The sequence below is a fragment of the Cucurbita maxima genome, unplaced genomic scaffold (assembly GCF_002738345.1).
Source record: "Cucurbita maxima cultivar Rimu unplaced genomic scaffold, Cmax_1.0 Cma_Scf00026, whole genome shotgun sequence".
Taxonomy (NCBI): domain Eukaryota; kingdom Viridiplantae; phylum Streptophyta; class Magnoliopsida; order Cucurbitales; family Cucurbitaceae; genus Cucurbita; species Cucurbita maxima.
In genome coordinates, this window is record NW_019272042.1 from 3,288,329 (window position 1) to 3,343,161 (window position 54,833).

Genomic DNA, 54,833 nt, shown 5'->3' on the forward strand with positions numbered 1-54,833 from the left:
CCCCCCCCCTCGTCCCATCATAGTTGGGATAGTTGTCTGTAGTCGGGCATCCAGAGGTCTGCAAACTCCTAGATATCATGCGAGACATGATCATCTTTGTCATCATCATAGTGTCATAATTATGATTGTTATGCTATGTTATGTCATGTTATATTGTGCTATTCCATGTGTGCTATGCCAAATTTATAAGCTATGTTATAATGTGATTATGACATGCTGTGGAACCATGTTTATGATGTTGATATGATGCATAAGCCTCCATACACCATGTGATTATGACATGTTGTGAATGTTTGCTAATCCACCAGACCTAAATGGTGGTAAGATTTCTCTTATTTATAATCATTTACAGAATACATAAATATGGTAAGTTACAAATAATATGGAAATAACAATAAAAGGAAAGAATAATAAATGAATACAATATATTTGTCTTTAAGAAAAGGGCAAATATGGTAAGCCGTAATGTAAGGCAAATATTTATATTTGCCTTATAATGAACGGTCAACTATCCTTAACACTCCCCCCATCAAGTTGAGCATCGGATTTGAACGAACTCTCAGCTTGGATCTGAAAAATTCAAAGAGAGGTCGAAAAATACTTTTTGTGAAGATGTCAGCAACTTGGAGATGAGTAGGTACATATTGTGTGCGAAGTTTGCCAACGATAACAAGTTCTCGAAGGAAATGATAAATCTAGTTCAACATGTTTGGCCCGCTTGTGAGAAACGGGATTAGAGATAAAAAAAAAATAGCACTTTTTTTGTCACATAAGAGTAAGGGCTGCTGTGAAATAGGGACCTTGAGGTCATGCAAAAGATGCGTAACCCAAAGAAGTTCAACAGCAGTTGTGGCAAGAGCACGATACTCAGATTCACAGCTGGAGCGTGAGACGGTAGGTTTCTTTTTGGCACTCCAAGAAACGAGATTGTTACCAAGATAAATAGAATAGCCGGATGTAGAACAACGAGTATCGGGACAACCAGCTCAGTCAGCATCCAAATAAGCGACTAACATACTAGGAACAGTGGATGGACAAAAGGTAAGACCAGAGTAGAGTGTTCCTTTGACATAGCGAAGAATACATTTGACAGCAAGAAAGTGATCTGTAGTAAAGGCATGTAAGAATTAACGGACATAATTGACAGCATAGGAAATATCTAGACGCGAAATAGTCAAGTACTTAAGGGTGCCACCAAGAGATCTATAGAGAGTAGGATCAAAGAAAGAAGAACAATCAACAGTCAAGTGTTGAGAAACAACCATGGGATTGTGAACTGGTTTTCTATCGAGCAACTGAGCACGAGTAAGAATATCTCGAGCATATTTTAACTGATTAATAAAGAGACCATCAGGAGTGGGTGAAGCTTCAAGACCAAGAAAGTAATTGAGAGAACCCAAATCTTTGGTAGCAAACTCAGAATGAAGCTTGCGAGTAAAGCTGTCAATAAGAGATGAGTTGTTGTCGGTAACAATAATGTCATCAACATAAAGAAGAAAATAGATAAGGTTAGATTGCTGATGAAAGACAAAAATGGACGTGTCAGCGCGACTGCAAGAAAAACGAAGTATGAGAAGAAATAAGCTAAAACGCTAAAACCAGGCGCGATGAGCTTGCTTTAAGCCATAGAGGGCTTTCTTTAATAAACAAACATGAGTGGGAAATCAAAGATCAATATACCCAGGAGGTTGTTCCATATGAACAAGTTCAATAAGAGTTCCATTGAGAAAAGCATTCTTGACATCAAGTTGTCGAAGAGGCCATTTAATTGTGACTGTAATAGAAAGCACAACATGGATAGTGGTAGCTTTGACAACCGAACTAAAAGTGTCAGTGTAGTAAAGACCAGGAACCTGAGTATGACCTTTGGCAACAAGACGAGCCTTGAAACGCTCGACGGATCCATCAGGCAAATATTAAATACAAAACACCCATTTAAAGCCCACGATGTTGGTGTTGGCAGGGCGAGGAACCAAAGTCCAAGTATCATTTTGTTGTAACGCTCGAATTTCTTCATTCATGGCAGCAACCCAAGTAAGATTCTTGGCCGCAGATTTGAATTCTTTTGGCTTAGTGGATGCAAGAAGAGCATAAAGAAGTCCAGATGAGCCCAAAATACCAAGATTTGTTGGTTGACCGAGTCTTGAATATACTAGCTTTGGCTCGTGCGATCATAGGATAAGTTCCCAAAGAAGAGAAATCAACAGTAGGTTCAATAAAGGTCGAATTAGAAGTCGAGGGTGGCAAAGTGGAACCTGCAAGAGAAGTATCAGCCTGCACAGACTCATCCATAAGGTTAGAACAAATATCACACGGGGATGAGCTGGATCGAGAAATATGCGATGATGAAGTGGTAGGGGGGATGAATCAATATGATAAAGATGTGGTTTCAAGAAATTTGAAATAGGAAGAGAGGAAAGAGGTTGGGCCTAGGAGCTAGGGATAGCGGAAAGTGAGTTTCATCAAATTGAGCATAGCGGGTGATATATAGCTTAGTGGTGGCGGGATCAAGACAGCGGAACCCTTTATGAGCAGGACTATAACCCAAAAAATACAAGGAATGTTGCGGGGAGAGAGCTTGTTAGGTATATAATCACGCAAATAAGGATAAACACTACAATCAAAGGGATGAAAATTGTCATAATGTGAAGTGTAGCCATATAAGAGTTCAAAGGGTGACTTACCTCCAAGAAGTGGAGTAGGCAACCGGTTGATAATATAAGCTGCAGTACTGAAGGCGTCAACCCAAAAACGAGGAGAAAGATGAGAGTAAAAGAGAAGGGCCAAGACAGTCTCAGTCACATGACGATGTTTTCTCTCAGCACGACCATTTTGAGTAGGTGTATATGTACAAGAGAGTTGATGGTGGATGCCAGAATTACGTAAATGAGTTTTGAAACAAGTGCTAGTAAATTCGGTACCTTCATCGCTTTGAAATACCTTGATACGAGAAGAATATTGATTTTTCACAAATTTTTGAAATTGAAAAAAAATATCAAAGAAATCAGATTTAAATTTTAAAGGGTAGAGCCAAGTGAATCGAGAATAATCATCAATAAAAATAACATAATAAAGAAAACCCGAATTTGATTTGACCGGGGAAGGACCCCAAAGATCACAATGAATAAGATCTAACCCATGAGACGACCTACGTTCATTGCGAGAATAAGGCAATTGATGACTTTTCGCAAGCTGACAAGTATTACATAATGATGGAGAAGGCAATAAAGACGTAAGAGAAAGATGACATTTTCTATTTAAAAAAAAAATAATGGAATGATTCACATACCCAGGCGAGCATGCCATAAATCATATGAAGCAAGTAAAGATTTGTTTCTAAGGACTGAAATAAAAGCAGAGTTCCCGCGCTCCAGCACATATAGCCCTCCATCTCTTTTACCGGTTGCCACCACCCTTCCTGTTTGACGATTCTGGATAGTAATAAGATTATTAGTAAATGTAACAGAGAGCGGAAAATCAGACGCTAATTTACTTATGGAAAGAAGATTTTTAGTGAGATGAGGGACAACCAAGACATCAAATAAGTGAATATTTGGAATAGGAGAAAGAGTACCGGTGTGGGTAATGGGTAGGGATGCATCGTTTCCTACGATCACAGAGTCCTTACCCATGTAATTTTTAGACTGATCCAAAATAGATGGGTCGGCAATCATATGGGCCGAAGCCTTAGTGTCCAGAAACCAATCAGCAGCATCGAGTCCAGCCATAGAACGTGACGTGTTAAAGGCTTCAGCAAGGTGAGTATGAGAAGAATCAAGTCGAACATACCGTTAGTTGCAGCGGTCAACATAATGGCCCTCTTTGCGACATATTTGGCATTGAGGTGGTCGACGACCCTGACCTGAGTGGGGTTCGTCCTTGATTGGAAGAGTTGTTTTTATGGGAATAAGAACGACCTCGTTGGTTGCTAAAGGAAACAGGGTGGCTTCCATGGGTGCGACCACGATTAGTGGATGTAAATGTTGTAGGAGTGGAGTCAGAGGACTCAAGGGAGCACTGCAACAACTCAAAACTTTCAGTTTTAGAGACTAAATCTGCAAAACAGAAGATAGGGGTGAAAGGATCAGGGTTGTTAAACCGAAAGTGCTCTAATACCATGTGAATGTTGCTGAATCCACCACACCTATATGGTGGTGAGAGTTCTCTTATTTATAATCATTTACCGAATACAAAAATATGGTAAATTTCAAATAATATGAAAATAACAATAAAAGAAAAGAATAATAAATGAATACAATATATTTGCTTTTAATAAAATGGCAAATATGGTAAACTGTAATGTAAGATAAATATCTAAATATTTGGCTTATAATGAACGGTCAACTATCCTTAACACATTTAAGCTATGTTAAGTACGAGAGATATGATAAGAATTATGTATGAATGATTCACATGTCTATTTTGTTATTAATGAAAGAAGGGTTGACTTGCATCATAAACTTAGGCCACGATTTTAAGTTATAGGAATCTCATGCATTTTTGTATTGTCATGTGCATCAGAATACTTCTCCCTTGGATTAGTACAGACACATACATTTCGATGTCTATGTACTCCATTATATTATTTGGACTCCTTTCCTTTTGTGGCTCCAGTAGCATAAGCGTGCGCTTGTTAAACGGCAAGCCCAAAAACGTATAAGCTCAACTGGTCGATCCATGTGCATGTGAGCCATGTGTAGAGAAGTACTACACATCCAATTTTAGCCCAATTAGAAAGTAGAGTTCAAGGTCATAAAATATTTTTATGAAATGATAGGTTATAAACATAATTACATGGTATTTTCTGACCTCAATAGTGGGATTACTTATGGAGATTTCTTAAAATACTCAAGTCATATGCTACTTTTATCTTAAGATGCATCTGCACATATGACAATGTCGCGGTGACGGTCCTGAGATTGAAGTTAGGCTAGATGTTTTCATGTTACATGTAGCCCTTAGGTTAGACCAGGACATTATTTTATTTTTATTTTATTTTATTTAAACTTCATGCTATTGATTTTCCGCTATGTTGTTTTTAAAAATTTTACTATGAACGTTTAAATCCATGACATCATTTATAAAATATTTTAAATGAATGTTTTCGCATGTAATAATCATATCATATATGCATTGGCGGCCATATTTTTAATAGAAAAACAAGATCATTACAAGTATAAAAATACTTAGTAAGTAGCCTACTTACATTAAGACCTAGTTAGCTACCACGGGTTTTAATCTGGGCTCTAAAAAGTTTAAGTCTAAGTTCGGTAACTTCCTAAGCTTCTAGGAGGCTTTGAAGTTCCTGAGGTAGTTCTCAGGCATGCCACAAACACAATCGAGGATTGGAAGTTGTTCACCTATACTGGTGACGGATGATGTCTTTGACGGCTTATCTGAGTTCTGGGGTAAACAAACTTTTCTTTCTTCTTAAATATCTAACTTACATTACTTAAGAAGTGAATCATCAATATCCTAAATCTCGGAGGTGTGACCTCATCACAAATGAATCCGAGGAAAGAAAATTATGGCATCATAAATCTAAACATTATATATGTAAGGTTATAATGATGACTTTTTCACCGGACCATAAAAGTCGCACTGAATCTAGGAGAGCTACAGATGTGCCAAACAATTATTGAGTTTACTTGTGTGGTCCATTGTCCACACTTAGAACGGTTACGGAATGGCCTTGAAGGCCCTTGATTATTTTCACACATGATAGTAACACTAATTCTGGGTAGCTTCAATGCACTATTCTATCTTATCAATATGGGTCAAGCTCAATGGTAAAGGGTTCCTGAACCTACCATTCATTAGGGACACTATTATGTTTAATGGACACTATTAAGTTTAATCAATCAAAGCACTAAGAATGTAACGAAGTAAATGAGAAGTGTTTTATTTCTGGTGATATTGTTTATGACTACTAATAGACACGCGGTAAGTTATATGGATGTTCCTAAATGCCGTGGTTGTAAATTAAGTACTTTAGCACATCTTGATGTCTTATAATTTGGACTTCCTTTATCAATACTTTCTAGATTAGCTCGAGGCTAACTTTATTCAGGAATCACCCAGGTTTAGTTCTTTGATCATTTCATGGTTAAAGGTGTTTAGTTTACTAGAAACATCTTGTCTTGAACATCTTAAAATCATACCAGCTTTAGCACCCTATTCTTAGCTTAAATCTACATACTTGTCAAAAATAGAGTGGTGAGTTCTCTATAGCCTAGCTCAAGGAAATATCTCACTACAACTAGGTAAGTACGTATGTGGTATTATGATCCACTTAAGCCTCGAATGAAATTGGAGGCATGAATTGGTATAAATAGGATTTGACTTTCAATTTCTTTTTCTTGGCCTTAGTTGTTGATATGTCATTTTCTTTTCATCAGATTCACTTGATCGAGACACTTCTTGCTCGTCAACATCAATGTCACTTAGGTCTTTAGGTGCATCAGCATTTGACTAATCTGTGTAGTTTGCTCTCCTATCTTCTATTGTAGAGTTTTTTCGATGTTGTTTGAATATGGTAATATTTTCTTCCCTGAAGACCACCATGAAAATGCTTCATCAAAAACTACATCTCCTATTTAGCATCTTCCACTTGTTGGATCGCAACACTTCCACCTTTATCTTTGATTATCATATCAACAAATATGCACTTGAATGCTTTCTTGACAACACTCATGTTTGCATCTAATTCTCTCCCTATTTTTCGCTCTTAATTAGAAAGAATGACATAATAAGTTTTTATGCTAATACGAGTATGTTAGGTTGAATGGCACTGTGACCTATATGTGTCACGGCCTCATGTATTTATGAATGTGTATAGTGAAGATTACATTATAACAAATCATGAAATCATAAATTTAGTAACAAACCCCAAACCTGGAAATCATAGATTCTCTTTGATTCATGGTAATAAGTAAATCACTAGATAATCTTACTATGTACCGATATGATCTATTCTCAGTTTAACACCTCGATTTAAATGGAATCAAACAAAAATAGTTATACATAGCTAACCATAGTAATAGTTTAAATTAATTGACTTGTAAAACTTTAAAATTTTAATCAATACAAACAAATATTGAGGTGGATTTTAAATTTGATTGATATTATATTTAGAGATTTAGAAAGTGAAAAAAAAAATATGAAACAAAGGAAGATATTGAACGTATATTTCAAAACTCATAGCAAAGTTCATAGAGCAAATGGATTCATTGTTATAGAATTACGTATATAATCAATTTCGGGCTCTTGTTATAAATTTAGGTATATAATTAACATCATTTTACTCAATAGCTCATTGAAGCATCTTTCATAAAAAAAAAAAAAAAAAAAAAAAAAAAAATCTAAAATTACTCANTAATGAAAATGACGCAAATAAACTCAACATAAATGCCACTGATGCTGTATCGGTATATTAGGTAGGGCTTATAATAGTAAACCAAATTGTTTTAGTGTTCATATGACTCGAGAATCCAATAAACTTAGACAATCCAATTTAATTTATAAAGGTTGGGTTGAGTTAGACTTTTTTATTTTTAATTTGGATTGGGTTGAATTTTCGAAAAATCGAAAAATTCGAATTGGTTTATGAGTTGGTCAAGTCAACCCGACTTACCTGAAAAAGTTACAATCCAATCCAATGCTACCCTAAGATTATTATAAACATTACAAATATTCGATATTTATAACCAATATTAGTGATGTGTTATCACTTTATGAAATTTTTGTTGATAATGTAACATGTATGGTGGACAAATAGATTTTCTTTTAAAAAAAAAAAAAAAAAAAAAACTCGACACCCCAACTTGAAAATCCAGGGTTGAGTTGTGAACATTATTCAAGTTGTTCACGTCACTAACTTTCAAGTTGGTCCAAAATATTATTTTTTTTAACCTAACCTAACCTATCTCGTATGCACCCTTTAGAGATGTCTACAGGTCTTATTCCAGTCACCTATTTCATTCCTTATTCCCACGAAATCCATTTATTTCCACTATTTGATACCAATTCCTATATTTTTTACCTTCTCGTAGTTAAATATGACCTTAATAAAGACAATTAAGGTCAATATGAGGTCCATTTTCTCAATTTATGTTTAATTGAGCTAAGAAATTAGTATTACTAACGAAACAAGATGGACGTTCTATTAGGAAACAACTCCTAATGATAAATGGAGAAACTTCAAGGGACGAAATTCAACCAAGTAAGTGGTTTTACTATCGGTTTGATCGGAAGACTTGTCTTATGTATGATGACACGTGCCTAATAGTGTTGGCACATGCCATTTATGTTTTATATGTTGTGATGTGTTTTGGCTAAATTATAATAGTGAGGTGTGATATTATGATGATGTTATATGATGATGATGTGATAACGATGACATGACAGTGATGATGTATGCTTTATATGTTATGATGCGCTGACTAAATTGTAATAATGATGTATGATATTATGTGATGATGTAATGACAATGATGATGATGTGTGATGTTATGATAATGTTATTTGATAATGATAATGATGATGTGTAATGTTATGATGATGAACATGATGATGACGACATAATAGTGTTGATGTATGTTAATATGATGACGTAAGATTGTATAATGATGAGATGGATTAAACATGACGTGTTTTCATATCAAGATGACGTGCGTGTATTGAATGCCATGATGCATTGTGACGACGATTCATTTTTCTAAAGACACAACTCTAAATGAAGTTAATGATTATGAGCGTATGAAAACCAACACCTACATGTTGCTTAGAATAATATATGAACAGTGTATATGGTTGTGTTACGAAGATGATTTAAAGATGAAAACTATAGGGCCTTCATGCATTTTGTGTGTTCGTATACATCGGTATATTTCCCTATTGATGATGATGAGTATGAATGTATACGCTATGATGATGATGATGATCATGCCTCATATGACACTCAAGAGTTTACTGACTTCCAAACGTTGCTACAGACAGCTAGCTCAACTATGATGGGTCTAGAGAGTGCGAACTGCCTGGGGATCCACACTCGTACGTGTGAGTTGTGTGCAGAAAAGTACTACACATCCAATTTTTTTTCGAATTAGAAGCAACCCCTACGATGATTTTTAAATGATAGGTTCCTAAATCATGAAGGGCATGTATTTGCATTCCTTGACTCCGGAGTATTTCTTAAAATAGTGGAGCTGTATGTTTTTTTTTTTTTTCATGGAAAGGCAAGACATCTGGAAAAGATATCCAATCACCATGCTGAGTAAGACAAGAATAAAAGTTGTAGTAAAATTTAATACTAAATTAAAATTTGAAGAAAGTTGAGGTGGCACGTGCTAAATATAATGTTGTAAAAGTTGACATTTAATTTTCTCTCAAAATATACAAACATAATTTTAAAAAAAAAAAAAAACACAGAAAAGAAGAGAACTTATTTCTGTGTAAAATGAGTAAGAAGAATGAGGCAGAATCGAAGAGATAGATAGATAGATATGCATAGGATGATGGGAAGGAGAAGGATTTAGTGTAATTTAGATAAAAGAGCTGCTTTGAAGGCTTCATCGGTGGAGAAACCATGGGGAAGCTTAATCAAAACATCTTGGAGCATCAAATCGTTTACATTGGTGATGTTGGCGTGGTGAATGTGAACTTCCAGATCTCGTAATGCCCCCATCAATGTGGCGGAAGGGCAGTTTTGATTATGGGACTCAACTCGCACCATTGCGTCCCCTCCTCCCATCCTTTTTACCTCCACGTCGAACAGAGTGCTGCCCTTCCCTTGTTCCTCCTCCTCCGACGTCGTGGTGCTCTGTTTCTCCACCCCCTCCCCTCCCCCTTTCTTCAACTTCCTCACCTCCAATTCCATCTCCTCCACCTTCCCCTTTAGTGCGTTTATGTAAGATACTGCGTCCCACAGCAACGACGCCTTGTCCATTCTCGACACGTTCGGCACTACCGACCGGAGCGCGTAGAATCGCTTGTTTAGTTTCTCCCTCCTCTGCCGTTCTGCTTCCACGTGGTTCGTCGCGTTCTCCTTCCGACCTCGTTTCCTCCCTCTTCTTTTTCCCGCCGCTTTCCCCACTGGGCTGTCGGAATCCGACAGCTCCAATTCCCCTGCGGACTCTGTTCTTCTCGATTTCCCTCTGTCGGGCCTTCCCACTTCCTCCTCTGGGGCTTCGCTCATGAACCCAATCTCCTCCAAATTGATGTCTTGGTCCAAGAACGGAAGTGGGCTGCTGCTGTTTGTGAAATTGGATATGTCAGAGTCCAACACGGATTTCACCTGTTGGACTAAGCCCCAATCCTCGGGGATTATCTGTGGGGATGCGAGTTCGAGGACGCCGTAAGGGATTGGGACGCAGAGGAGGGTTTGGATGCCGTGGGATTTGGCCTCCTTGGCTCTTTGGCAGTCGTACCGCTCGAGCTCGTCCGGGCCGGTGAGCCAGACAGCCGCGCCGGAGCAGAAGGATCTTCCAGGTAGGCCGTCGGCGGGGGCGAAGGATTGGGTTAAGGACATCATGTAGAACCACTCGAGGTCGAGGGGGGCGTCGGGGAGGAGAGGGGGGCTGTGGGAGCCTTCAGGGGAGGAGGAGGAAGTGGACATAGGGGAGGGCTGGAAGTGGCCTTCGCGCCATGAGAGGAAAACAGCACCATTGTGGTCGGTGGTGGTCTGCCAGAAGATGGCGTAGGCCCAGGGGAGTGGCTGTGTGTGGAGGAGGAATTGGAGGCGGTGGTGGAGAGAGGAGGAAGAGGGGGAAACGACTGGCTCCTCCATGCCTGTGTTTCACAAGGTAAGTGAAGTGGTGGGCGTTGTTGGGAAATGGCAGCATTTATGTTATCCTACAATGTGTTGAGTGAGATTAAGAGACAAAGAAAGAGGAGTGATTAATTATTAAATGTAAGCTTTTTAATATTCACTTATTGCATTCATCTACGCCTACTCCAAAGGAAAACACGTGCATATAACTCCCCTAACTTGGTTTTCTAAACGTCATTGCAAGCCGTCAATCGTGTAGGGACACCTTACCCTTATTTGAAAAAATAAGACTAATGCGTTAAAATACTCAGTAAGTGACCTTACTATTACGATTAGGAAATGCATACACAAACAATCATGGGAGACCTATCCTTTGATAAAAATCATTCCATTCCTTAGCCTTGAACTCAGCATAAAAATGCATAAAAATGATTTTGTTAAGGAAGACCAAATGTTTTGGTTAGATGTCTCGAACATGGTTAAAATGAGCAATGTTATGACCATAAAGATAGAAAGGAGTGTACCAACGTATACTATGGAGTAAGTAGTTTCAAATGAAAAAGACCAAGGAAGCTTGATAGACGACAATATCTTATACTTTGCTATAGATAAGTAGTAGTGTTGAAAGGAAATTTTGTCACTATAATATGTAAATTTGAAATTAAAGTATCCGTATGAAAAAAATTGTAGTGCCTTTTTGGTATGGTTATAAGAAAGTTGTTAAAAGGAGATCCTCATATGAACAAAGAGATCAATTAGTAAACCTTTAGCAATATTAGAGAATTTTACTCCAAAGACAATGTAATGCATAAAGCTAATTAAACTATTAATCTAATTAATGAAAGGAAAACAAGTCCGATTGAAAAAAAGTTAGAAAGTTGAAATTAAGGTTAAGTTAAAGTATATGGAAGGTTTTCTAACCTTAGTGTCTACATGAATATTGAATATTGATTTCAATGGAGAGTCTGAGCCACAAACCTACTAAATAAATTTTGTTGCTCATGAAGTTTTAGGAAAAGTCTCAATATGATATTATAGGGTTATGTACGGAATTTGGTGACCATTAGAGTATGATAAAAGGGCTAAACCATGGGTAGGTAAAATGCCCCTATAATTCTGTTCCATTGGCTTATGGCCAAAGTGACCTCTAAATGTTATGAAAATTGATGAGTAGTCTTATGTCATGGTTAAAGGAATTATATATAGTTACAAGGCCATTGGAATATGTTAAGGATTTAAATCAAAATTTGGGGTAATAAATGATCAAAATACCCATGATAATTTTAAGATTTTTCAAGACCTTACAAAACTCAAAATACTGCGAAAATTCAAATGAGACTCATTTATGATATAAGAGTAAGTATGAAAGATCATAAGAAATTAGGACAACTTTGTAAAATAAATCAAGAGGAAAAGTAGGATACTACCCCTCAAGACACTTTATAAGAAATTAAGGTTTTTATTAAATACCAAGTGACAAGATGCTTGTAAAAGTTTTATGTATGCAAAGAAATGTTTATGACTCATATAGATTTAGGGTATACTGGTTAAGAATTTTTCATTAATTGTGCTCCAAGATTTAACAAGTAACTCTTAGAACGAGAATCTGAGTTATTTCTAGATTAAACATTTTTTTAGAGGTATTTGATGTAACTACCTAAAAAAATTGATTTCCACCTCTAGCCTCTCACCACGCCTCCCTCAAATACCGCATCCACCTGTGTTCAAACGGCTAACATACGATTTATTTGGAGAGAATGGTCATAAACGGCTAACATAATATCTCAAGAAACAATGAAAACATGAAATTACGTTTATATTCAAAATAGGCGAAACCTTGGTATAAGTGATAATGAATTCAAATGATGTAAGCAAGCAAATTTGGAGCTTGATAGAACTTTGTGAAGGGAATGAACTCTTTATCCACGTGACAGAAGCATTGGAACCGTTTTGATTTTTATTAAGAATTAAAACAAAGCAATAAAGAGAAGAGTAAGAACTCTACCTTTGTAGAAACCCTAGGTTGCAAGACTCCTCGAAGTATTCCAACCATGCAGAAGTTCTTCAACATTCCACAAGATCTTCCTTTAGTATGACTCGAACACAAGGTCAAGGTTTGTGAGAGCCTCTTGAAAGAAAATCCCAAAGGGATCGGAGAAGAAGAGTTTCGAAAATTTTCTAGTGATGTAATCTCATTCTCGAGAGAAAGTGGGAGAGATTGATGTGTGTTTGACTCAACCCGAAATTCCTATTTATAGGGACTCTTGGAGAATCTTTGTCAAATAATATATTTGTACATTTAATATATTAGGACATAATATCTTATATAAATTATAGATATTATAATATATTCTAATACATATTTAATTAATTTGAATCTCATTCAAATTTCAAATATATTTTTATTTAATGTATCAAAATATATTAATTCATTTAATATTTAATTGTATCAAATATAATAAATATATTTTTCCTTTAATATATCTAATATATTTAATATTAATTTGAACCCTTCAAATTAATATATTTTTCCATTTATATTTAACATATCTAATATATTAAATATTAATTTAAACCTTCAAATTAAATATATTTTCTCTATTTATTTAATATATCTAATATATTAAATATTAATTTGACATTTCAAATTAAATATATTTTCTCTATTTATTTAATATATCTAATATATTAAATATTAATTTGACATTTCAAATTAAATATATTTTTCTATTTATTTAATATATCTAATATATTAAATATTAATTTGAACACTTTAAATTTTCTTTCAAATAAATTGAACCTTTTAGCGTTACTATAAGCTAGGGAGGGGACCTTATGGACCTATAAAATTATAAGCTCTAATGATATAAAATTAATTAATTAAACTTTTTAATTAATCAATTTTCATTCATTAACTATAGGTCACTCCAAAACATAGAGTTCCACTCTTATGTACTGTAGGACAAGTTATGTCCATCGATATAATCATTACAAGCAAGTCGATCCTTCACGAGTTGTTCATAATTACAGTTTGGTCAAAAGTTTGTTTTATGCCTATAATTAACTCTTTCACCTTAAGTACAACTGATTTTCTAATGAACAATTTGTCTATGATCCAATCATAAACCAAGTCCCTCTCGAGCCAATGAGAGGGTGGGGCCCCATTGTTCAAGTCCCGAAATCAGTACTTAAGAGAACAACTCATCTACTTCTCTTATATGAAATGAGTGAATTCCATCTCATGATATTATGTTCCCAACTCCCTATTTGGGTCAAGTTCCTAAAATAGTAGGCATATTGAATCGGCTAAAAGAGTCATTCTCACCCACGTAAATTAAAGGACAAGCCCTTACAGGCAGAAGTTCATAACTCACTCAGGATTAAGATCGAGTCGCATATGATCATCATATGAAATATTAATCTTCTCAATTAACGGATTTCTAAAGAGAGATTAAATATTTCTTGGTCTAGTTTTTATACAAACTCATTGTATAGGATACCCCCACTTACATGTCTCCACATGAATGATTTGGATCAAAACATTTGTAACGATTACAAAGTGGGTCGTATCAATAGTGTTACCAGGATAAGACACTCAACTTTATCAATATACTATAGACTCTTTAGGTTATTACTTGAACACGATACTCTTGTATGTCAACCACATACTATTCAAGATTACATTAATAACCTTGGATTTTCATATAATGGATAACAATTAAATTACAAATGAAATAATATAAATTATTGTTAAAAACTAAATAATTAATTACGAGGCTTTAGGGCATAAATCCCAACACTTTGGCTAAGGCCAATCAAGTAAGTAGTCTTACTATCAGCTTGGTCAGAAGACTTGTCATGTATGATGACACATGTCCAATGGCCCTTGCACGTACCCTTTGTGCTTTATGTTATATGATGATGTGATGATGTTATATGATGATGCAATTACGTTATATGATGATGTGATGATGTTATATGATGATGTGATGACGTTATATGATGATGTTATATGATAATGTGATGATGTACATGATGGGACATGAGGATGATGATGATGATGCATGATAACAAGACAGTGTGAGACATGTGATGATGAAATGACTTAATATTATGATATTTCATATTAAGATGATGTGCATGTATTAAACATCACGATACATTATGAAGACGAGTTTTTAAACACACAACCCTAGTTAATGTTAATGATGAAAAATATATGAAGGCCAATAAATGCATGTTACTTAGAGTAATGTATGAACAATGTATAGAGTTGTGTCATAAAGATGATTTAAAGAACAAAACAATAGAGACCTCATGCACTTTGTGTGTTCATATACATCCAAATACTTCTCCATTTATATGATGAGTACGGACGCACATACTATGATGATGATGATGATCATGTCTCTCATGACACTCAAGATTTGCTGACCTCTGGATGTCGATACGGACAACTAGTTCGACATGATGGGTCCAAGAGTGTGTGAACCGCCTAGGGACCCACGTGTCACAATCGCACTTTTGATGGCAACAGACTTGCGATTGTGCGGCACTCACTTTCCAACAACAAGTGAGCTAAGCCAATTCATTCTTACGTCGCCTACGGCCAAGCGACGTATGCTCTGGAGGTGTTAATATAACACATGGGAAAGCAATTTGGATCTTAGGCACTTTTAGAACATCAATTATAGTAAATAACTAGCATGTTCATAAGTATTAAAACTTAATGAGTTTGAATACTAACCTTTTGTAGTTCAAATTCATTTTTCCTCACGAACCGGTTTCGAACCACCACTAGTGTCTTCTCCACTATCCTCCGGCCTTAGAACGGGATTGTGGAATCCGATGAGTGACTTAAAATTGGGAGGGATTTTGTATATATGAAGAGAGTGTTTGTGAGAAAAAGGTTTTTCAACAAGAAGAAGATCTTTCATGTATTATGATCACTCTATTTATAGTCATGTTCGCATGTTCATGCAAATTTGAGATCACCAAATTTGGACACCCAAAATTCCACTCAAATGTTTGGGATTATGTGGCAAGCATGCTTGAGTTAACCAAATTTTGACACTCAAAATTCCAGTCAAATTTGTGGGGTTTATTGGCAAGCATGCAAGTTCGGTTAAACCAAATTTTGACACCTGAAAATTCCACTAATATGGATTTTTTCATTAAATGAAGTCAACATTTTGACTTTCTTCATTTTGATTCAACAACCCATTTGAATTATTAATTTCAAATTAAAGTAATATTAAATGATTAATTAAAATATTTAATTAATATTTAATATTAATTCAAATGTCAATCTCAATTAATTCTGACACATATTTGATTAAGATATTTAAATCTAATTTAAATATCTCATATTCTCTATTTTTGTTTAATTCGTAAATAAAACAAAAATGCGGTTAAATATATCGTATATATGTAGCGCATTCTCCCTAATTTGAATTCGAACACTTCGAACTCACTCGTCACACTGTTCTATGGTTTAGTCCGATATGAGATAGCAGAGGGACCTAATGGACCTATAGATCATGGGCTCCAACGATCCAAGAATAACCGGTTAAACTCATTAACCTTGTTAACCAACATTCGTTAACTACTGGGACATTCCAGTATAGCCTAGTAGTTGCACTCCCCTCACTATAGATATATTTCTGTCCATTTGATGTAACCATGATTAGTAAGTCGATCCTTCACAGGTTGTTCGTAACTAGAGCTGGGTCAATTTACCGTTTTACCCCTGAAGTTACTTATTGTTTCTTATGTCTCACTGATCCTCTAATGAATAATTGGTTTGTGGTCCAACCAGTAAACTGGATCCCTCTCAGGCCAATGAGAGGGTGGAGGCCCTTATTCAAGACCTGGAGTCAGTACTTAAGGGAACTACCTTTCTTCTATCCCTAAAAGTGGGTAGGAGTTGTTGGCTTATTGGCCCTTGATCTCACATTAATTAATTTCAATGAATTAATTATTGATGTTTTGATGATAACAAACCTACTTTTAATTATTAACTATTTTCAGTTTTTTTGAACTGTCCACAGTATAAGGTCGGGAATAACAATTACAACAACTTTTCAATTACTCAAATCAGAGCTAAAACGAAGAAATTAGAGTCGAGACAACATACCCGACGTGATGATGTGGCAACAAAATCAAAATGATGGACAAATCAAAATATATCAAAGTATGACATTTATAATATTGGAAGAGTAACACATGGTGGAGTTTTTCTTATTATTACATTTCTAAATAAAATTATTTTTACAAATATAAATTTGAATATAACCGTTACTCACATCGAATTTTATTATTACTATATTATATTATTATATTATTATATTTTAAAATTTTGGTAGTTACTCACATCATTTTTATTATTATTATATTATTATATTTATAATAAATTTTGAATTACACTTTACCGTTACTCACATAACTTTTTATTATTATTATATTATATTACTATTATATTAAAATTTTGAAATAAATGAATTTAGAAAATTTTCTTACTTAATTACTTTTAATCTCCACCTTCCATTATTCCTAACACAATCCAATGGTCAATATTCAATCCTACATTTTGCCACTTTTCTCCTCTATATAAACTCATCTTCCCCACATTTTTAATATATACAACTTACATACATTCTTCAATCCTCATTTGTTCAAAGTCTCCATTGTTTATTGCTCTCTCCAAGCTTACAAGTTTATTTCTTTTCATCTTATTCTTGAGAGGGATTATTATTATATTGTGAGGAAATAGTTGTCAGTATCCCAAATTGTAAATCTACTCTTTGAGAGAGTTGTGGTGTGTTATTATCAAACTCAAATACTTGTATCGGTTTGATCCTGCGTCGTTGAAAGGATTGAGTTTGCTCTTGAACTCGTAAAAAGAGCGGTGTACCGGTTTGGCTCTGATCCGTGGAAAGAGTCGGAAAAGTTCTTTATTCAAATTCCCAAGAGGCGCTTGGGGAGTGGAGTAGGTCGAGTTTGACCGAACCACTATAAAACTACGGTGTCATTTTCTCTAACTCTTTCCTATTTAATTTCAAGATTATTATTATGTTTATTGCATGTTCTACTTGATTATTGTTTTGACTTGAATTATTTTGCTTTAGTAATTATCATCTTCTACTTATTTGTAAAAAGTTTTATCATTAGAAAAATTAATCAAGTTTAAACACTTTTATCGTTAAAACCCTATTCACCCCCCCTCTAGGGTTGCCATACCGATCCAACAATTGGTATCAGAGCAGGTTGCTCCTATAGATTTTTTATCTAAACTTTATTGTTCGAGCTTATGGCAAACCTACGTGTTAAAAATGGTTTTAGTGAAGGACAATCAACTTCTAGGCCACCTTATTTTGATGGAACAAATTATACATGTTGGAAAGCTAGGATGAAAATTTATTTGCAATCCGTTGATTATCAATTGTGGTTAAATGTTAGTAATGGTCCTTACATTCCAATAAAAATTGTTAATAATATTGAGGTGCCTAAATTAGAAAATGAATTTGATGAGCATGATATGAAAAAATGTTCTTTGAATGCTAGTGCTATCAATTGTCTGTATTGTGCCTTAAGTAATGATGAATTTAATAGAGTATGTATGTGTTCTTCGGCATATGAAATTTGGAAAACTCTTGAAGTAACTCATGAGGGAACCAATCAAGTTAAAGAAACAAAAATTAGCATGTTAGTTCATAATTATGAACTATTTAAAATGGAGGAAAATGAACCTATTGGTGATATGTTTACTAGATTTACTAATATTTTAAATGCTTTGAAAAATCTTGGAAAAGTATATTCTACCTCCGAAAATGTAAGAAAAATTCTTAGGTCTCTGCCTAAAAGTTGGGAGGCAAAAGTGACGGCGATTCAAGAAGCAAAGGATCTCACAAAGCTTCCTTTGGATGAACTCATTGGTTCTCTCATGACACATGAGATTACCATGAACGGGCACATGGAAGAAGAATCCAAAAAGAAGAAAAGTATAGCCCTAAAATCCATCAAAGTTGACTCTGAAGATGAGGACGTCCTTGATGAAGATGATGTCGCCTACTTCACACGTAAGTATAAAAATTTTATTAAAAGGAAGAAACAATTAAAAAAACATTTCACAAATCAAAAAGAGTCAAAAGGTGAAAAGAGCAAAAACGATGAGGTAATATGTTATGAATGTAAAAAGCCGGGTCATATAAGAACGGATTGTCCTCTCCTCAAATCATCTAAGAAATCCAAGAAGAAAGCAATGAAGGCTACTTGGGATGATAGTGATGAAAGTGCAAGTGGAAGTGATGAAGAAGTTGCAAATTTTTGCTTCATGGCTCATAGTGACAAAGAGGATGAACAAGAAGATGAACAAGAAGATGAGGTAACTCTTGAATCTCTTTCTTATCATGAATTATTTAAACTTGTTGATGAGATGACAATTGATTTAGAAAAACTTAGTTCAAAGTATGTTGTGCTTAAAAAGAAATATAAGACTTCAATTATTGAAAATAAGTCTTTGCTAAATGAAATTTCTTGCTTGAAGGAGAAGGATCATAATATTGTTAAAATTGATGTACCTTGTGAAAAGCATGTATTTGATTGTGATGAGAAAAATGCATTAATTGATAAAGTCAAGACTCTTGAGCATGATTGTGGTGAAAAAGATAAATTAATTAAATTGCTCAAAGAGAATGAATCAAATAATTTGCAAGAACTTGGTAGGGCTAAGGAATCTATTAAAATGTTAACAATAGGTGCTCAAAAATTAGATAAAATACTTGAAGGAGGTAAGTCATATGGTGATAAAAGAGGATTAGGCTATATTGATGAATGTTCTACACCTTCAAGTTCTAAAACAATCTTTGTTAAAGCATCCCCTATCTTGCCTAAATCTAACACATGTAAATTTGTATCTAAGTATGATAAATCTAGATTTGTGCCTATATGTCATTATTGTGGTGTTGAAGGTCATATTAGACCTAAGTGCTTTAAATTGAAAAATTCTCAAAATATTCATTTAGGAAGAAAAGTTTCTCAAAATACAAAGTTTAACAATGTTTTAGAAAATAATTTTTCGAATAAAAATAGAATACACAAATTTAGTCCAAGAAATAAATTCTTGCATAATGTCGTTTGTTTCTCGTGTGGTAAGTTTGGACATAAAGATTATTCTTGTTACTTATCTAAATACAATGTCTTTAATATGAATGCAAATATGAAATGGATTCCTAAATTTGTGAATACTAACTTTCTAGGACCCAAACAAGTATGGGTACCAAAAGGTCAATTTTGAATATCTTTGTTTTTAGGTTTGTTTGAAAGCCTCCAAGAAAAATAAGTGGTACTTGGATAGTGGTTGCTCAAGACACATGACGGGTAATCCATCCAAGTTTGTCAATCTTTCCAAGAAGGATGGTGGCTTAGTAACCTTTGGTGATAACAAGAAGGGTAAAATAATTGGTAAGGGTACTATAGGTAATGACTCTTGTACTCTCATTAAAAATGTATTGTTAGTTGATGGTTTAAAGCATGACTTACTTAGCATTAGTCAATTATGTGATAAAGGTTTTAGAGTTGTATTTGATAAGAATAATTGCATAATTGAAAATGCTAGTGATAGAAAAGTTTTGTTTGTAGGAAATAGAGACGATAATGTGTATACTATTGATTTGAATGATTGTCCTACAAATGATAAATGTCTTTCGGTTTTGCTTGATAACTCTTGGCTATGGCATAGAAGACTAGGACATGCTAGTATGTACTTGATTTCAAATATTTCAAAAAATTCATTAGTGAGAGGTCTCCCTCAACTTAAATTTGAAAAAGATAAAATTTGTGACGCTTGTCAAATGGGTAAGCAAACTAAGTCTTCTTTCAAATCTAAAAATATGATTTCTACTACTAGACCTCTTCAACTACTCCATATAGACTTATTTGGCCCTTCTAAAATAGCTAGTTATGGAGGAAATTATTATGCTTTTGTGATAGTGGATGATTTTTCAAGATTTACTTGGGTTTTGATGATAAAACATAAGAATGATGTTTTGAAAAGATTTGCTAGTTTTGTAAAAAGAGTTCAAAATGAAAAAGGGTTTTTAATTACTAAAATTAGGAGTGACCATGGGGGAGAATTTAACAGTGTTGCCTTTGAAAAATTTTGTGAAGATAATGGTTTTTCTCATGACTTCTCCTCTCCAAGGACTCCTCAACAAAACGGTGTGGTTGAAAGGAAAAATCGTACTTTACAAGAATTTGCTAGATCAATGTTAAATGAGTATGATTTACCTAAATATTTTTGGGCGGAAGCCGTTAATACCGCTTGTTATATTTTAAATAGAGTTTTAATTAGACCTTCATTAAATAAAACTCCTTATGAACTCTGGCATAACAAAATTCCAAATGTTGGGTATTTCAAAGTTTTTGGTTGTAAATGTTTTATTTTGAACAACAAAGAAAAGCTTGGAAAGTTTGATTCAAAAACGGATATTGGTATTTTTCTTGGCTATTCATCTACTAGTAAAGCTTATAGAATTTTCAATAAGAGAACTTTAGTTATTGAAGAATCTATGCATGTGGTATTTGATGAATCTTGCAATAATATTTCTAATGAGTCTATTTGTAGTGATGATTTAGAAAGAAATTTTGGAGATTTACTCGTTAGTGACAACGGCAAAGAAATTGTTACGAGTAAAGAAGAGATGAGCTTAAAGGAAGAAGGTTCTTCATCAATGCCAAAAGAATGGAGGTATGCCTTGTCTCATCCCAAGGACTTGATTCTTGGTGATCTCGAACAAGGTGTGAAAACTCGCTCTTCTATTAATTTATTTAATAATCTTGCTTTTGTTTCTCAAATTGAACCAAAAAGTCTTAAGGATGCCGAAAATGATGAGTTTTGGATTTTAGCCATGCAAGAAGAGCTAAATCAATTTGAAAGGAACAAAGTTTGGGAATTAGTCCATAGGCCATCTAATACTTCTATTATTGGAACCAAATGGGTTTTTAGAAATAAAATGGATGAAAATGGGAATATCATTAGAAATAAAGCTAGGCTTGTAGCTCAAGGTTATTGTCAAGAGGAAGGCATAGATTATGAAGAAACTTTTGCACCCGTTGCTAGATTAGAAGCTATTAGAATGTTACTTGCTTTTGCTTCTTACAAAAATTTTGTATTATATCAAATGGATGTGAAAAGTGCATTTTTGAATGGTTATATTATGGAGGAAGTTTATGTAGAACAACCTCCCGGATTTGAAAATGTAGAATTTCCTCATCATGTCTATAAGTTGAAAAAGGCTCTTTATGGCTTAAAACAAGCTCCAAGAGCTTGGTATGATAGACTTAGTAATTTTCTTATTGGGAATGATTTTAAAATGGGCAAACTCGACACTACACTCTTTATTAAGATTAAAGAAAACGATATGCTATTAGTGCAAATATATGTGGATGATATCATATTTGATTCTACTAATCCTTCTTTATGTGAAGAATTTTCTAAATGTATGCATAGTGAGTTTGAGATGAGTATGATGGGAGAACTCAGTTTCTTTCTTGGACTTCAAATCAAACAACTCAAGAATGGTATCGTCATCAATCAAGAGAAATACACTAAAGATTTGCTCAAAAGATTCAAGTTCAATGGAGGTAAGATTGCAAGAACTCCCATGAGCACATCCACTAAGCTTGACAAGGATGAAAAAGGTAAAAGTGTGGATATTAAAGCTTATCGAGGTATGATTGGATCTTTACTTTACTTGACCGCTAGTAGACTCGATATTATGTTTAGTGTATGTCTTTGTGCTAGATTTCAATCTTGTCCTAAGGAATCTCATTTACATGCCGTTAAGAGAATATTTAAATATTTGCTTGGAACTATTGATCTAGGATTGTGGTATCCTAGAAATGTTGAATTTAAATTGGTAGGATATTCTGATGCAGATTTTGCCGGAAGCTTACTTGATCGTAAAAGTACTAGTGGAACTTGTCAATTTCTTGGTAGTTCCTTAGTTTCTTGGTTTAGTAAAAAGCAAAATTCGGTTGCCTTATCTACTACCGAAGCGGAATATATTGCGGTTGCTAGTTGCTGTGCTCAAATTCTTTGGATGAAACAAACTCTTTGTGATTTTGGATTAAAGTTTCATAGTGTGCCTATATTTTGTGATAATACAAGTGCTATTAATTTAACTAAAAATCCTATTCATCATTCTAGAACTAAACATATTGACATTAGACATCATTTTATTAGAGAGCATGTGCAAAATGGACATATTATTCTTGATTTTGTAAACTCTAATAATCAACTGGCCGATATTTTCACCAAGCCATTGAATGAAGAAATTTTTTGCAAAAATAGGCTTGAGCTTGGTATTATTCGTTGTGATATATCTTGAATTTTATAATTTTTGAATGCATGTTTTTAGGGGGAGCCATTATGTCATTATTAAATGCATTCTCTTTCAATTGTTCATTTTGATGATTACAAAGGGGGAGAAAATTAAGAAAAATATGTTCTAAATTTGTTATTTTATAATTTATGAATCATTAAAACCCTATTCACCCCCCCTCTAGGGTTGCCATACCGATCCAACAGGAGTGAGTCCATCTTGCACCCCACGTCCCCAGCCATATACCCAGTCTTACTCCTGAAATGGGAGGCCTATTGAGTCGGCGAACTTGAGCCATTCTCACCCATGCAAATCTAAGGATAATTTCGAATAAACAGGAGTTCATGGTTAGCTTAGGATTAAGATCGAGTTACCTAGGTCATCGAATGAAAAGAAAATCAGTCTCAACAGTAAACGACATTATAAAGTGAGAGTGATTTTCTTCATGGTCCGATCTTATGCAATACTCATTGCATAGGACGCCCCCACTCACATGTCTCCACATATACAATTTTAGTGATCACATTGTTTATATCATATACAAAAGTGGGCCGCATTCATAGTGTCCCCAGAATAAGGTACTCAGTCTTATCCTTATACTAAAGATCATTTTGACTATATACTTGAACTTGATCAACTCTTATGTCTCTACAAATAGTTCAAGTAATCATACTATAGCCAGAGTGTTCTTAGTTTATTGGATTTAGATTAATGATCGTAAATTTCACTTTATTCAATAACAATCTTTACTGAATAAACAACAATAATAGCTTTATTGAAAATAGAATATGTTTTTGTTTACAAACTATGAGTTTTATGACATAAAACTCAACCATCGAGCCTCTAGCCTCGGTTTAAGAAGAACGTTTTAGAAAATGAGGGCAAATAGAGATTTTTGAAAGAGAGATTTTTTAAAGAGGTGTTATATATACAAGCAAGAGACTAACAACGACGACTCACAATATATAACTATTGGTAGGGAGAAGTTGACAACTAGTCATATCCCCTTCTGGAAATTAAGAGGAAAACGTCGACAGAGAAAAAACGGCCGAAGAAAACTTCTTCGAAGAAAAAAAAAATAACGGAAAACAAAGGAGAGAGAATATTTGCCTGAAAACCCGATGATTTCATTTCTCATTCAGTTGGGATTTTTAAATAACAAATTATCCTAAAAATAGAAAAGTAAATGACAACTTAACGAACTCTCTTTCACTCGACGTGTACTTCCCACTTACTTCAATTGTGTGGGTTTAACGTAAAAATAGTTACCTAACAAAAAAATAGTTACCTAACAAAAAAAATGGTTAACTAAAAATCAAGGATCACATTCACTCGGTAGGGATTTATCTAACAATCTCCTCCTAAAGTCCTATCGTATATCTCCTTATTTTGTTTGAACTTTGATTCGAGCCCTATGGCTCAATGTCCCTGGCGGCATGTCCTTTAGACTTCACGTCTTGTTTGCCCACCTCTTCTTCGAGCTGGCACGCCGCCAATCCAGGTGGTTCACCTCTTCCCAGTAGGTCTTCCATCCTTCGGTACCTAGCCACCAGACCAACATTGTGATCGGCATCTAGCGTCGAATCCGCAGAACGTAGTGTTGCGAACTCCACTAGTTTAGGGGTTGCAATTGGAGTTATGGTTGGGGTTGGCATAGGCATGCTCGGTTTAGCCGCTGGCAGCAGTGATGATTCCCGATGTTGTGCTCCCTTCTCCCAGCTCGGTGACGAGGTACTCCACCCTTAATTGATTTGGGTTTTGATCTGCCTCGGTTATGCCGTTCCACTGCCAAAAGGTGGTCTCGTAAAAAATGACGTCACGCGAAACGTGAGCTCGTCGCCCCTCCGCAGGATCATAGAACCTGTTACGCCTTGTTTTCGGGTTCGTAGACGATGAAGACGACCTTCAGCCCCCTGGGATCGAGCTTGGCGAGGTGGGGACGCGCGTCCTTCATGTATGCGACGCAGTCGAACACTCGAAGATAACGTCCTGCTGCCTTCTTTTTGTACTGGGCCTCGTGTGGCGTCTTCCCATCGAGGCTTCGCGTTGGCGACCGATTGAAGAGGTAGACGACCGTCATTACCGTTTCTCCCCAGAACCTCCTGGGCATCCCGACTGTCATCAGTAATGACCTTGTTATCCCGACGATGGTCTGATTTTGGCGTTCCACCACCCCGTTCTGCTGGGGGGAGTAGGGCGTCGTTAGGTGCTGCTGCCTCGGTCCGTACGCAGCACCCGCATCTTCTTCTCACATTCAGCCTCCGCTCGTGCTTGAATGTGCTTAATTGCCTCTACTGCCTCACTTTTCTCTTGCAGTAGGATCACTTTTCGCTTGTAGCAGGATCTTAGCCACATGAAGCGGCTTTTGTCATCGACCAGCAGAAGGAAGAGGGTCTTGTCGCCTGGGGTCTCTAGGGCTTGATGGGCCCACAGATATCGCCGTGCACGAGCTCTAATGGCTCACAGGCGTGATAGGATGCCTAAGACGGAAAAGGGGTGCACCTCTTCTTGCTGATGAGACACCCGTCGTACAGCTTATTCACGCCTTCAATTGCCGGCAAACCGTGCACCATCTCCTCCTTATGTAATTTTTGTAGGACAGGAAAGTTTAGGTGTCTGTACCTTGCATGCCACGTCCAAGATACTTCTTTAGTTCTAGCCGAGAGGCTGACTGGTTGCTCTATCTCCAACTCCAAGATGTAAAGGCGATTTGTAGTGCACCGAACTTGTGTGAGCAACCATCATCGATCATCGCGGATCTTGAGTAGCCCGTGCTCGATGGAAATTTGGCAGTCGGCCTCATTGAGTTGACCCAGGCTCACAAGGCAAGCCTTGAGCCTCGGGATGAAGTAGACGTCGGTCAGCTTATGATGCTCGCCTCCCTTGCCGACAAATAGGATGGTGCCACGCCCTTTGATCTTGACGATGGAGCCGTCACTGAATTTCACCGTCCCACGAATCCCCAAATCGATCTCAGAGAATGTAGACTTGCCCCCGGTCATATGGTTTATTGTCCCTATGTCGATGACCCATCGTTGGTGCTCTTGCTGCCGTGTCCTTCCCCTTGACGTGTACTTCCCACTTACTTCAATTTTGTGGGTTAACGTAAAAATAGTTACCTAACAAAAAAAATGGTTAACTAAAAATCAGGGATCACATTCACTCGGTAGGGATTTATCTAACATAGTACATTTTGAGGCATTTCATGTCTATAAGGCCTAGACATGATTTTTCCGAAACGTCATACTTCTTAGAAATACAAAAGTAAAACACTAGAGCATGGAAAGACATAAAGGGTTTGGCTCGTCATGAGCATGCAGACATGGGCAACATGCCTTGGACGAGCATGATCATGACATCCTCCCCCACCTAATTGGTTGACGTCTCTGTCAACCGACTACTTTTAAACCTAGCGATGTGGGTGACGGCGGAGTCCAGATCTTCAGCGCATTCCCAGCTGGTTTCTTCCGTAGGGAGATTCTTCCATTTGACAAGGAATTCGCGAATCTTTCGTACAGGTCTTCCTATCTTACTAACCTTGTGGGCTAGGATCTCCTCTATTTCTTTGGTGTCTCTTTGTTTCAAATTGATGCTCTGTCTAGAGATTACATTTCGCTGATCGTCATCTAGGTCAGGGTGATAGGGCTTCAAGTTGCTCACATGAATTACCGGGTGTATTTTCATCCATGTGGGTACCGCAACTCCGTAAGAAGTAGCCCCGATCTTTTTAAAGACTTCAACCAGGCCTTCATGTTTTCGAACTAGTCTCTAGACCTTTCGACTGCAGAATCTGATTTATTCTGACCTCAACTTGATGAGGACTTAGTCTCTTGCTCAAAATTGGAGGGGGCGACGCTTCTTGTCTGCCCACTTCTTTATATGCTTGGAAGCTTTCTCCAAGTACGCCTGAGCTATATGTGTTGTCTGCTTCCATTCTCTCATGAAGTTTTGAGCTTGAGGGTTTTTTCCTGCATAAGAATGATCCATAATATAGGGCAAGGCCGACTGTCGTCCACTTACAATTTTGAAGGGGCTCTTTCCCGTAGATGAACCGTTTTATCTGTCCATCAGTTTGAGAATGATAGCTCGAAGAGATGTTTAAAGTCATTCCCAAGAAGGCGAATAACATGGTCCAGAATGTGCCAATGAATCTACCATCCCTATCGTCGATGATGCTCGACAGAATGCCCCATAACTTTACAATGTGTTTGAAAAATAGCTAGGCTGTTAGTTCAGCTGAGCATAATTTGAGGGTGGGAACGAATGTCGCGTACTTCGAGAATCAGTCTACGATAACCAAGATGGCGTCATATTCTCTGACTTTTGGGAGGTGTGTTATGAAGTCTAGAGACACTTTCCCAAGGCCTTGTTGGCATGGGTAGAGGTTCCAAGAGTCCTGAGACTTTGGCTTTCTCGACTTTGTCCTGTTGACAGATGAGGCACGTGTTGGTGTACTGCATGATGTCATCTCACATATTTGGCCACAAGTACCCTTTTTTGATTAAGGCATAAGTTCGTTGCCATCAAGGGTGTCCGACTCATAAAGTATCATGGCCTTCCTGAATGAGCTTCTTCCTCAGTTCTCCTGTTCTTGAAACGTATAATTTGTTTTCCTTTGTCATTAGAAGGTCTCCCTCGACCCAAAACTGTTGTGTCTTTCCAGCTTTGGCTAGTTCAACGACGGCTTTGGTCGATGGGTCTTTATGTAAATGTACTTTGATGATGTCCCGCACTGATCCATCGATCTCACTTGAGTGAATATGCGCTAACATGCACAGGGCCGCATGTTCGCCTTTCCGACTCAGTGCATCGGCTGCTTGGTTACTTTTTCCTGCCTTGTGTTCAAATTTAGAGTCAAATTCAGCCAACGACTCTTGCCAGCGGGCTTGTTTTGCCATCAATTTCAATTGATCAAAGAAGTCACAAATGGCGCTATTATCCGTCTTCACTACGAATTGTGATCCAAGAGGTACTGTCTCCAAACTTGTAGGCAATGGACCACAGCTAGCATTTCTTTTTCGGAGACAGTGTACATCCTTTCAGCATCATTGAGCTTTTGACTTTCATAAACGATGGGGTGGCTTTCTTGAATAAGGACATCGCCTAGGGCAAAGTCGGAAGAATCCATCTTTATATCAAATGGTTTAGCAACATTCACTAATCCGAGGACAGGACCCCTCGTCATGGTTGCCTTCAAATCTTCAAAGGCCATTTGACATTCATTTGACCACGACCAAGGATGGTCTTTCTTCAGGAGTTCTGTTAATGGGGCGGCTCATCGTGAAAACCCTTCGACGAACCGCCTATAATAGTTTTCCAATCTTAGGAAGGATCGTACATCGGATACGGAAGTAGGGATTTTTCCCTCTTGCATAACTTTTATCTTGTCGCTATCCATACCGATTTGTCCACAACTGATGACTGTCCAAGGAAGTTGGTACATGTTTGTGCAAAGGCACATTTTTCTTTCTTGACATACAACTGATTCTGCCGCAGCTTGTCAAACACTAGCTTCAAGTGCACCTTGTGTTCCTCTAGGGTTGTGTTGTATACAACTATGTCGTTGAGGTATACTACGATGACCTAATCCAAGTATTCGTGGAAAACCTGGTTCATTAACGTGCAAAACGTAGCTGGTGTTAGATAAAAGCCTGAGGTTTAGCTTTTACACGTTTTAATCAATTAACTCAATATTTTCGTTTGACCATTTGACAAACACGTCGAATTGATTACCAATTTTTTAGGTGGCCATTTGAAGGGAAGTGGCATAAATTTTGTTAGCCACTCTCAACCATTTTTTTGGATAAGATAATTATTTAAATAGGTGAATCTGATGATAAATAAAATCACTGCCTTTTTAAGCAAAGTCAAATCCCAAGTTTACTCTCTCTCTTATTTTTACACTTTCTGTTTCTTCCAACAAATTTCTCTCTATCCGTCAACTGACGATTTCCCTCACCAATTGTCAAAAGACAACAGCTGGGGCGTTTGTCAGGCCAAAGAGCATTACCAGGAACTCAAAAGCCCCATATCTTGTTACACACGTCGGTTGTGCTCGTCACCTTCGGCGATACGTACTTGGTAGTACCCTGATCGTAAGTCCAACTTCATGAAGTATTTGGCCCCGTGAAGCTGGTCAAACAAGTCCAATATTATCGGTAGTGGGTATTTATTGCGTACCGTCCCCTTGTTTAAGGCTCTATAATCTATGCACAGACGCAACGTTCTATTCTTCTTTTTCTGAAATAGTACGGGAGCTCCGTAAGGTTCCTTTGCAGGGCAGATGAATCCTGCTGCCAACAACTCATCTAGTTGTTTCCTGAATTCGGCTAGCTTAGGGGGAGCCATCCGGTATGCGTTCTTCGCTGGGGGTTTAACCCCGGGGAGGAGTTCAATTTCGTGATCGATGCCTCAACGAGGTGGTAATGTTTATGGTAAGATCTCTGGCATTATGTCAGCATAACTGTCTAGTACATCCTTGATTTCGTTTGGAATAGTTTCCTCAATGGTCACTTCTTCCATCAAGAAGGGTATAGCCATAAATGTAGGTAGTTTTCTTAGTGGTCACTTCTTCCATCAAGGGTATAGCCATAAATGTAGGTAGTTTCCTCAGTGGTCACTTCTTCCATCAAGGGTATAGCCATAAATGTAGGTAGTTTCCTCAGTGGTCACTTCTTCCATCAAGGGTATAGCCATAAATGTAGTTTCTCTCGTGCGAGTCCTCTTTTCAATTGTATGACCGAGATCATTCTAAGATTATCTGCTTGCTTGATGCTTGCAGATATTACTGTGGGGTTGTGGTTGGTAATCACCGAGTATTTTGCCAGTGGCATTAGGATAACTTTGTGTTCTAGAAGGAAGTCTATCCCAAGTACCACATCGAAGTCGTCCATGTGAACCATGACAAGGTCCATCTCTCCTGACCATGCCCCTAATTTCAAGGGGACTCTTTTGGAGACTCCCACAATAGGCAAGGCCTCAGAGTTGACAGTTTTATTTTCCGGGGTTCTTTTCTATGGTGAGTCTCAATCTTCATGCTTCCTGATCAGCGATGAAGTTGTGGGTCGCACCTGAGTCTATCAAGGTGCTCTTACTCGGTCGAGAGTTTATTGTTGCGTTTATGAACATAAGCCATTTCTCTATTATCTCCTTTGGGTCAACCTTCAGTTGGAGGGCTGACAAGAATTTAAGTGGACCCATTCAGGATTCAGGGGTTGTCTTGATCTTCCCTCTTGTCTTGGGTAGTCTCAACTCCTGTGTCGTTGCTCTCTTGAATGGACACTTAGAGTGCACTAAGAGAGGCCCGGTGAGGACAGTAAGACAGTTTGTGGGGGCCTTTACACAACAGGCATTGTAAAGGTGTCGTCAGGTAGTTCTTTTGAGGGTAAGGTCCTCGAGATGTCCCCACTTGGTTATTCTGAGAAGGTCTATCTATCTACCCACTTGGTCTGTCGTTACTTCTGTTTGGCCTATTGGGGCCCTTCATTTCGATCACCTAGCGGCTTATATGTTTTGCCCCCAGTGTTTGGGGCCTGTGTTGTTCTTCTTTGGAAACTCGCTTCGTTTCCAAAGTCTATGAGTCTCTCTGCGCTAGTGATTGCGGTGGCTAGGTCTTGAACCTTTTTCTCGTGTATTTTTATTTTGGCCAACGGTTGCAACCCATTTATAGAGAGAGAAATACCTTGTCTTTCTCTCACATGCCCCTGATATCTAGTATCAGGGTCAAGAACTGTCTGACATAATCCCTTATGATTTCAGTTTGTTTTAGGGCTACTAGTTTTTCCCTTGCTATATATTCTACCTTTGTGGGGAAGAATTGGTTCCTCAACTCTCTCTTAAGGTCTTCCCACAAGTCGATGGGGCACAATCCATTCTCGATGTCTTGCACCTTTGTACGCCTCCAAAGTTTTGAATCGTCTATGAGATGCATTAAAGCTACTGTCAATTTTATGTCGTCGGTACAGGCCGTTGTGGCTTTGAAGTACTGTTCAACATCAAAGATGAAGTTCTCCAACTCTTTGGCGTCCCGGTTCCCTTTGAAAGGTTTGGGGTCTGGGAACTTTAGTTTGTTGGATCCTGTATGAGTTTGCCTAGCTGTGACTTTCTCCACGACTTTCATGGTCACCCCAATTCGGGTGTTCATCTCGGCCATCTTTTCTTGGATGACTTCGATCGTTGTTTTGAATTCGTCAGCTAATCCATTAAACAAACTCATCATGGTATTTTGTAGCTCATCAAACTCTTCGGCACGTCCCTCCTTGTGCGCGACAGAGCTATCAGGGCTACCAGTAGATCTTGAGCTGCTCGTAGGAGAAACTCTTTCTTCGAGCGAGGCCACTCGAAACATTAGTTCTTTGATTGGCAACCCATTCAGACAGTTGCCCATTGCGTCGATTTCTACGAATTTTCCATTCAATTTCGTCACTTGTGCTTCCAGGAAGCGGACGGTGTCAGGGACTTCTTTGAGGAACAACATTTCCTCCTCTATTAAAGTAAGTCGGTCGGCTTGTGATTTGGGTGTCGACTTTTTCGTCGACATGGTTTTGGTCTTTACTATGTCACGGAGCTAACAAAGCTCTGATACCACTTGTCACAATCGTACTTTTGATGGTAGCGGACTTGCGATTGTGCGGCACTTACTTTCCAGTAACAAGTGAGCTAAGCCAATTCGTTCTTACGTCGCCTACGGCCAAGCAACGTATGCTTGAGCCTCTAGCCTCGGTTTAAGAAGAAGGTTTTAGAAAACGAGGGCAGAGAGAGATTTTCGAAAGAGAAATTTTTGAAAGAGGTATTATATATGCAAGGAAGAGAGTAACAACAACGGCTCATAGTATATAACTATTGGTAGGGAGAAGTTAACAACTAGTCACATCCCCTATAGTACATTTTGAGGTATTTCATGTCTAGCAGGCCTAGACATGATTTTTCCGAAACTTGATACTTCCTAGAAATACAAAAGTAAAACACTAGAACATGGAAAGACATAAAGGGTTTGGCTTGTCATGGGTATGCGACCATGGGCAACACGCCTTGGACGAGCATGATTGTGACACCACGCTTACACATGTCGGTCGTGTGTACGGAAGTATTAACATCGAATTTTGTCCTGACTAAAAGCAAGACACCCATGTACGACTGACGATGACATCACAAGTAGAGACCATGACAAGTGCATAGGATAGTGGTATTTTATTTTCTTAGTCTTAGGTTAGTATTCTTTTATGTTGTTTCAAAGATACTTTTAATCATGAACTCATCCCGGGGCAAAGGTTTTTATGGTGGTACCAGTGATGGGGTCACCCCCTAGAGTCTCTATAACAAGGTAAGGATATGTAGTTAAGCCAGTAACTCCTGTTAGTAAACTTGGCATAGGAATGAGGGTTTGTAGTTGCTCAAAGAAGTTTATGAAGAGATGGATTAGTCAGGGTCGTGAACTTGCCCACATGGTAAGGGTTCACATGAGTGTAGTAGCCAATATGTGGCATATTAAGGAGTCATCTTAAAAAAAACAAAATGTGGCCTATTAAGTTGTCGTCTACTAATCCATTTGAGTCGACGAGTATGAAGTGATATTTCTCATACTGTTTTAGCAACTTTGTAATTGGAAACAATGAGAGGTCATGACTCATCAATACATGACGCTTAGGTATGTGACACAGATTTATGTGGATGAAGTTCGTGTTTGAATGATTTATGAACTTAACGCACTTTGATATTAAATGGTTGAATTTCATTCCATCACCCATTTATTTTAAAATAAAAACTTCTATCTTATCTTTTAAACTTTGCGGTCGATGTGTATCATATAAGATCGTCATTCGTTCAGTTTTTCAAATTGAAAATGAAATAGTTTTATTCCCACACACAATGAGCATATTTTAAATGACATACAAATTAAAATCGAATTACAGGATTCTCAAGCCTGTTATGCTCTAAATACCATGTTTTAAACATAAAAAACAAACAAACAAAGGCAAGCGTTAAATTAATGAGAGACAAGAACCCAGTGTTGACCATCCGCTTTGACTTTGAAACCATGGAGTTGAGCAAACAAATGAACTGCCCGTCTTACCCCTCGATTATCTGCAGCAGTAAAATAATCATGGCCGAATAAAACCCCACCTGGTCTAAGGATCCGGTAAGCCCGGTTTATATCGGACCAGGCCGAGTTAAAGTCGTGACCCGCGTCCACCTCGATCAAGTCCCCATAGATCCCCCACTCGCAAAAACTATCAAGAACCGATCCGGTTGAGAACGGCAACGGAATAACCGAACCGGACGCGTTCATGGCAACCACGTTCTGCATGAACTGGTAAAGCAGCGATACGTCACCGTTTACCATCGACAACTCCTTGAACTTGTCAAGAAAACCGGGCCACCCACGGAAGTCATCAACGCAAAGAATCTGAGTCTGGAGGCCGAGTTGCCGAGTTAACTCGGCCATGTGAGTCGCTGACGCTCCCAAAAACGAACCCACCTCGATTATAGTCCGTGGCTTTACTCGTCTCACAAGGTTCTCGAAAACGGCGCCGTTGGAGCCCCACCCCTTGATATTCTTCGGGTGCAGAAGCTCCGCCACGTGCGGCGGAGGGAAGTTGAGGAAGGGAGATTCGCCGCTGAAGACCTTCTGGAGGATTGTTAAACGGACCTGTCGGTGAGGGATGGGTGGGGAACAGCGTGTTCTGATTCGGAATTGGCCGATGTCGACAGGTGCGTCAGTGACCTGTAAGAGTTGAGGGGTCGAATAAGTAGGGATAATTTCGGAATTAGATGGAGATACGGATGAGGAAAACGACGCCGTAGAGGTAGAGGATGATAGGTAACCCAGCGTGTAGGTTAGCAACAGGATGACCAAATAGGCGGTAAGCTTGGAAGCGGCGGAGAGGACGACGGCGACGGCGGCCTTGCGGCGGTTGGCTTTGTCCCTCATGATTGTTAGAGATGATTGATAATTTTTGAGAGGGAGTTTGAGAACAAAAGGAAAAGTCAAAGCCTTATATGGTAATTATTATTTTCTTTCTTTTTTTTTTTTTTCCTTTTCTCTCTTGTTGATTTTGTTGTTATTTTCTATCTATTTGATAAAAAAGTAAAAATAAAGGTTAAAATTAAATATAGACATTTTTAAAGTTTGAATGTAGAAGAACAAATATTTAATTAACTTGGCAAATAAAATAATATACTCTCTAAATTTAATAAAGGGTAATAATTGGAATTGTAAGTTAGTTTATTCGTTACATATTTTCTATATAAACAATTATATATCAACCCCAATATTCAAATTTTAAATTCATTAATTTACTCCAAAAACATTCTTCATGTCCAGTCGGATTTAATTAATTAATTAATTACCTATTTTACACTTTTCCTAATAAATTTTAAAAATAAAAATCACTCCATTTAAATTTTTTTCTATTTTCCTTATATGAAAAACATTTTTAGTTAATTATTATATCTCATTTAAGTGGATAACTATTTATTGACCATATCAACAATACTTTAGTCTAATCAGACATGTTTGTTGGTTGGATTGAGTTAGAGTTTGAAATTTTTTTATATCTGATATAATTATTTTTATGGTAAAGTTTTTCAACCAAAACAACTATTATTAGATAATTAATTGATGATATGTTTGTTAGTTTAGAGTTAATCAAATTATTTATTTAAATTTTTTTGTTAAAATTTATAATTGAATTTCCATACATATTTTAAATATTACTTTCCAATAAAAATTATTTTCATGGTGGAAGAATAAATAATAAAATCTTATGAAATTAAATAAAAATAAAATAAAATTTAAACTTGGGTAGGAAGCTATTGGTATTATAATATTACAACCATCATCCTCAATTGACTCTCTTCTAATATTAAAAAAATTTAGCAAAATAATAGCATAAGATATAATTATAAATATTGTCACAAGTAAACCATCATCCACCCAATCATTATTTAAATAAATAAAAAAATTAATTAATTCAAACACCGTTTTTTAAATAACTATTTTAATTAATTCAAAAAAATTAATTAAAATAGTTATTGACTTTTTATTTTACTTTTGGGCCACAAATTTTCTGAAAACCCAAAAGAAGACCTCCAATGCCCAACTTGGTGTTAGCCACAAACTAAGAACCATGTGGGCTGCCTTCTCAACCTCACCGAGCCCGTCCTGCTGCCGCCTCCCGCTGCCAACCAGGCCGCTTCCGACACCTCCGGTCTCCGCCATCTACGCGAAGGCTCAGCCACCCGACACCGACGCCGATAACGCCACACCAAACAACAGTAGCAGCATCAAAAGCTTCGGCCACAAAATTCTCTCGGCCGCGAAATCCACAAATCCCAAATCCCGCAGCCCCATACGAAAACAGGAATCGCAATTGGAGACTGCCAAAATTAGTGGGTTAGATGTTCTGAGGGCACTGCAGAAGGCGGCCGCCGTGAAGGAGAAGAACAGAACCCGACAAGTGAAAGAACAGAAGAAAGACGGGCCGCCTCCCACCGAAGGGAGCGGCTCTGATAACTCTGAGATGAACCGTAGAGTGAGGCCTCTGAGAATCAAGAACGATTGGGGCTTGAGACTTACTGAGTTGGAGAAACGCCTTCAGGAGATCTCTGAGACGGTTTGATGATTCTATCATTCTCTTTTTATTACAATTGTCAATGAATTTTATATTCATGTGCAGTGTTTATTAGAATTGTCAATGAGTTCCCAACATTTGAATATGAATCCATGTTAAATCACTGCTGTATATATGACTTTTAATATTGTATGCACATTCTTTATGCCACTCCTCCATTTGGGAACCCTTCTGAGCTTTGTTCTGACTGTTGAAATAGATGAAGAAACTACCACTTCTTTGTCATGGTTAGTGGCTCTTTCTTGTTGTGCTTGTTGGTCAGAAATTAAAAGGGTTTTGTTGAGAATTGTTAGGTGGAGAGTCGCTGATTAAGAGGAAGTTCATCGGTTTATAAGCAAGGATTGTATGAGGCATTTTGAGGAAACCAAAAGCAAAGTCACAAGAGCTGATGCTCAAAGTGAACCATCGTACCATTGTGGAGAGTCGTAGTTCCTATCGGTGTCTTGATAGAAACCATAGGTCACCCACCTTAATAATTTCTGCACACCCTATGAGTCTTACAAAGCTTCCAAGACCCATCTCTAGAAGAACTCTATATAGATAGAGACTAAAGTGACAGAGTCTTGCCATAACATGTGAGCCCAGAAATGATAGCCATATGATGCCCAAGCTTCCTAGGACTAGATTGTATCTGCTTGCTACATTCGTGAAACAGATAGGAAGGAGACAATAGGGAATTATAATGGACAAAAAAGAAACAAGTCCAAATAGGAATGAGTGTCTCATCAAGCTGCAGGAAGAGTCCTCTGCTTCAGACTTACGAGTCAGAGGTAAGTAACAGATCATGAGGATTGTTGGGAGAAGAGTCCCATATCGGCAAATTAAGGGGTTGATCATGGGTTTATGCGAGGAATACATCTCCATCCGTATGAAGCCTTTTGGGGAAATAAAAAACAAAGCCACGAGAGCTTATGCTCAAAGTTGACAACATTATATCATTGTGGAGAGTCGTAGTTTTGAACATGGCATCAAAGCCATGCTCTTAACTTAGTCATGCCAATAAAATCCTCAAGTGTCGAACAAATAAGTTGTGAGCCATAAAAGTATAGTCAAAAGTGACTCAAGTGTCGAATAAAGGGTGTTTTGTTCAAGGACTTGATTAAGGGGAGACTGTTCGAGTGTTCCATAGGACCTCAGGGGAGGTTCCATGGGCCATTGTGGAGAGTCGTAATTTCTAACAACAGAGTGACGTAGCTTTAGAGATTCAACCCTTGTTATATTTTCTTGAACAAGAAAGACTGGATGTTTTCGTTACTGATAGCATAAATCTCTGGAAACTTTTATGGGATCGGGGATCGAGTCTTCTAAACATGGTCTTTTTAAGTTATTGTTTAGACCAAAGTCATGATACTCTTTTATGAAATCAACTTATGCATACATTGTGCTCCTTCTTTTAGCCTCAAATCACGGCTATAACAACATTACAATCTGTCCCAAAACTGCATAGTAATAGATGATGCACTCCTTGGATTTGGGGATCTCTTTGATCTTTCTTGGTGCGCTCTAAGAGAAACTGTTACTTTACAGGTTTGTTTAAATTATTGTTAATTTAAACAAATCTTTGAACCCTTTTATGCCTGCAATAACGTGATCCTGTTTTGGTGGAATTCTCCTTACAATTGTTTCCATTTTCTTCTCTGATCAAGTGGTAAAAAAATTTCCACTGAAAATGCAACTTAACAATGATAGATATATGTAACTCTTTTTTAGAGTTTCCATTGTAATTTGATTATTTAGGTTTGTTTTTATGGTAGGCGTTAATAATATCCCTAAACTTTCACACGTTTCATTTTGTTTCAAAATAACCTTTTTGGGAAGTTTTCAGCTAAAATGAAGGTGGAGAGAGATGTGGCATAGGTGTATGTTTCAATTATCAATGTTGCTCGTGAACTTTAGTGTATGCTTCAATATTTTCAAACTTTAACTTTTGAAATTGTTTCAAAATAACCATTGTATTTGTTTTCTAGTTATGAGCCGGAGAAAGACACCAAATAATCTTAGTTACATTCAAAACGAAGCTTTATATAAGGGTGGAAAAAAAAGGGAGATTATGGCAAAATATTGTTTCCTTCCCCATTAAAAAAATTTGAGGGAATTTAAAATTTTACTAATCCAGAAGGGAACGACAAAAACTTAAGTTGTAGGGATGCCCCAAAACACTAGGATGTTACTCTTTTTCTTTATTGCTCTTCTACCGTCGCTTTCAATTGACTTTTCTCCTATCCACCGAATTTTAGCGGCATAAATGAAAATTGAACCAATATCACGTATACTATCCTTTTACAAGTCATTATCACATCACTTTTCCGTCTTCCTTTAATGGAATAGTTGACATAAACATTATCTTGTAAGTTTAAGAGTGAAACTATTGAAAATAGAATTAATCTTCCCTTATTACTAAGAAGCATAAACACCTTATGGACATGTACACATACTGATCTCTTGTTAGTGCAATAGATGTGTTAGACATTCTTTGTACTAAGCCAAAAAGTAGGTCCGACGTTTGTTTGAGATGCACCAACACTCCGATAAGCATATGAAAGAAACAAAAATAATACAATTTAGAGGAATGTTAGATTCTTAGAATGAAAATGAAGAGAAGAAAATTATTGCATTCCCCAACTGTGTGGACTTGTTTATCATCTCAGCCACCTCCTGAGATCAGTGGTTGATGATGGAGAAACCTCTCCTCCATAGCTCTCTGTATAGCAAGAAGAATAGTTAGACTGATCCTCCAACCCACCATACCTTCCATAAGCACTCTTAAAACTTGGACTCTTCATCTCATTCCCATGAACACCACCACACCCCACCACTCTACTGTATGGATCTGGCGGTACCGGAAACGATAGCCGTTTCCTTGCAGTCCCAACTCGTTCCCTTTCCGGAGTTGCAGGCCTTTGCCTCGGTGCACTCTGTGACCGGACTCGAGCCTTGGCTGACTCTGTTGCAGCCATGTAATTAGGCAGTGAAGTTTCACCAATACCACCCCCTTTGTGATGTTGATGTTTAGACCTCAAGCTTGGCGTTTGAGGTGTAATGTGGTGGCTAATTTGGTTTCTATCTTCTCTGTTGTAGCGAGGACTTGCCGACCGAATTTGCTGGACTGGTCGGGATTTTGACGGGGACGGGGTGATGGGGAATTGGCTGTGATGGGCTCTATGGAGTGGGGAGGAAGATGGAAGCATGTTTGATCTTTGTGATTGAATTTGATAATTGGTAGTGTGGAAATTGTTGGGAGATAAGTAAGTGTATGGTCGAGAGGTGTCAATTTCAAGCGTTTTAAGTGGCTGTGGTCTGTTATCAGTGGAAGCTCTTGCCCTGCTCTCCCATGGCTTCTTAGCCATCCAATGATCCAGCCATTTTGATCCTTCTTCAAGCTCCATTTGGTTTCCTATTGATGGGCTCCTTCCAGTCCTCCATATCTAAAACATGTTTAGCATTCAAAACATAACAATTGTTGATTAAACGATGGAATGAGATATGAATTCAAACCTGTTGAGAAAAGGATTGAGATAAAATGTTGTCACGATTCAAAGCAGAGTCTCGTCTGTGTTGTAACATTGCCTTAACTTGTTCAACAGTGTGAGCACGTTCATCCCAGTCGTCTGTAACGCTGCTTCCTTCTCTTGATACACATTTGTCTTGAACATAGCGAGATTCATAGATACTGTTGGTATCGCTGAAGGTGGACCGTCGGCTGCCTTCAAGGGAGAGCCGCATACGGTGATCCAACACTTTCTCTTGTACTCTAACTAATGCTTTCATGCACTGCAGGGTTGTCTTTGCTTGTTTCCTTACATTATGGCCTCTCACCAATGCCTGCAACTTCACCAGCCCCTTCAGTGCCCGTAGAGCCCTCCTTGCCTTCCAAAATTCAAAAGTTAAAAAGGGTATCTATTCACATTATGACAAATTTACAGAGTTGAGAGCTCACCAGATATCCTCGAAAGGCGGTTTGAATGAGAATGGCAGAGTAAGAATGGCGATCCAATGGAGCAGGGGCAGGGGTGGTGAGGTGAAGAGGTTGTGCAGCCGGTGTGGCATGTTTGTGATCAGTGGGGAGAGGCGGTTGGAGGGGAGGGAGTGGCTCCGGCGGCTGAGATGCTGATTTTCTGAAAATCCAGCGGCGTTTCTCCCGCCTCTGCAGAAAAAAGTAGGACGAATCAGAAGAAGAAGAAGGAAATGAAAATTAAAGGGTACCTTTTGGTCATCATCTTTGGTGGGAGATCTGAAAGCCCTTTTGACGGCGGTCAGCCATGAGCTACCTCCTCCTTTCTTCCCCATTGAAACGAAAAAATGGGATCTTCAGAAGAAGGATTTGGAAGCCATAGTTAAGGCTCTACTGCTTCTGCTGCTGCTGAAGTTGAGATGTAGCCAATGAGAGAGGCATAGAGACGTTAGAATTGATGTGGGAATCTCAGACTGAACACAAAAACACACACATTTTAAAATAAATTTGAAAATATATTTTATATAATCAGTAATTGGGCAATGAATGAGAGAGTAGTGAGTTATTATTATTATATATATTTTGATGCGTTGGGTTTGTTGTGTTGCAGAGGGCATGGGGAAAGGGGTAATGACGGTGTCAGAAGCTGTGAGATAGATTCACAGGGATCTTTCATCCAACGGACACCATAAATTATATAATTAAAATAAATAAATAAAAGCTCGGAATTTAACCTTCCTGAATTAAATAAAAAATATTACGTTAATGTTTATATTTTATTTTCAAGTGGATGATTTTGTGTAAATAAAAATAAAAAATAAAAACTGTTTTTTTTTTTTTTTTTTTTTTTTTTTTTTCTTCGCCAAGGGAAACGCGTTTCTAGTTTCTATTACCTCAAGGTGAAAAGTAGGCACGTGGTGTCACGTGCAACTAGCAGCGGAAGAGGGGGTGAGCAATTTAGTATTTGGGGCAGTGAAATGACGTGGAGGCGGGGACCACTTTTCCGCACCTAACCACATGCCTCTCTTTTACGCTTGCACTCAAGTTAGTCAATGTCTTTTTATGTTGACTGCCACGTGGCATTCCAGTTGCTACCTGCATTATTTTCTTTATTATTGTTCTTGCCTTTTCTGTTTATAATATACAACGGACAAGAGGGCTCCATACAATCGTTTTCACTTCTATTAAAACTCATAAAATGTAAGTTTCAATTTCATTTTTTTTTTTTTTTTTATTTCTACCACCCAATAATAAAAAATAAAAATAAATCTAAAACAAAACACAACTATCTCCTTCGTTTGAATGAAAGACGGGAAATAATAAAGATAGCATTGTAGAGAAGAGTAAAGATGAACGATACGCAATGACAACGTGCAATCAGTAGTGAAGACGAAGTGGGTTATTTGAAGTTTTTGGATATACAGTGACAACATGCAAATTATACATTTACATAATAAGTGAGGCACGACCTCATCCTAGCTCAAATTCATAATTTTGTCGGTCGAGGTACAACACTATATTAGAAATTACTTGGTGACTCTCTATTAGTACTTATAATCATAATTATCATCATTCTCATAATCTTGAGTGAGTGTCCCTCGTGTCTGCCAATTACTATATACTTGTGTGGACTATTATCATTTTTCAAACAAGTTTACGATCAAGGGATAGTTAGGAATCTCCTATTACATCTCCAGGTATAGTATTCCTATGGCACCAGATATTATAAATCATCTACGACCTGACCTTCGGTATCAACTATCTCTATCCTAGCCAATCATGAAAAATCCATTATTAAAGATTAATTGGTGACCCTTTATTAGTCCACACATTTTATAAACGGAGGAGAAATCACCCTCCCATTTTCGAAAGATATCTCATGAGTTCATGCATCTTTAGGGGGGTACATCCCTTAAATAATGAATTGTACCAACAATCAAGGAACAAACTCATGACTTAAAGAAGTATAATATGTAATTTTGATTTTAATATCCAAAATGTTCTACCAAAAGTAACAATGTGAATGATTATTTATAGTCTTGAAAATAAACACTTATTGTCAATTGAAAGGTGGTAACTATCATGTCCGGTACCATAATGACCCTTACTAACGGTAACTTGAAACCTTAAAGATAATACTCTAAAATTGACAAATAAAATAAAATTTTCCTAAATCCAAACATGTATAGTACAATTTTTCATGCACCATCAAATATTCGTGGCATGATTAAGACACTTTATTTCATATAATTAAATGATAATGAATCATTACAAGGGAAAATAAGATTCAGATTACCTTGTTGATCGAAAATCTCAAGACAAGAACATTTGTATGAGATTTGAATCACTCCACGAGCAAGATCGGTCATGTCAAACTTGAATGCTTTTATATGTGTAATCTAAACTACGTACAACTGCATAAAAACTTAGTCCTTGGCTAAAATAAAACACAAATGCTCTTTTTACCCAATTTTTTAAATTTACTTTACAGTGATAACATACATGACTCAATAGAATCTCAAAATAAAGACTTTTAACCTTTCGTGAGGCATTTCAAGAGTTGTAATTTTTATATTTTATGATCATAATTAGCCACTATGTAAGTGTATCCTTAGAATAAATAAAAAGTCTTAAAATATATTAATAAAATACGTTAATCCACCTAAAATTTGTATATTATTATTATTATTTTCTATAAATATTAAGTTAAAAGTAGGAAATTGAATATAAATAAAGAAAATAAAGATTTTGGGCTTGCAGGTCCAAAATGGCGAAACCGTAATTAAAATCTTAAAGGTGTTGGGCTTTAGACCCCTCACGTAACCATTAATAAACACAAAGCAAGCCCTAAATAGTATGGTCACATGTTGGCCACACAAAACAAAGAAAAAACATCTCCTAAACCAACATGATTAGACTAAAATTGGGTAAAAAAAAAATTCTTTAGCTACTATCGGCTTGACGAATTACTCGAGATTTCCAATTCTTTTAACTTGTAGGCTTTCTACCTCCCCCGAGATTATTCTGTTAGGCTTTCATCTATTGTTGCCTCTTGCAGGAATTCAGTGATGTTCTAATCCCAATGTGGTCGATCATCCTCTTGAAAGAAAAGATCACAAAGAATCAATCTTTTTTATAGTCGTTGAATCTCTCTTGAGACCATAATGATTAAATAAACCAAGATTTTACAATGACTATAGTATTAGAGAGATGCAAAAACGTAAAACTTATGTTTCTGTAACTAGATAACAATACTAAAAACCGATGATTTGATGTTTTGATGAAAGTGAAAGTTCCCATTATAAGAATTCACACAAACAAAAGTATTTTAACTCGAATAAAAAGAATGAGTTCAAAAATTAAAGAGAAATATCAACCCAAGCTTACGAAAAAATAATAAGATATAAATGTTGGATGATGAAAGTCCCACGTCGACTAATTTAGAGAGGGTATGAGACATTTTGGAGAAGCCCAAAGTAAAGTTGACTCAAAGTAGACAACATCATACCATTGTAGAGAGTTGTGAGGTAGCTGTGTTTATTTTTTTACGATGGCCGGCTGGTAAAATGTAAAATCATAAGCGACTCGTTTTATTGATAGAAGATGAAATATTATGAGAGAAATAAAAAAATAAATAAAAGGGAAACAAAATAATTATAGTGCATGTGAATATATTAATTTCCATTTTGGTGTGAGGAGTTTCTCTTCATCAATTCCATTTATACCAACAATCACTTTCTAAGGGAACCAAATTTCAAATTATTTCCAAACACTGACGTTTAAATTCATAATTAACCCTTCTAACATAATTAAGGAAATTTGTAATATTCAATTATTTTCAACAAAATAATAGTAATTAATTAATAATAATAATCATAATATATATATATATATATATATATATATATATATATATATATATATATATATATATATTTGACAGAGGAGAATTTGGGATATAATAGTCCAAAAAGCCACCCGTTAAATAATTGGAGTTCTTTTAATAAAAAAATAAATTAATTAAAAAAAGAAAAAGAAAAAGAAAATTGTAATAGAATCCAAGCCATTGTCAAAAATATATTCCCATGCATCACATATTTTTATTTGTGTTCGTCCCATCTAAAGGGCCCTGAAAGCGCAATCCCTACCCCATCACCTTTTTTCTTGTTGCGGTGGTTGTGGATGCCTCCCTCTCCCTCTCTCTCCTATACCCCCACAAATTCAACCACTTTAATTATTATTTTTTTTGTTTTTTTTAAAAAGGGTTAATTTACCATTTTAATTCTCTCGAACCCGTCTCAGAATTGAGCCTAAACTTAACCCAACCCAACCCAACCTGTGTACACGAGTAGAGACGAGGAGAGGTGTGTAAAAGAGTAATATAGAAGAGGATGGAGAAGGGAAGGTGAGTGGTTGTTTGAGAGGTGGTTTTCGGGGGAGATATTAAGGTCGAGTGTCGTAGTTTTTAGACGTGCCCATGCGCTCTTCCCCTCCCTTTTTCTCCTCTCTATATGGGACCCATTTCCGTGTTGTAATCATATTCTCACACCCTTCCTTGCTCATCTCCAAGCATCATACTAAAACTATACCTGCTTCAACTATATATGCCAATCCCTCTCTGTTTCCAACCAAAAACAAAACACACGCACACACACACACACCCAAATGAGTATCTCCGTGAATGGCCACTCCCAAGTCCCTCCCGGCTTCCGCTTCCACCCCACCGAAGAGGAGCTTCTCCACTACTACCTCCGCAAGAAGCTCTCCTTCCACACCGTCGATTTGGATGTCATTCCCGACGTCGACCTCAACAAGCTCGAGCCGTGGGACATCCAAGGTACGCATCTCATTTTCTCCTCTCGTTTTTATTGCCTTTCCTCCTCTCATTCAATTACACTTTCTAGAGAAATGCAAGATCGGAACCACTCCCCAAAACGATTGGTACTTTTTTAGTCATAAAGATAAAAAGTATCCCACCGGTACTCGCACCAATCGTGCCACCGCTGCTGGCTTCTGGAAGGCCACTGGTCGTGATAAAGTCATTTACACTAACTGCCACCGAATTGGTATGCGAAAGACTCTTGTTTTTTACAAGGGTCGCGCCCCTCACGGCCAAAAGTCTGATTGGATCATGCATGAATATCGCCTCGATGAAATTTCCACCACCCAATCCAGTAATGTATGTCTCTTTGTCTTATCTCGTTAAGAATTAAAACTCTTGGATCCCACTTATGTTTTTCATTCATAACACGGTATTAGTTCAAAGCTTCTTATTGTTAATGTATCTCCAAATGGTTCGATTTGACTTAGATTAAGGCGTCGTCGAGCAGTGTGATTGGAGACGGAGGCCAAGAAGAGGGGTGGGTTGTGTGTAGGATATTCAAGAAGAAAAATCACCACAAAACCCTGGACAGCCCTGTCAGTACTACAATTACTGAATCACCCTCCTCTCTCTTGCTTAATTCTTGCAATGACGGAGCCTTGGAGCAAATCTTTCATTACATGGGTCAAACCTGCAAGGACATCGAAGACGGAGACGGAGACGGAGACGGCGGCGGCGGTGGGAGATTGCTCAGCCCCATCGACACATCCTCCGGCGGTAGTTACCTGGATGGCAGATTCTCCAAACTTCCAAACCTCGAAAGCCCCAATTCCACCAGCACCCACAACTGCCACCAACCCATTAACAACCATGTGGGCCCCACCGATCCGATTCTAATTCCCGGCTACCAACTTGAGTCCTCTTCTGCCGCCGCCGCCGCTTCAGCTCCTCACAACTGGGCGGCGTTCGACCGGCTGGTGGCCTCGCAACTGAACGGCCAAATTGAAGTGTCCAATATGATTTATTACAGTGACCAATTACCAACTCCACCAACACTACGCGGAACGACATCGTTTTCGTCTAAATCATCCTCCTCTTCTTACACCGCCGCCGCCGGTCAGGATTACAACAACGTGGACACAGAGCTGTGGAGCTTTGCGAAGTTGTCGTCATCCCTGTCGTCGTCATCTGACCCATTATGCCACGTGTCCAACACTCCAATATAGCTGCTACTGAGAATCATCCACTCGAAGAGAGAGAAGAATTTGAAGACAAGGTTTTTAATTAATTAATTAAATATTTACGTATGTGATGAATAATAATAATAATAATAATAATAATCATAGTAATATAGACTAAACTATCATAATTCATGTTACATAAATAAATAAAAATTCAAAAAGTAAATGGGTAATCAAATTCAAGAGGGTTTTAGCTAGGGTCACCCTCTCAAACTCGAACTTATTCTCTCTCTTTTTATTATTCAAAATTATCAACAATTTCGTTGGAATCTCGAAAGATTCCTGTATATATAAATAAGAGACACTTTCTCCATCCAAAACAAAACCATGTTCCAACCTGTAGTAGAGCTCTACACGACTAGATGATAGATGAGAGTTTAAGGAGAGACGGAATGATATACCCTATAATAAGGAAATAGGGTAGCGAAGGCAAGGCCATGAAGTGGTATGAGTGCAAAAGAAAGGAAGGGCTCCACTTCCCTCAACATGAATGACTGCCCAGAAAAAGGGTAATGGGACGTACACCAAAAAGGAAAAAGTTGTTTTTTGATATCAATCCTCTTTCTGTCTCCACCTATATTTTTCTTTACTGTCTTTCTTTCTTTATACATGCAACCCAATCAAAACTTATCAAATTTATGTAAATATATTTTTATAACATATAGATCAAAACTTTCGTGTTACCGTTTATATCCACATTGTTCATGTTAAAATATTTGGGTGAGTAGGTGGGTATCCTCATTTCACAAGATAATCATACGCGACTTAATCTTAATCCATAGTGAATTATGAACTTCTGGCTTCCCAAAAGGCCTCATACCAATGGAGAGTGTATTCTTAGATTATAAACCCATGACCATTCTCTAAATTAACCGATGTGAGACTTTCATCATCCAACACCTCCCCTCGAACAAAGCACGCCTCCTTTGGAGTCTTAGTCATTTTTGACTGCCTTCGTACCTTCGAGGAGGCTTGACTCCTTTTGGAGTCCTTTGTTCGACATTTAAGGATTTGCCAACCTATTGACACGGCTAAGTTTAGGGCATGGCTCTGATACCATGTTAGACGAACACGACTCTCCACAATGGTATGATATTGTCCACTTTGAGTGTAAGCTCTCATGGCTTTGCTTTGGGCTTCCCAAAAGACCTCATACCAATGGAGAGTGTATTCTTAGATTATAAACCCATGACCATTCCCTAAATTAACCGATGTGGGACTTTCATCATCCAACATTAGGAATTTGAATAACGTGTCCCCACCCTCTCACCAGGGGTTGGATCATAAACAAATTATTCATTATTTTTTATTACATTCATAATCTAATTGGAATAATTTAGATTCTAAAATGTGAGTAGAAGTTGAGAAAAATTTGGAATATAAAAAAAGAAAGTAGATCACATAGTACAAAATTTGTTCGTTATTTTGTAACTCATAAACAAACTCATTATTTAAGAGACAAATAAAGGAAAAATAGGCTATAAAATAAGAAGTAGGTTATTGTTATTTTAGTAGGAGAGAGAGAGAGAAGAGAATCCAAATTTGAAATAGAAGAAGATCCATTTTTATAAATTTAGGTATGGTGTATACTATTAATTCCTTTCTTCAACTGATTCGTGCGCTTTGTGAAAATTAATAAAAATGGTTCTCAACTTTTTTTAAGAAATTTAGAACCTTACATATCCCTCCATCTATTTTTAAAAATATTGGATTAATGTTCAAACTAAGCTTTTAATTTAATACAATTATTGGTTTACTAATGCGGGAATATGTCGTTCATATGCTATTTCACGCATATCATACTCGACTCGTAATAAGAAAATTCGACCTATACTCATCAATATTCAAATTAATATATACTTCCAAATATAGTAACGAAATAATAATTTAATTTAAAAAATTATATGGAGGAGGAATGAAAAACGACAAAGTAAGGGAAGAGAAAAAGAAAAGAGTGGGTGATTTGTAAAGGAAAGGAAGAAGGGAAAGATGGAGAGGAGAATTTGACCATAGCAACAACCGCCAATACAAAAAAAGTGAGTTTCCCCTTTTATTCACTATCTCATTACCAACCATCTCTACACCTAAGCCTCTCTCTTCTTTCTTGTCCTCTCTCTCTCTCTCTCTCTCTCTCATTATTTGTACTAAATTATTGCACTTTTTTTTTTTCTTTTGCTATTTTCTTAGTTACAAATTTATGCAATTTAAAATCTCTCGACTATTTTAGGTTTTTATTAGGCATAAACTTCCAATCAGTTCTCTAGGATGAAGTGTTGTGTTGTCTCCTTGTTCTCCTTAGAATTATCCTATGTATCTATAGGGATTGAACTCCTCATGGGTCTTTCTTAGGTTCACTCTCGATGTCTCTGAGAACCTAGTAAACTTCCACGGGAAAGCTTAATAAGTCTAGTAGCAGTGTGAATGGTGTCACCAAAGTTTTAACATTCTATCTCCACCGACAAGCTCTTAGCACTAGCAATGTTCATCCAAGCAGTAGGAATATAGGTATTGTGAGTCAGACCCAAGCTGGATAGTGTAGCTTGTTGAGGTGACTAGGTGCTTTTTATCTTGTGGAAATGGTCAGAGGTCTCTTGAATATGGCTTTTGCATTGTAAACCTATCCTAAGTACGGTGTAGGACAATGCAGGTGACCTAGTGTTGGAAAGCACACATGATTGCACGACCACACATAGAGTGACTCTATGACCTTGTTGTAGAGTCATTTAGTTAACCCTCCGTAGATGATTCTCAAACCAACTAGATGTCATATTGTCCTAACAAATTTTATGAGGTAGCACCTCAACCCGAGATATCGGTCATTCACTATTGTGGGTATGCAACCTCACTAAGTCTAAGAATTTAAAAGTTAGTTCACTTTAGAGATGATATATGTCTTCTAGTAGATCTGTAGAGTCAAGAATCGGTGAACCACCCCAAACCTAAAGTGGGTTCGTGAGCCACATGAGAACCGATTGGAACTTCGAGGCCTTCCCAAAACTTCAGATAGCTGTAGAATTAAGCCAAAACTTTATAGAGCTTGGAGAAAATCCCATGAAAAACCTACTAAGTATTTGATGCGATGAGAGCATACAAGTAGGCTGCTTACTGAGTTTGTTTATACTTACCCCATTCTACATTTCTTTTCTAGGTATTCGTTACTACCGGTCGAGGTAGGGGAGCGTTTGGGAGCTGTGCAGTCACACAGGGGTCCGTTTTGGGGCATCAATTCATCTATGTATTTTGATTGAAATTATATCCCAAAACCATTCCCAGTTCATAATAAACTCGAACAACACCAACTTGTTACTAGATTTCAATTTGTTTTTAATTGTGGTGTTGTTTGCTTTAAATTGCTTAATTTTTTTTTTTTCATATTTTCATATTTTCATATTTTATTTTACTTTTATTTTATTTTATTTATTTTTTAAAAATTTTTTAAGTCATGAGCACAGATTTGAAGTCTAAAAAATTGATATTAACAAATTGGTATAAGAGTAGTAAGTACTTCTTGCCGAGCTCTAGTAGAGAGTCGTACACCTCTAGGCTTAGCTAGATGACACTTCGCTTCAACCAAGTATATAGCTTAAATCTACAAAGTAGTATATGGAATAATATAAGTCCTATATGAACCCAATGTATAATTTGGGTTATATAGTTGAGATATTAAATTACGATAGCGTTCTAGGGCAGTAAAGAGTAAACGTTAACCCTATAAGACGAAGTTATATTTGAGTTATAGGGTTTTGATATGGTGATGAGGCCTAAAGGGGTTTTAAAATAGCATGCTAACCTTAGGAAGACAAAGAACTGGCATGGTAGAGAGCGAGACGTCCAACTAATAGATTTAGGTATGAGATACCTTAAGACCTTGTACTAAATTAGCATATACCCAAGACCTAGCCTCCCATGACCATAACTATGGATGCTAGGTATGTCTTCGAGAAAATCTTGTAGTAGACCTAGATAGGATAGTTCGCTTAGGCCATGACAACCACTAGATGAATTAAGCACTCATTGAGCATACCATTATCCCAAGAGAGATTTGGATATGTTGGCATATCATGATATCAAGATTCATCAACCTTGAGAGACGAGCTATAGAGATCATGACTGCAAGACTTTGAATTGAGTTTTTCATAGATTAAGTTTAAGATTTTGGACTTCCAGAAGTGTGATAGATGCACAATGTCATTTGAGTTATTTAGTGATAGACATTCTTGATAAAGGATCGCTCAAGAGATGGAAAAGTGAAGGATGTGGAATCTTCATGGTAGATCAGTGAACCTTAGGGTCGAGAACAATAGTAAAAAGGTGAAGTTATGGTCCACTCTACCACCATCGGGAAAAAGGAAGGACTAGGTGTCGTGATGATAGGAACATACTCTTGTCTAGGTTATCTGTGTTAAGGAAAAGATGAACTTCGGTTCCACACTCGTAATTATACGTGAGATACTTGTGAAGCATGATTAGATAGAGACAACTTCTTTGAATGTTATGATTTAGGGACTACCTCAGTGGTGGTAGTATTAATGACAATTGGTAATGTAGAATATAGCACAGAATGCAGGAGATTGCTGGAGACATCAGGTTTTGAATCTATAATCTTGATCTAAAACTTTGGCTTAGGACATTACACCTACCTATATAGGAAGCAATTGAAAGTTTAAGGAAAAACTAGCCACCAGACTAGAGCTTAGAGAAAGTTTCCTAGGATCCTACATGAAAACACGAGAGGATGACGTCTTATATGAGCCAATGATGAGTTATCACTTTTTTGAGGAGGCTCGATTATGTCAACCATGAGAGATTACAAGAGCTGGTGTAGAAGAACACAAAGAGACTCATGAAAGGATTAGCTTCTCCCATATAACCCACATAGAACTCAAATGAGTGATAATTCTCTAGCAAGCAACGTGACAAGATGTCACACTAGATGAAGGCCCGTTGGTCACATAGAGGAAACTGTGAGGCTATCTTTCATGAGACAGTAAGGACCATCAAAACTTCAGACAAGGGTCATGTTAAGGTCAGGTTACCTTCAGACGAGGATTAGAGAGAATGACATCAAAACTTCTTTCATGAGCCGTTATAAGTATTAAGAGTTTACCATTATGTCCTTCGGCCTAACTAATGCTTACAAAGTTTAAGAAACTAATGAATCAATTGTTCATAGAGCTTTCTCGATACAATCATCTTTGTCGTTATTGATTACATACCAACAAATTCTAAGGAACATTAAGAAGATCTTGATAGTGTTGACAGCAAGGAAGTTGTCCACCAAGTTGACGAAGTGAATCTGTAAGAGTTGGAAGGCTTACTCTGTGTTTCTGGAAAGTCCACGAAAGATGTTGGGTATGCTGCATAGGTTTGGTATAGGTTTGGTTTGAGCTTTCACAAAAATTGGATACATGTTTATAAAAGTTATCTTGGATGCAGTCTAGTGGACGAATCATTGAGAAAGCGTAGCAAGCTAAGAAAGAAAAATGGACATGAGGATGTCCTACCTTAGGATTTAGGAACAAACAACTTTTGGAGACGAAATTGCTTGTGACGTTGATGATCGACTATAGTGATAGTGACATGAGGAAGAGGAAAGGAGAAGCTTGAGCTGGTCGGTGTTAGATAAAACCTGGGTTTTTTCGGTTGTTCCTTATTCAGAATACCTCCGTTTGACCATTTGACGAAACACGTGGATCACCAACGTTTTAGACGGAAATTTTGTAGGGAGTGGCACGGATTTAGTTGGCCACTCTCCGGCCATTTTTAGAATAATTTATATTAAAATAGAAAATCTGTTCAAATTTTGTAGGGAGTGGCACAGATTTAGTTGACCACTGTTCGGCCATTTTTAGTATAATTTATATTTAAATAGGAAATCTGTTCATATTCAAAATATGTAACAATATGATTTTTGAATCAAAATTTCAGTCATTCTCTCTTTTTTATTTTAAGCATTTTATTTTTCTTCTAACAACCTCCCGTCGACGATTTTCTCTCACCGAATTTCTCTGGCTGATTATCAAAAAACAACAATTGGTATCAGAGCCAGGTTGAAGCCATCGGTGTATATCATTGCAGAGGAGCCAACCTATCAACAAACAAGTTGAATAGCTCAAGTGGTTAGAGCGTTGACTTAACAATACAACACATTACTCTTGGGAGATGGACGTAAAGTCTGCTTTCCTTAACAGAGAGTTGATCGTCTATGTCCGACATCGGCTACAGTGATAGTGACATGACCGGTGATGTACTCTTGGGAGGTTCACCATATGAACGTAAAGTCTGATTTCCTTAACGGAGAGCTGATCGTCTATGTCTGACATCAAGCGGGATGATTTACTTCCTCTCAGGGGACGCGATCTGTTGGCAATCAACTAAACAAAAGGTGTTGCTTTGTCGTCTTGTGAAGTAGAATACATCGCCGCTTCGACGACCCCAACACAAGGGGCCGGTGATGTACTCTTGGGAGGTTCACCATATGGACGTAAAGTCTGATTTCCTTAACGGAGAGCTGATCGTCTATGTTCGACATCAAGCGGGATGATTGACTTCCTCTCAGGGGACGCGATCTGTTGGCAATCAACTAAACAAAAAAAGTGTTGCTTTACGTGGACAACAAAGTTGTGATCTCCATAATCAAAAATCCAGTTTTGCAACTAGAGCAAGCACATAGAAATCAAATTCCACTACATTCGGGAGTGTGCAGATCGGGGGCTCATCAAGATTAATTTCATCCGAACAGAGGAACAGCATGGAGACATCTTCACCAAATCTCTGGCGCGGGTGAAATTTGAAGAACTTCGCTCGGAGTTCAAACAATAAGGTAGATATACCTTTAGGAGGAGATTGTTAGATAAATTCCTATGTTTTAGTGAAAGTGATCTCTATTTTCTTATTAAAGCCACGTAATTAGAGTGAGTGGAATATCCACGTCGAGTGGAAAGGCTTTAATTGAGTCCCACTTCTTTCCATTTTTAGGTTATATTTGTTATTTAAATATGGCAAATGAATGCGAAACAAATCATCCGGTATTCAACAGAATTTGAAATATGTTTGTCTCTCTTGTGTTTTTTCTTCTTCTTCCAATCAGCTGGTTTTCCTCCGACAATTTCTTGCTCGATTAAGACATTACTTGATGTGAACAACCTAACGATGGAAGAGGTGACTGGAAGACTACGCAACGTCGAGCAGCGAAAGAAGAATGCCGCTTTAGCTGTTGACAAGCAAGGTCGTCTACTCCTTATTGAGGAGGAATGACTTGCACGCCTAAAGCTCCGCGACAACTCCAACGAGAGTAATGGGTTCTCTGGCGGTAAAGGCGGCAAGAAGCAATGAAAATCTTGCAGGCGCACGCGCGAGAAAGAAGAGGATCAAAAGGAGTCGACTGATGACGAGCCAATCTAGTGCTCAAACTGCGGGAAGAAGGGCCACTTGAGCAAGAATTGCTGGAGCAAGCTCAGGAACAGGGAGAAGGCCCATGTGGCTCGATCCGAGGAGGAAGAGCCAGCTTTTTTCATAGTTAGCGCATCAGTCTTATCCAACGTTACTAATTCCGATTCCAAATCCATGGAGATAATGGACAACAATGTAACTCTTCCAGTAGTGTAGAACCCAAGGACGAGCTCTAGCTGGGCGTGACAAAGACTCCGGCTGGGGAGCCAATTTAGCTGAAGGAGGAGCAAGTGTTCGCTCAAATAAGTGAAATAGACGAGCAGCAAGAGCATCGACGATGGGTCCTCGACACAAGGGCAACAACATATGACCGGGGCCAGGTCTGCGTTCTCTGAGCTCGACTCAGGGATTCGCGGGACGGTGAAGTTTGGCGACGGCTCAGTCATCGAGATCGAAGGGCACAACACCATCCTATTTGTTGGCAAAGGAGGTGAACACCGCAAGCTGACCGACGTTTACTTTATCTCGAGGCTCAAGGCTAACCTTGTGAGCCTGGGTCAACTCGATGAGGCCGGTTGCTTCATCTCTATTGAGCGCGGGCTACTCAAGATTTACGATGATCGACGACGACTGCTCACACAAGTTCGACGCACAGCAAACCGCCTGTACATCCTAAAGTTGGAGATAGAGTAACCGGTCAGCCTCTCAGCAAGGACTGAAGAAGTAGCTTGGAGGTGACACGCAAGGTACGAGCACCTGAACTTTTTTGATTTACAAAAACTACCGAAGGAGTAGATGGTAGTTCTCTTTCTAAGTTACAGCAGGTTTGGGAAGAATGAAATGACTTTGTAACTTAGTGATTTTCGAGAAAGAAGAAAATGCAAAACAACAATTGAAGGCATGAACAGGCTGTGCGATGGGTGTCTCATCGGCAAGCAAAGACGCACCCCCTTTCCATCTCAAGCATCCTACTGCATCAGTGAGCCATTGGAGCTCGTGCACGACGTTGTCTGCGGGCCCATCAAGCTGGCGACCCCAGGCGGCAAGACCGTCTTCCTTCTGCTAGTCAATGATAAAAGCCGCTTCATGTAGTTGATCCTACTGCAAGTGAAAAGTAAGGCGACAGAGGCGATCAAGTGCATTCAGGCGCGAGCGGAGGTCGAATGCGGGAAGAAGATGCGATTGTTGTGCACGAACCGAGGCAGAAAATTTACTTCGGTGAGTTTCGGTAAGTACTACGACGAGCTCGGCATGTAGCGGCACCTAACGATGCCCTACTCCCCCAACAGAATGGGGTGGTAGAGCGCCAGAATCAAACCTCGTCGAGGCACCAAGATCATTACTGATGACGCCCGGGATGCCTGGGAGGCTTTGGGGAGAGGTGGTAATGACAGCTGTCTACCTCCTCAATCGGTAGCCAACACAAAGCCTCGACGGGAAGAGGCCATATGAGGTCTGGTACAACAAGAAGCAGTGGTAAATCATCTCCAAGTGTTCGACTTCGTCGCATTCATGAAGGTCGCACGTCTCCATTTCGCCAAGCTTGATCCCAAGGGGCTAAAGGTCGTCTTCATAGGCTACGAACCTGGGAGCAAGGCGTACAGACTCTATGATCCTGGGGGGGGGGGGGGGGGGGGGGGGGGG

General features: G+C 37.7%; 5 protein-coding genes across 5 annotated transcripts; 2 read left to right on the plus strand and 3 right to left on the minus strand.

Annotated features, from left to right (window-relative positions):
* Nucleotides 1-9,434: 9,434 nt before the first annotated feature.
* On the minus strand, nucleotides 9,435-10,820 carry LOC111499267 (transcription factor MYC2-like). Its single transcript, XM_023150816.1, has one exon. The coding sequence runs from the start codon at nucleotides 10,783-10,785 to the stop codon at nucleotides 9,532-9,534; it is 1,254 nt and encodes a 417-aa protein (XP_023006584.1). The 5' UTR covers nucleotides 10,786-10,820; the 3' UTR covers nucleotides 9,435-9,531.
* Nucleotides 10,821-32,996: 22,176 nt separating this feature from the next.
* LOC111499291 lies at nucleotides 32,997-34,116 on the minus strand. Its single transcript, XM_023150848.1, has one exon. The coding sequence runs from the start codon at nucleotides 34,078-34,080 to the stop codon at nucleotides 33,136-33,138; it is 945 nt and encodes a 314-aa protein (XP_023006616.1). The 5' UTR covers nucleotides 34,081-34,116; the 3' UTR covers nucleotides 32,997-33,135.
* A 1,100-nt stretch (nucleotides 34,117-35,216) lies between these two features.
* Nucleotides 35,217-35,932, plus strand: LOC111499329. Its single transcript, XM_023150906.1, has one exon. The coding sequence runs from the start codon at nucleotides 35,279-35,281 to the stop codon at nucleotides 35,768-35,770; it is 492 nt and encodes a 163-aa protein (XP_023006674.1). The 5' UTR covers nucleotides 35,217-35,278; the 3' UTR covers nucleotides 35,771-35,932.
* A 2,352-nt stretch (nucleotides 35,933-38,284) lies between these two features.
* LOC111499254 (protein IQ-DOMAIN 1-like) lies at nucleotides 38,285-40,311 on the minus strand. Its single transcript, XM_023150799.1, has 5 exons — nucleotides 40,174-40,311; nucleotides 39,986-40,134; nucleotides 39,720-39,926; nucleotides 39,278-39,649; nucleotides 38,285-39,207 (listed from the first exon to the last, which is right to left on the minus strand). Exons 2-5 carry the CDS (start codon nucleotides 40,067-40,069, stop codon nucleotides 38,422-38,424), a joined length of 1,449 nt encoding a protein of 482 aa, XP_023006567.1. The 5' UTR covers nucleotides 40,070-40,134; nucleotides 40,174-40,311; the 3' UTR covers nucleotides 38,285-38,421.
* Nucleotides 40,312-44,261: 3,950 nt separating this feature from the next.
* On the plus strand, nucleotides 44,262-45,858 carry LOC111499272 (NAC domain-containing protein 43). The gene is made up of 3 exons (XM_023150824.1): nucleotides 44,262-44,571; nucleotides 44,639-44,913; nucleotides 45,045-45,858. Exons 1-3 carry the CDS (start codon nucleotides 44,400-44,402, stop codon nucleotides 45,780-45,782), a joined length of 1,185 nt encoding a protein of 394 aa, XP_023006592.1. The 5' UTR covers nucleotides 44,262-44,399; the 3' UTR covers nucleotides 45,783-45,858.
* Nucleotides 45,859-54,833: the final 8,975 nt, after the last annotated feature.

Coding starts and splice junctions, on each gene's coding strand:
- LOC111499291 (XM_023150848.1), bottom strand. CDS start 34,080: ATGAGGGACAAAGCCAACCGCCGCAAGGCCGCCGTCGCCGTCGTCCTC.
- LOC111499329 (XM_023150906.1), top strand. CDS start 35,279: ATGTGGGCTGCCTTCTCAACCTCACCGAGCCCGTCCTGCTGCCGCCTC.
- LOC111499272 (XM_023150824.1), top strand. CDS start 44,400: ATGAGTATCTCCGTGAATGGCCACTCCCAAGTCCCTCCCGGCTTCCGC. Junction 44,572..44,638: donor CGAGCCGTGGGACATCCAAG/GTACGCATCTCA, acceptor TACACTTTCTAG/AGAAATGCAAGATCGGAACC. Junction 44,914..45,044: donor CCACCACCCAATCCAGTAAT/GTATGTCTCTTT, acceptor GATTTGACTTAG/ATTAAGGCGTCGTCGAGCAG.
- LOC111499254 (XM_023150799.1), bottom strand. CDS start 40,069: ATGGGGAAGAAAGGAGGAGGTAGCTCATGGCTGACCGCCGTCAAAAGG. Junction 39,927..39,985: donor CCAAAGATGATGACCAAAAG/GTACCCTTTAAT, acceptor TTTTTTCTGCAG/AGGCGGGAGAAACGCCGCTG. Junction 39,650..39,719: donor CCGCCTTTCGAGGATATCTG/GTGAGCTCTCAA, acceptor GAATTTTGGAAG/GCAAGGAGGGCTCTACGGGC.
- LOC111499267 (XM_023150816.1), bottom strand. CDS start 10,785: ATGGAGGAGCCAGTCGTTTCCCCCTCTTCCTCCTCTCTCCACCACCGC.